The 72089-nt window shown below is 37.6% G+C and overlaps 1 protein-coding gene across 1 annotated transcript; it reads left to right on the forward strand.

Moving 5' to 3' along the window:
• Positions 1 to 19071: 19071 nt before the first annotated feature.
• On the forward strand, positions 19072 to 56407 carry LOC311279448 (adhesion G protein-coupled receptor E3-like; the record flags this gene model as incomplete). Its single annotated transcript, XM_084390962.1, has 10 exons — positions 19072 to 19264; positions 19921 to 20040; positions 26163 to 26344; positions 26454 to 26615; positions 38079 to 38303; positions 38381 to 38613; positions 40973 to 41039; positions 41125 to 41216; positions 41294 to 41456; positions 56243 to 56407. 10 exons carry the CDS (start codon positions 19072 to 19074, stop codon positions 56297 to 56299), a joined length of 1494 nt encoding a protein of 497 aa, XP_084247088.1. The 3' UTR covers positions 56300 to 56407.
• Positions 56408 to 72089: the final 15682 nt, after the last annotated feature.

The raw sequence follows: 72089 nt of genomic DNA on the forward strand, positions 1-72089 counted from the left end.
TCTCGTAATGAGCTCGACTGGAGTCGCTCTCTTTTTATACAGATTACAGAAGCTGATAATATTTGTTTTTTATATAAATTACTTCATTTAAAAGCTGCGATCTCAAGCTTTATGCCCGTGGGTCTGTTTGCCTGTTTGACTGAATTTTCGCGGAGTTATAGATCATTTTCGAACGCGTTTCAAATGGGAGTTTACTGACAGAGAGAAGGCAGAAATAGCATCATGTTAGTTTTTCTTTATTTGTCAAAAAGCAAAACACTTTATTTTTATTGTGAGTATACAGAAAAAAAATAGAAACTGAACAGGATCGATTGATGTATTACACGAAAATGAAAGATCAAAATTAACAGAGCATTTTGTGTTTATTTTTCATTACTAAAAAAAAAAAACGAGCAAAACGCGCGGGCGCATTTTTGGTCCCCAGAGGGTTAAAGCCACACAACCTGAAATCAACTGGAAATAAAAGACGACAATACATTTCTCAAGATCTCAGCAGAAGTTATTTTTGACAATTAACAGAGGTTTAAGATGTTGATGGTTTATTGAAAATGGTTGGTCACCATTATTGTGATCAGTGTTTTCTTTAGTTGGTCAGTTTGACTCTTGGTGTTTATGCGAGTTTGTGATCTTTCTAACAGTGTGTCCTGAAAAACAGAATTTATTGCAAAGAAAGCAAAAACAAAGATACTCATGTGAAACAGCCCACATAGCAACATTGTGTCGGCCCAGATCCGGCCCACATCTGGCACACGTGGAAAGATGATCTGGCCCACATGCAGCGTGGAATTACGGCACTTGGGTGGGCTACTCCTGTTTGCCAAATCTGGGCCACAAGCAGGCCATAGCAATGCCACATGTCAGCCAAGAGCAAAGAAATAAACCAGAACTGGACCTTATCTGAGCCACAAAATCTGTGTATATTAAATATGAAGTCATCTCAGCCTGTTAACAAAAAGAATCACTGAAAGAAAGAAGAGAACAGAAAAAAAGAGACGAGCAGAAGCACAAGAACTACAACTGACTTCAGCCACAGCCTCAGATGAAATCAACTGAAGAGAAAAGAAGACATTAAATCTGTGAAGATCTCAGCAGAGGAGGATTAAACAACTCCACAAACAGCATTACCAGCTTCACTTATTACTAACCAGACTGACTTTAGTTCTATCAGAAGTCTACAGAAGTTTTTATTGAGAATTAACAGAGGTTTAACTCTAATGTGTTTCATTTGAAGTCACCATAACAGTGAATAGTGTTTCCATTAGTTGGGCTCTTAACTCTTATTATATCTTTTATCTTTTTTGGCAACTGTGACAGTGTGTTTGTCAAACACATTTGCAGCAGCAAAGAAAGCTAAAGTGAAACGAGATCAGGTGATGATGGTTACCTGTTGATGGTTTTATAATCATCATGAAATAACCTGTTTCACTGAGGTAATCTGAATCTAACAGTTGTGTTGTACCATTAATATATTCTCATCACAAACCCTGTGTTACTGCAGCATGAGGTCCAGCAATATTATAACAATCAGTTAGATTGTTTGCTTTAGTTGGGCTCTTGACCCTTATATGTATACTTTAGATTTTGTTTGTCTGCTGTTAGTGAGTTGTAACAGCCAGATGAACAAAGAAAAAAAATGTATCTGATGGTTATGTTATGACAATCATCATTTGAACTTGATTAGCTTCACTGAACTCATTGAGACCCTTATTTCTGACTTAGATTTATGTTGTTGGTTACAGCATAACTGTGATTCTGCATATCTAGAATTTTAGATATAGTACAAAGGATTTCTATTTAAAAAAAATAATAAAAAAAAGAAAATCTTTCTTTTAGGCACACACAGACATCAAGATTCAGTCTATGCATCTCAACAATGGTGACGAGCAGAATATACAATTAGGAAAAGGAAATTACTAAGACAATTCAGTTCATAATGTATTCATACCGCAATGCATGATGGGAGCCATTAATGAGTTGTGATTGGTGGCAGCCACTGCAACATGCTTTATTATTGTCACCATTGTTGAGATTCACAGGCTGATTATTGATGTCTGTGTTTCTAAATAAATTTATTTAAAAGTCATTTGATCAGAACAATGTTTATTAAATATTTTGGATTATATTAAAAATACTGAAAATCATATGCTGTAGAATCACAGAGCTGCTGTAATTATCAAGTTATACCAAATTATCTCAATAAGTTTCATTTTTCAGATCACAACATGATTATGTCTAAACATAACCAACATCATGAGATCACATTAGTTCTTTGTTCATCTGACTGTTATAAATCAACAGCAGACAAACAAAATCTAAAATAAACATATATGGGTCAACAGCCCAACTAAAGCAAACACCCATCACCATAATGGTAACTTACAATGTGTGATTTTCTCCTTCAGTGATTCTGCTTGTTAATATCAGGTGTCTTCAATAATGGTCAATCATCACTCAATTATTCACTTAATTATCTCATTAACTTTAACACTGCTTCAGTGTTCATTTAACACTCTGCTCAGAGTTTATATAATTCACACTCTCAGTGTTAATTTAACACTCTCAGTGTTAATTTAACACTCTCAGTGTTAATTTAACACTGGGGGATTTTGCTGTGTAGGGTCCCAGATAGATAGCAACCATCAAAATAATGTTAATGTGTCAATGTTAACTGTTCAATATACTAATATTAGGGCTGGGCGATTTAAATCGCGATATTGTTATGCGCATCTCATCAGTAATGCCGGTTCCTTGATTAGTAGTAAATCGCCATCACCTGCTTTCAGATGAAGCGGCATTTACTACAAAGAGCCGTAGTTAACTGACAAGCTGAGCCAAATCACATCAATATCGCGGAGTATCGCCAGCGATATTTAATGCGATATGGCTCAGCTTGTCAGTTAACTACGGCTCTTTGTATACAGCAAAACCTCCAGTGTTAAATTAACACCCCTGGGAGTGTATGAGTCCACACTTAAGAGTGTTTACGTTAATGAGATAACTAAGTGATTAATTTAGTGATGATTGAGCATTATTGAAGACACCTGATGTTAACAAGTAGAATCGCTGAAGGAGAAAATCGCAAATTGTAAGTTACCATTATTGTGATGGGTAGTTGCTTTAGTTGGGCTCTGACCCTTTCATGTGTACTTTAAATTTTGTTTGGCGGTTGTATCTGAGTTAAAACTGCCAGTTGAACAAAGAAAAAAAAGTGATCTTTGTTGGTTATATTATGACAATCATCATTTGAACTTGATCACTGAGCTCATTAAGATCCTTCTTTCTGACTTCGATTTATGTTGTTGGTTACAGCATAACTGTGAATCTGCATAAATGGTCAGAATTTTTGATATAAAGGATTTCTTAAAACTTGTTTAAAAAAAAAAGAATTATTCTTTTAGGCACACACAGATGTCAAGATTCAGTCTATGCATCTCAACAATGGTGAGGAGCAGAATATTCAATGAGGAAAAGTAAATTACATAGACAATTCAGATCATAATTTATTCATACCGCAATGCATGATGGGAGCCATTAATGAGTTGTGATTGGTGGCAGCAACTGCAACATGCTTTATTATTGTCACCACCATTGTTGAGATTCACAGGCTGATTATTGATGTCTGAACGTCTTTTTGATTAGAGCAATGTTTATTAAATATTTTGAAATATAAGTAGAGTCCTGATAATCATAGGCTGAAGAATCACAAAACTGCTGCTAACAAGTTAAACCAAACTATTAATATGTTTCACTTTTCAGATCACAGTATGATTATGTCAAAACATAACCAACACTATATGATAACATTTTACTTTGTTCATTTAACTGTTGTAAATCAATAACAGCAGACAAACATCAGTAAATATTAAAGTAAACATATAATGGTCTAGAGCCCAACTAAAACAAACACCCATCACCTTAATGGTAACTTACAATTTGTGATTTTCTTCTTCAGTGATTCTGCTTGTTAACATCAGGTGTCTTCAATAATGCTCAATCATCACTAAATTAATCACTTAATTATCTCCTCAGCCCTAAATGCCGCTCCATCTGAAAGCAGGTGATGGTGATTTACTACTAAATCAAGGAACCGGCTTTACTGACGAGATGCGCATAACAATATCGCGATTTAAATCGCCCAGCCCTAACTAATATATATATATATATATATATTATTTAATATATTGTTCAGTATATTTACACCATATAATCATTTGGCCACAAATATATGGAACTTCACGAGGAGTCTTGAGTGAGAATACACAGGTGTATCCTTCCCTCGCAGGAAAGGAAACAATAATGCACAATTAAGAAATAAGAACTTCCCCAGCTGTTCCTGGTCCTGGAGATCCACTGTCCTGCAAAGTTTGGCTTCAACCCCAATCAAACTCACCTGAACCAGCTAATAAATGTGTTCAGGATTGTTTGAAGATCATCTTTGAACATGTGTTGAAGCTGTTTGGGAATGAATTTTGTTGGACAGTGAGTCTCCAGGAACAGGGTTGAAGACCTGATGTAATACAGCACTTTTAAAAGTAACTTTCTCCAACACTGACTATAACCTGTAGTTTGTCATTTTGTCATGTTTGATACCGTTAGATAAATTAGGTCTGTGTGATGTGAAACTTACACTGAAAAAAAAAAAAAAAAAACGAACAACAGTAAAGTAGAATTCATTTGAAGGAAAAAGTATTAAAGGAATAGGAAAATGTATGCAACATAATTTATAGATATATATTTTCATTACAGCTTATCCCTCTGTTGACCCCTGCTACAACTACACTGTCCTGGACGATCCATGGAGAGCCAACAGCAGTCAGACATCAAACTCCTACAAGTGTGACACGTCTGTCTCCTGGAGCGGCTGGTATCGTCTCTTCATTCAGAGTCAGAATGCAAAGGTCTCAGACACGTGTGTTGCTCAGTACAGCTGTGGCACTGATATCCCACTGTGGATACGTGGTGGACACCCAACAGTAACAGATGGAGTCATCACTCGAGATGTCTGCGGTCGATCTGGCAGTAACTGCTGCTATTACGGGTCTTCTCCCATTAAAGTCAAAGCCTGTCCAGGAAATTATTATGTCTATGAGCTGGTTAGAACAACGTCTATATGCTCAGCATACTGTACAGGTAATTATATCTACACAAGACCTTTTTACTCTGTGTTTTTTTATTCATTTATAGTCTTTTTTTTTCCAGCTGTTAACATTAGCAGCAGAGGTGGAGAATCCAGGGGTCAGAAAGTAAAAGTCCTGCCAGATATTTATTCCACCCATGACCTCACACAGCAAAAACTCCAGTGTTAAATGAACTCTCCTGGGAGTTTATTTGGCTCCAGACTCAAGAGTGTTAAAGTTAATGAGATAATTAAGTGATTGTTTGAGTGATGATTGAGCATTATTGAAAACACCTGATGTTAACAAGCAGAATCACTGAAGGAGAAAATCTCTTTTTTAAGTTGCCATTATGGTGATCAGTGTTTGCTTTAGTTGGGCTATAGACCCTTAAACTAATAACTTTAGATTTTGTTTGGCTGTTGTATCTGAGTTATAACTCTCAGATGAACAAAGAGAAAAGTTGATCAGGTGGTGTTGGTTATGTTTTGACATAATCATAATTTGACCTGAATCACAAAACTAATTTAGAGAGTTAAGTTTACCTTGTTGATTATAGCTGCCTGTGATTCTAATATTATGCCATGTTAATCATTTTCAATGTAATCAGAAAGATTTCTTGAAAGTTGTTCTGATCAAAAGACTTTGAAAAAATATATTATTTGGACACACTGACACCAAGAATCAGCCTGTGATTCTCAACAATGGTGACAATAATAAAGCATGTTGCAGTGCATTCTGGGTGCCACCAATCAAAACTCATCCATGGCTCCCATCATGCATTGCGGTATGAATAAATTATGATCTGAATTGTCTTGTTTTCCTAATTGAATATTCTTTTTGTCACCATTGTTGAGATTCATACACTGAATCTTGATGTCTGTGTGTGCCTTAAAGAAAGATTTTCCTTTTCTTTATCAGAACAACTTTTAAGAAATAATTTGAATTATATTGAAAAATCTGGATCTTAATCTGTAGAATTACTGTGATGTTGTAATGACCAATATACATTTAAGTCAAAGATTAGGCTCTAAATGAGTTCAGTGATTCAGATCAAATGATGATTATGTTAAAATGTAACCAACACCACCTGATCAACTTTTCTTTTTGTTCATCTGGCTGTAATAACTCAGTTCAACAGCCAAACAAAATCTAAAGATAACCATTTGAAGGTCAACTGCCCAACTAAATCGAACACTGATCTCCATAATGGTGACTGAAATTGTGATTTTTTCTCCTTCAGTGATTCTGCTTGTTAACATCAGGTGTCTTAAATAATGGTCAATCATCACTCAATCAATCACTTAATTAGCTCATTAACTTTAACACTCTTGAGTCTGGAGCCAAATAAACTCCCAGGAGAGTTCATTTAACACTGGAGTTTTTGCTGTGTGAGTTCATGGGTGGAATAAAAATATGGCAGGACTTTTACTTTCTGACCCCTGGACTCTGGATTGTCACCATTGTTGAGAGTCATACACTGATTCTTGATGGCTAAGTAATAATGAAGAGGAAAACATTTAATGCACTAAATGTTTTTAAAATCCATTACAGTCTTCGATAAACAAAATTGCTCTAATGCTGTAAAATTAAATAAATTATATTGTAATACGTCATAAAAACCATGAATTCTATATAATCAAAATATTTGACACTGAACACGATTAGGGAATCTGGCATTTACATGATGGTATCGTCGTCATCATCTATAAACAGCCAACATCCCCTGACCTTATTTTCTCATGACTATTTTTCCTATAACAAGTATAGCAGCCAAAGATCTTATATATTAAAGAGTGAAGGGTCAAGAGCACAACTAAAGCAAACGCTAACCACCATCATGGTGACTTTAAAATACAAAATTTTAATGATTTAATAAAAATGGAAATTATATAAAGTAAATCTGGTTAGTTTTAAGTGAAGCTGATAATAAGTGTACGGCCATGCGTTTCACCTTTTTGTTTGGCAAAATGACTTATTATCAAACTCTTGATAGAGGTCAAACTCTTGACGTCAAATTGACATCAACACTTTGACGTCAATATGACTTTCATTTTTGACCTATTTCTTGACCTAATTTTGACATCAAGGTGCCCGCTGGGTTGTGTCTCTAGATACAGATGATCAGAGGTGGACAGAGTACTTATATCTACTAGAGCTCTTTTTATTGTGTGTTTAATTCATTAGGATTCATCAGTCATTATTTTTTTTCAGCTGTTACTAACATCATCAGCACTGATACAACAGTCACACCAGAGACGACCTCAGCTGGTAATGTACTCTGATGTTTCCTCTGTTGGATTGTGTTTTGTCTGAATGATTGTGAATCTGTAGAATTGAACAGGTGTGTGGGTGTGTTTGTGTCTCTAAAGACAAGTAGAGTTGGAAAGAATACTTATGTCTACATGAGCTCTTTTTATTGTGAGTTTGTTAAATCACTGCTATTCATCAGTAATTTTCTTTTTCAGCTGTTACTAACATCAGCAGCACCGATACAACAGTCACACCAGAGACGACCTCAGCTGGTATATATATTTCAATTCTAACTTTATAACACGCAATTGCGACTATAGATCATGAAATTCTGACTTTATATCTCGTAATTCTGAGAAATAATTCAGAATTGCGAGAAGTAAACTTTATCTTTTAAAATGTTTTATTCTGTGATGGAAACAAGCTCCCATAGGTAGCCAATGATCTTGCTGCTCAACATTCTAATTCTTACCTATTGATTGCTGAAGCAGTTTTTGAGCACGCTTTCATTTACATTACATTTACGTTTATGCATTTTATCCAAAGCGACCTACATTGCATTTCAAGGTACACATTTTACATTCTTATAAGTTCTTGCTTTCCCTGGGTATCGAACCTATGATATTATGTACGGTACAGTACGGTACGCAATTCTTTAGGTTTCCACTGTCAAAAGTTGTAAATGGTACCAAAATGCAGAACCGTACCATACCAGTTTTTTGGTACCCTTCCGTTGGGGTACCAGCACAGTGGTACGGTACTAAAGGGCGGAGCTAGACTCACTGCAGAATGTTGATTGGACAGTATCGTCACTTGAGCGTGCTACAAGGGGAACATAAGAAGCGCCATTTTTTTAATATACAGTTGAAATATAATACTACTGTTATTGTCATGAAATGTAGATTTAAGAGTTTTTAAGGCGAGAATGTAGTTGTTTAAAGCTCAAATCTGTGGTTTATTTATAAAGATTTATGAACATTTGATCCAGGTTGTGAGATTCAGGCGATCACCGGGCGCTCGGCGCTCATGTACCCCGCCTGAAACAGCCTTTCCTCGGCTAGTCGTTCTGACATTTGCCGCTGACTCTGACGTCTCAGTAGTGGTTAAACATGAGATATAATTCATCTCTTAATCTAACGGGCGATATTTGGTCTTGTGAATCTATAATTTGTTTCCTGGCCAATCATTTTGGCTAAGGGCTAAGTGAAGTTTCATAACTTAATATATTTATATTTGTAAGGTTAGACTAAAGCGCTGACTTCGTATGTTTGACTGAATTGTTTGCTTTATTTCTTATTGTATAGCTTCTTGTACATTTTACTTATACTTTTATAATGGCTAATATTGATAAAACTGAAATTTAACAAAAAGAGACTGGGTTGAGTTTTGTCATTTTTAATGAAGTGAAGGTGATCATTGTAATGTTTACTGCAAATGTCTTTGTGAGAAATTTTTCTAGCACAAACACAAGTACATAACTACAACTGCTTGAATCTGCTGCGATGAATCTCAAACACTGTTTTTCGCTTACAAGTGACAAGTTCCGCGCGCTCTCCCTTTTGCACCATTGATCTGTGTGAAACGTGGAGCAAAAGTGAGTTGTGCATCTGTAGAGGCAGTGGGCGGAGCCTACATGAATATTCATGAGTTTCCCGGGCATGCGCGTGGATCTGATCATTTTAATTCACACTCCTCATTTCTCTGCAGGTTTAATGGATTATTTCAAAAAAGGTAAATATAGTTTTAGCGCGAACTTAAACTACAATTGTGTATCATTTCATAAAGTTAATTATGTTTTTATTAGATTGCATGTTTTGTGCATTCGTTAATGACTGAATGATTGCTGGCATTCACTTTGTGTAGGCCTATATAAAGCACAGCAAACTTCCACTCGTTAATTTCGTTGTGCTTTTCCGTTGTACATTGCAATGCTTTAAAACTGTCTTATCATTTGTTAAATGTCACTGCAATAAAAAATATTAAAACAAATTTACAAACAAAATATACATTTAAAAAAAAAAATCACAAGGTTTAAGGTTCCAATTTTACCGTAATTTTACACCTGAATGCAACACTTATTTCCAACAGAATAGCAGAGATAGAATATTCCTAATACATGAACCATTATTACCATATAATTTATTTATTGCTAAGCTCTTCTGATACCTTCCCAGTGGGCATTTGATGTCAATTTGACATCAAATTGATGTCAAAATTACGTCAAGAAATAGGTCAAAAATGAAAGTCAAATTGACGTCAAAGTGTTGATGTCAATTTGACGTCAAGAGTTTGACCTCTGCTGATGTCATTTTGCCAAACAAAAAGGTGAAATGCATGGCCGTACACTTATTACCAGATTTACTTTATTTAATTTCCAGTTTAATGAAATCATATTTTGTATTTTAAAGTCACCATGATGGTGGTTAGCGTTTGTTTTAGTTGTGCTCTTGACCCTTGACTTTTAAATATATATATAAAAAAAATCTCTGGCTGCTGTAACTTTGTGTTTATAAAGCACAATTATTGTAGCTAAAAAAGCCATGAGATCAGGAGATGTTGGCTTTTCATTGATGATGAAGATGATATCATCATGTATATGCCTGAATCTCTGATCTTATTCAGTGACTAATGTTTTGATTATATAGAACTTGCGGTTTTAAAACTGTTTTTATTCATAATAGAAGTCGTTTGACTCAGTGTTTATCAAATAATATACTTGGTTTTTAAAAACTACTTAGTGCACATAAACCATTAATCTATGGTATCACTTAGACACACACAGACATCAAGAAACAGCGTATGAATCTCAACAATGGTGACAATCAAACAAAATATCCAGATAATCAGATCAACTCCAGCTGCATAATTTATTAAAGCCGCAATGCATGCTGGGAGATTTTGGTGAGTTTTGATTGGTGGTACCCAGCATGCACTGCGGCATGAAGCATTTCATTGATTGTCACCATTGTTGAGAGTCATACACTGATTCTTGATGGCTAAGTAATAATGTAGAGGAAAGAGTTTAATGCACTAAATGTTTTTAGAATCATTTATATTATTTGATAAACAACATTGCTCTCATGCTGTAAAATTTAATGGATTCTATTATAATAAAACATAAAAACCACAAGTCCTATATAATCAGATGATCAACATGATCAGTGATTTAGGCATTTACAAGATGATATCGTCATCATCAATAAACAGGCTCATGGCTTTTTAACTACAACACATATGCTTTATAAACACACAATTATAGCAGCCAAAGAAATTTTTATATTAAAGAGTCAAGAGCACAACTAAAGCAAACGCTAACCACCATCATGGTGACTTTAAAATGCAAAATTTAAATGATTTCATTAAAATTGAAATTAAATAAAGTAAATCTGGTTAGTTTTAAGTGAAGCTGGTGATAAGTGTACGGCCATGCATTTCACCTTTTTGTTTGGCAAAATGACATCAGCAGAGGTCAAACTCTTGACATCAAATTGACATCGACACTTTGACGTCAATTTGACTTTCATTTTTGACCTATTTCTTGACGTAATTTTGACATCAAGGTGCCCGCTGGGTTACCTTATGAAGCTATCATCTCTGGCAATATTCTCTGGGAAATAACTCCACAACCATATCAGTGTCCAAATAAACATTTTGCACTCTACACTGATGTTTCTCTTTGTCATGTTCTTTCTTTGACCTTATGTGTTGCACTGTGTGCCTGGATGATACACAATGATGATCATTGATACAAATGCATGATCTATTTTGTTGCACAACAAACACTCATTCAACATTTTTTAAAAGTCATAAAGTTCCATTTCATCACTTAAGATTTGCATGAAAAAAGTTTGGAATCACTATGATTTAAGAAATGTTATTATTTTATAGCAGGCAAGCAAGGATGCCTAAAATTGATCACAAATGACAGCGAAAACATTTACAACACTGTAAAAAATGAATCATGAGTCTTGTAATTTTCATTAAAAAAATTGAGGTGATCATTAAAAATATTATGTATATTTTATTAAGGAAATTGTGGTTAGGGTTTTATTGAAAATATTGAGAAAATTTCACTAATAAAACCAAGAGATGCATTTTCCTATTTTTTTTAAGGAAACAAACACAATTTTAAGGCTTGAATTGAGGAACTGATAAACCTCATAAAATTAAGGAAAATGGGCTACCTATTTATATTAAGAGAATTAGCTCATTTATGTGGTTTTATTTAGAGACGCCATTGTTTGTTCCCAGCATGCTTTGCACATGGCTGGAAATGGAGAGTAAATCTTGAAATTAAGTGTTATTTCATGTGTTTTTGAGTAAAGGGAAACATCTTTTAATGTTTAATGTTCAGGTATGTTTGACATTTGAAAGAGTTTATATTATGTTAAAGTTTTGATCGTTACCATTGTGCAGAAGAGTAGGGCTTATGGTTAGGTTGTGAATAACTGCATTTATTTAATATTATGAAGCATATTGTTATATACATGTAACAATAACTCTGCTAATGATAGTGCAGTAACAAGTATGATTTTGTGCTGTCCTAACAGCATACAGTCTTTTTATAAAACAATATATCTCAAAGTTAAATATAAACAGGGCATATCCATTCACTTGACTTCACACAATTTTGAGAGTAAAAAATACTTCAAATAAAAAAGCACATTTCATTAAAAAATTGTGTGTCATAGACTAAATAAATTAGGGCATTTTACTTGATTTATTCAGGTAGATTCCATGAATGAAATCAAGCTTTAACTACTCAAAAATATTATGTGTAATATTGTTACCATAATTTTTTTAAGTAAATAGCAGTAACATTTTTTACAGTGAATGTTACAAAAAAGTTATAATTTTAAAGAAATGTTGTTCTTTTGTACTTGCTATTCATAAACAATCCTGAAAACATATGCTCCATAATGATTTCACACTTTATTAAAGGAGAACTCCGGTCAATTTTAACATTGAGCTCATTTTTTTGTACATTTGGAGTGCTGTCAGTACAGAGAACAACGACAGAAATCGGTGTTGCCTACACCGTGTTATCCTCGTTTTAAAATTTGCACCCTGTTGACTTCAATGGGGCAAGTTTTAAACCTGCTTTTAGTCTCTTAACATCCTTCATGTGTCATTACAAGTGCATCAGCCATGTGAGTGATTCCTTCTGAGTGAACACGGTGAATCTGACTGCAGTAGATGTGAAAGATATCAATAAAAGTTATGTTAATTCAGCCAGCGCACCAGGCTTGTGCAAAATTCAGAATTTGAGAATTGGCCTCCATTCAATTCATGAATTTGAATTTGAATTGAATTTACTCCGCCCCACAGGACATTGAATTGAATTTGAATTGGAATGACAGGAAGTGGAATTAAATTCATGGCAATTCAAAGAAATTCCACTCAGTCACACAACAGAAAGAATGTGTTGAGTCTCACATGCATTCAGTGTTAGGAAGGTTATTTTGGAAATGTTTTTGCTTATTACTGTTATTAGTTACCCATTATAAATGTGGTTTGGATTACTTTATTTGGATAACTTTATCAATGCAAAGCAATTTCGTTTTAAGTTGATTAGTAATTGAATTAAACATTTTACCTCAGTAATACAACTAAATACAATTACATTAATTTTGTAATTTATTAACAGAAATTTCATTTCACGTAACTATTTACTCCTCAAAAAAGATTTCCTCAAAAATACATTTTTCAATGTTCTTGAAATAAATTACCCCCTCAATGTTGTTTAATTCGTTTTTTTTTTTTTACATTGCTTTTAACATTCATCGCTGGGGGAAAACATATCCTTTTAATGTAATCTGTACAAGTAGTTCAAACTAATATAATTTATAATGCAATCATATCTGACGTAAAGCTTCATTGTTAAACACTTCACTTAAAATATGTATATGAATTTCTTTGAATTTTTATTGAATTGCAATTCTGCTTCCTTTAATTCAAATTCGAATTGTAATTCTAGATCCTGTTTTTGACATCAATTCAAATTCAATTCAAATTCAAGAATTGAATTGGAATTAAGGAGTCATTCTCAATTCAATTCTGAATTGTGCACAAGCCTGCAGCGCACATACCTGTATTTACATCCTGTTTTCGGTCGAAGTCCACAGTAGTCGATTGTCGAGTTCACGCGCATAGGTTTAGTTACCTATGATCACGCGCGTAAACTCGACAATCGACTACTTTGGACTTCGACCGAAAACAGGATGTAAATACAGGTATGTGCGCTGGCCAATCACACCAGGATATATATATATATATATTTTTTAAAGTATTAGCCCACAGATACATTTATGAGGGTTTATTTAATTTATTGCAATCAACAAATGATAAACATTAGTAAAAGACACAGTTTTAAAGCGTCGCAAGGTCCAATTTATACGATGAGTTGAAGTTTGCTGTGCTTTATATAGGCCTACACAAAGTGAATGCCAGCAATCATTCAGTCATTGATGAATGCACAAAACATGCAATCTAATAAAAACATTATGAACTTTATGAAATGATACACAATAGCTTGTTTGCATATGACGACACCTCACTGCGTTGCCATGGCGCGAAATGCAGATGGAGGGCAGGAAGTGATTTGCTACATTTAGAACCACTATAACAAACTCAAAATGCCTATTTTTTGCGTCGTTTATGGTTGCTCAAATCGATGAAACCACGAGGAGTTTTTATCGAGTACCAAAAGTTGTTGTTCATAAGGGGGGAAAAAGGCAAGAAATTGACCGAAAAACGCCGGAAAAAAATGGCTTGCAAACCTACGTCGGAAAATGCCTGTGTGTGCAGTGATCACTTTGTCAAAGGTGAATTAACTTATGTGGCTATGTTTGTGTAACGTACCAGTTTCTGAACTTTGTAAAGTCAAAGTAATTGTTTCTTCTTTTCTTTGAGTTTGTAAGTTACCCCTGTAACTGAAGACAAACTCGTAACGTTACAGGCAAAATCTTTCAATTCAGTTGAAAAATCGCTCCTCTTCATAACGTAAGGATCACGTCCAACATATGTTTCGATTTTTTTGTTGTATATTTCTCTTGTAATAGCGTCAAAAGTAGTCCAGTACGGACTTTCCGCCATCTCGTCCATTCCGCTCTTCACTTCCTGCCCTCCATCTGAATTTCGCGCGTCATCACAATCACGTGACTGCAAACCACCTATTGTAGTTTAAGTTCGCGCTAAAACTATATTTACCTTTTTTGAAATAATCCATTAAACCTGCTGAGAAACGAGGAGCGTGAACTAAAATGATCAGATCCACGCGCATGCCTGGGAAACTCATGAATATTCATGTAGGCTCCGCCCACTGCCTCTACAGACGCACAACTCCCTTTTGCTCCACGTTTCACACAGATCAATGGTGCAAAAGGGAGAGTGCGTGAAACTTGTCACTTGAAAGTGAAAAACAGTGTTTGAGATTCATCACAGCCGATTCAAGCAGTTGTAGTTACACAGCAAAAACTCCCGTGTTAAATTAACACTCCTGGGAGTGTATATGAGTCCACTCTCAAGAGTGTAAAGTGTTAAAATATGAGTGTTAAATTAACACTCAAGAGTGTTAAAGTTAATCAAATAATTAGGTGATTAATTGAGTGATGATTGACTATTATTGAAGACACCTGATGTTAACAAGCAGAATCACTGAAGGAGAAAATCACAAATTGTAAGTTGCCATTATGGAGATCAGTGTCTGCTTTAGTTGGGCTCTTGAGCCTTATATGTTTACTTTAGATTTTGTTTGGCGGTTGTATCTGAGTTATAACTGACAGATGAAAAAAAGAAAAAAAGTGATCTGATGGTGTTGGTTATATTATGACAAACATCATTTGAACTTGATCACTGAACTCATTAAGATCCTTATTTCTGGCTTAGATTTAAGTTGTTGATTACAGCATAACTGTGATTCTGCATAAATATCCAGAATTTTTTATATATTACAAAGGATTTCTTAAAAGTTGTTTAAAAAAAACAACAAAAAAAACATTCATTTAGGCACACACAGGCGTCAAGATTCAGTCTATGCATCTCAACAATGGTGACGAGCAGAATATTCAATTAGGAAAAGTAAATTACATAGACAATTCAGATCATAATTTATTCATACTGCAATGCATGATGGGAGCCATTAATGAGGTGTGATTGGTGGCAGCCACTGCAACATGCTTTATTATTGTCACCATTGTTGAGATTCACAGGCTGATTATTGATGTCTGTGTTTCTAAATACATTTATTTGAAAGTCTTTTGATCAGAACAATGTTTATTACATATTTTGGATTATATGAAAAATACTGAAAATCATATGCTGTAGAATCAAAGAGCTGCTGTATTTAACAAGTTCAATCAACTATCTCAATAAGTTTAGTTTTTCGGATCGCAACATGATTATGTCAAAACATAACCAACACCATCAGATCACATCATCTCTTAGTTCATCTGACTGTTATAAATCAATAAAAGCAGACAAACAAGATCTAAAGTTAATAATATAAGGGTCAAGAGCCCAACTAAATCAAACACTGATCACCACAATGGTGACTTACAATTTGTGATTTTCTCCTTCAGCGATTCTACTTGTTAACATCAGGTGTCTTCAATAATGCTCAACCATCACTAAATAATCACTTAATTATCTCATTAACTTTAACACTCATATTTTAACACTTTACACTCTTGAGTGTGGACTCATATACACTCCCAGGAGTGTTAATTTAACACTGGAGTTTTTGCTAAATTGCACTGGAGTTTTTTTTAATTTATTAACATTCATCTTTTTTTTTTTTTTTAGCTGTTACTGACATCATCAGCACCGATACAACAGTCACACCAGAAACCTCAGCTGGTAATGTACTCTGATGTTTCCTCTACTGGAGGGAGGGAGTGTGTGAAATGTGATTTTTTTTAATAACATGAAATTAATGTCTGTAGCTACTGTATATTAAGTAAAATGGAGATAGATTTAGATTGTATGTCCATATATGAAATTATTATTTCACAGGCAACGTTTCTTCATTCCCACATTTATGGTCGCATCCATCATTTGATTTTTCTTTTCTTTTCTTTTCTTTTCTTTTCTTTTCTTTTCTTTTCTTTTCTTTTCTTTTCTTTTCTTTTCTTTTCTTTTCTTTTCTTTTCTTTAATTCTGACTGCTGCTAATCTATTAATGTTGTTTAGCACAGTGATTTATTGCTGATAGTTTTATAACATGAGTTCTGCTCCTAATGGAGAAACATCATAACAGTTTAAAGTGAGACACTGACTTTCACTCGATCTGGACTAAGATCAAAATGAATAAAATACAACATAAATGGATAGGACTTTTCTAAAGTTCTGTCTGACGCAGATGTATTTAATTATTGTCTTCATGCTGATTTCTGTCTTGCAGATATAAATATAACGCTGGAGGAAGGATGCACCGTAAGTTGAGTTTCTGAAATTGAAGTTTTATATTTTAACAATATAAGTGCATGGTCTAAAAGGGTTGTCTCTATTCTCTTAATGAGTAATGGGTGTGTTTTGGGCGTAATGTGCAACAAACCAATCAGAGTCTCATCTCCCATTCCCTTTAAAAGTCAGTTGCGCGTGCCATGGCGGATTCGCTATTTACATGACGCAATTTGTAAGCAGAAAGACTGAACACTTCTCCAGAGAGGAAACGGATCTGCTTGTGCGCGAGGTTAAAGCGCAAGAACACCATCTACGGGCCAAGCCGGATTCCACGTTATCTTTATGTACACAATATTAATCTTTTACATTGTAATCCTTTTGTTTTTAATATTTGGCATGTTTGTGTGCTGCTGCGCGTCCCTGTGTGTGTAATAAGCAGAGTGTACTGCGTTGTGGACTTTCTAACGCGCTCTTTAAATAACAAAAAATGAATAAATACTGCGCTATTGACTACTGGTTTCAGTTGGTCAATGGCGCGTCTATTTCAGTTCCTCAAAATAGAAACGCACCATCAATGCGCCTGAACACACCTCGTTTTCAGACCAGAAGCCCATGGCCGCACAAATACGGGCGCAAATGCATTTGCTATTTAAACAACGTGGCGCAGGACGTGAAAATGAAAATTGCGTCGGGCTGAAGCTAGCAAAACACACTTGCGTAGTGCGTGGCGCTGCATTGCACCGGATGTGTGATAGGGCCTTAGAGTTGAACTAACAATGGCAATGTTTCCATCCATGTAGCCTATGCAATTTTTGGTATATTGCATACGATTATGTGATTAGATAACTGGACTGATCAATCTCATCACACACCATCTAAAGTTTAGTTTTGGTCATTCTGAAATGCCTGTCATCAAAATGATTTGGTTTGATTATCTCCCAGAACTGTCACACACATTAGGCATCTGAACAAAAGACAACATGACAGTGTTACCCAGTCAACTATTTGATCTCACAGTGATCTCACCACGAGCTCCCAGGATACTCATACTATGGCCACAATGTGAGGTCAAAGTGCACAAAGAAGCTTTTGATTGTCACCATTGTTGAGATTCATACACTGACACTCGATGTCTCTTTGTGTCTAAATGACATAGTAATTCACATGTTTGTGTCTAATTATGTATTCATCATCCTTCATAAATGATTATAATACTGCTGAATTTCAAACTGTATAATGAAAATTAAATTATAATTTAAAATATAAAATTAAAAACACCTCATAAAGACTGCACACTGAATCTAGATGATGATGATGTTATTACCAACAACAAACCAAAATCACCTGGACAAATTCTCTTTTAGCCATAACAAATGTGTCTTACAAACACAGTTACAGCAGCCAAAGAAAATGTAATGTTTAAAAGTCACAAGCCCAATAAAAGCAAACACTGATCACCATGTGACACCACTATGACATCACTGTGATAGTGTTGAGAAACAGGAAGTAGAATCTCCCCCCAGTGACTGATATTAGAACTCGCCTGTTTCCATCCATGTATTGTAGCCTATGGCCACAATCTGTTACCTGGGTGTGCACATATACTGTGAGCTCACCTTGTGACACCACTGTGATGTCACTGTGATAGTGTTGAGAAACAGGAAGTAGAATGAGCTCAAATACACGGGCTTCTCTTGTTGCAGCTGCTTCCATTTTTATTACTGATGTTTTGAGCCAGTTTTTCAGGAAGTGGTGATTTTGTTCTCTTGAACACATGGAATGGAAATGGTGATATTTTATGCAATATTCTTTTTTTTTTTTCTCAATTCGTAACTGGAAATGGTTAATTAGTTCAAAGTGTAGTGCAATAAAATGTGCATTGTAGATATCCGTTATGTAAAATATAAATGTGCTGTTCTACTTATTGTTGCTAGATTTGTGTTGTGTGTCTGTACTAACATCACTGAACCTTCACAGTGACCTTCAGTGCAGTAACAATACATGTTTGGCTCTCTGTTAATATTGAAAAACATGATCAAAATCAACAGCCTACTGCTTTCACAATTGTGATTTCAGGACTGTTTCCAAAATCTTCTTGAGAAGATCGAGAACATCACATCACAAGTGCTCTCTGTGACTGTAAGTCTTCAAGAGAAAAATAATCAAATAATCAAACATTTGTCAGTTATATACTGTAGATAATATATGATTGACAAAACAGTGCTGTCTTATTTGCTCTGTTGACATTTACTGTGACACTGTTTATCTGATCAATAAATTAGACTGTGACCAACATTTTGACTATGGCCTTCAACGCTTCAGAGAAGATTTTAGAGTCATCTTCATCTTCATCATCATCATCTTCATCATCAGTCAGCCCAGCTGTACTAGCCTCCTATGGAAACCGTATCTTAAAAACCAGTGAGAAACTCATCTCTACATTGGTGAAGCCGACAGACACGAGTGACAGTGTCAGTTTTACTCTTGCTGTTGTAGGTGAGTGGAGAAACTGTTATTATTGATGATGAAACTGAGATTATATATGATATCAGGGAGTTTATATAGTCTAGAGACCAGAGGTGGATCACGGGTGTGAGACGGTGAGGATGATAAATGCAGCTACAGTAACTACATAATTGTGAAGAATTACAAATGTTTTAGACAGTGTTTTCTGCTCTTTTTGTGTCTTTTGTTGTTGATGTCAAAGGTCAGTATTTTGGTTCAAAGTCATTCATCATTTGGTAGAAGCTCGTCACATTAGACAGATTCCGGATGGACAGGTCGTGTCCTGAAAAACACTCATCCTGAAAAACAATGAAAAATGTTTGATTTTAAGGACATTTTGGACATTTGGATTTGGAAGCTAAACCAGTTGGGAACTGAAGCACTTGTACAGTAAATGACTATACAGTGTACTGTAAGATTTAACATTCGACCTCAAGATGACCTTACAGTTAATAGTGATTCATTTAATCTGCTAACTGAATAAATGTAAATATAAGTAAACCTGAAGGAAATGAAAACCCAACAATAGTGAATATTCATTTTATTTGTTTACCTTTTGTGCAAATTCAATGGAATTGGACTTTCATAAAAATAATGATAATTGTAAATAAATTAATATATCACATAAACTGTTTGTTTTGTATCAGAGGTTGAAGTCTTCATGGTTGGACCCAGTGTCACCTTAGATAAAATCCCTCGACTTGACACAACAAATTCTTCTGTGGACATCGATCTCATTGGGATCGCCAAGAACAACAATGAAACAAGTATGTGAGATCTTTCTGTAGATTTGAAACATATTAGAAAGAGTTATCATCCCATTCCCACATAGCAACATTGTGTCGGCCCAAATCCGGCCCACATCTGGCACATGTGGAAAGATGATCTGGCCCACATGCAGCGTGGAATGACAGCCCTTCACTGTAAAAAAGAATACATTGATTTTATTAATATCTAATTCATAAAAATGAGGCAACAGATTACAAGCAATATTATGAATTAAATTTACCAAATTAGAATTGAGTAATAATTAATCAAATGAATTCCTTAAAAGTTAACCATTTAAAATGAGTAAAATGTACAAAATATCTTTTATTGCCAACATTGAAGACACCTGGTGTTAACAAGCAGAATCACTGAAGGAGAAAACCATAATTAAAGTCACCATTGTGGAGATCAGTGTGTGTTTTAGTTGGGCTCTTGACCTTAAATTATTAACTTTAAGTTTTGTTCGGCTGCTGTACATGAGTTATAACAGCCAGATGAACAAATAGAAAAGATGATCTGATGGTGTTGGTTGTGATTTAACATAATCATTATTTCACAATCATTAGACCTGAATCACTGAACCTCATATAGAGTCCAATTTATGAGTTAAGTTAACTTTATTAATTACAGCAGTATAATATTTTTAGCCTTTTCAATGAAATCCAAATAATCAAATCAAGAATAAAAAATAAATAAATATATGTTTTTTTTTTGGGGGGGGGGGGGTTTAGGCACACACACATATCAAGATTTTGCGTATGAATCTCAGCAATGGTGACGAACAGATCACCTCTGAACATAAGCTCATTATTTATTCATGCAGCAATGCATGATGGGAGCCATGAATGAGTTTTGATTGGTGGAACCCAGAATGCAGGGGGGGGGGGGGGGGGGGGGGATTCTCTTATCGATTCTTGATAGCACTGTGTGGAAAAATGTAGTCATATGCTTTTTTTTTTTTTTAAACAAGTGGTTTTCTTTATTTTGAAGTTTAAGCTTGAGTTAGCAAACTGTACTTTTTTATATAATTTATGTAATAAATATAACCTTATTGTAAAGTGTTACTGATTAGTTACACCGATTCAGACGTCACCTGAGTTCACTGTTGGAAAGATTAGTTGTTTTAACCATTCATTAAAATGAATCGGTTCAAAGGAGTCATTAGTTCGCGAATTGGACGTGTCGTGCGCGTTGTGTGATTATGCCAGCAGTTAGGACACTGACATCCAAGATTTGTGTCAACATAAAAACATTTCATCACTGTATAGTTTTATTTCGTTTAATTAAAGTGTTGTTTAAGTCAGCTGAATGTCCAGAACACTTTTCAGAGAAGATAAGTAAACTTATTTAGCAAAATTCACACCCAGCAGTAATTCAGAAAAAAAAGGTCTTTCGACCTTTTACCACCGTGTCGATTTATTTTTGATTAATATGTGCGTGCGAGGGAGAGAGAGCAACACAGCGCCTAGTTAGAGACGGTGAAGTCGTTTACACAGAGAGTGCGCGCGCGCGACCGGCTCTCTCTCTCTCTCTCTCTGCTCGTTCTTTCAGTTAAACATACACCCTGTCACAAACGCAGCCGTTCATCTACATTACTCACCGATCAAATAAGACTTTGGCGGGACAAAAAATCATTTTGGTGGGCGCTAAAATGCAGGAAAATTCATGCGCGAGTTTCCATTAGACTCGCACGGTAGCCAGCCGTCTCATCAAATGGCGAGCTCAGCCAGAGCCCGTCTACGGAGAGCCTTGGCACTCCCTATTCAGCCCCATTGTATTGATTTTGGTTGCAGTTCCATTAGAATTCCACTGGGGGTGATCGCGAGCGAGTGCAGACTGAATGGGAGTCAATGGGGCTATACGGCTAAATGTGTCTCTTTCACCCGATTGCCATTGAGAAATCTCAGATTTTATTGAAGGCTTTGCAAGTTCAACATAGGTTATAGGTCGAAAGTTGAATGAACGAGTACTTATTTCTTTTCGATTTCTTACAGGTTGAGTTGTTGTTGCCCATAACACGCTAGCATTCTGCTAATGACGTCAGCATTCTGACGTCATTGACATTTTAAAAGACTTTTTAAACCAAATAAGTGGCTCTAAAAAATCTAACACCCAGCAATGTGTAATTTCTTTGCATCTCCTTTCGAATACAACATTCAAATTACTAGACAAAAAATTATATCCTGAGAAAAGTGGATTTTGAGGGTTTTTCGCCATAGACCTCCATTCATTCTGCACTCGCTCGCGAGCGCCCCCGCATGGACAGAGACGTGTTACTGCAGCCAGTCCAGAAACCGGAAGTAAGCAGAGAGTGCCAATTCTCTTCCTATTAGACATTCTCTGGCTCAGCTCAGTTGACGCTGTGTGCTTCAAGATTCTGACGCAAGTCCTAAGATTCCAATTGGCCAAGAGAAAAAGTGCTAAGATTCCGATTGGCCCAGAGAAATGTAAATTATAAGAATTATCCAATAATGTTTCGCAATTCTAGCCTGCATGGCAGTTACTGTGAGAAACAATATACCCCCCCCTCGAAAAAAAACTCTCCGGTTCTACGCGATTCACGTAAATGACCCAATTGACCAAGAAAACGGCGATTGTCGCCGAAAAGCGACAAGTTTGCAGGTATGCAGGTCAAATTATTGTGAAATAATGATTATGTTAAAACACAACCAACGCCATTACATCACCTTTTCTCTTTGTTCATCTGGCTGTTATAACTCATGTACAGCAGCCGAACAAAACTTAAAGTTAATAATTTAAGGTCAAGAGCCCAACTAAAACACACACTGATCTCCACAATGGTGACTTTGATTATGGTTTTCTCCTTCAGTGATTCTGCTTATTAACACCAGAGGTGTCTTCAATGTTGGTAATAAAATATATTTTGTAAATTTTACTCATTTTAAATGGTTACCTTTAAAGGAATTCATTTGATTAATTTTTACTCAATTCTAATTTGTTAAATTTAATTAATAATATTGCTTGTAATCTGTTGCCTCATTTTTATTAATTAGATATCAATAAAATCAATGTATTCATTTTTACAGTGTTGGGCAGCTCAATCCTGTGTGCCAGATCTGGGCCACAAGCAGGCCATAGCAATGCCACATGTCAGCCAAGAGCAAAGAAATAAACCAGAACTGGACCTTATCTGAGCCACAAAATCTGTGTATATTAAATATGGAGTCATCTCAGCCTTAATAAGCCTGTTAACAAGCAGAATCAGTGAAGGAAAGAAGAGAACAGAAAAAGAAACGAGCAGAAACACAAGAACTAGTTAATTCAGTTGATTTCATCTGAGGCTGTGGCTGAAGTCAGTTGTAGTTCTTGTGTTTCTGCTCGTCTCTTTTTCTGTTCTCTTCTTTTCTTCAGTGATTCTGCTTGTTAAACAGGCTTATTAAGGCTAAAATTACTCCATATTTAATATACACAGATTGTGTGGCTCAGATAAGGTCCAGTTCAGGTTTATTTCTTTGCTCTTGGCTGACATGTGGCATTGCTATGGCCTGTGTTACATACAGGGGCGGCCTTAAGCATCTGGGGGCCCGTTTCAATAACTAATATGGGGCCCTGCCCACATAAAATGTAAACATGAGCAGAAAAAGCAAGGATTCTTTTTGGTTTGCATCATTATTTTATTACGCGCACTTTTCCTATTCAAATTATTTCCCTGCTCAAAAAAAAACAACGTTTTAACCTTACGAAAAAAAGGCAAAGTATAAACACAAACTACCGGTATTTATTTACTTCAGATCACCATTCGCGGGGCGGTAAACGTCGCCATGGTAACCGCGGCGCGACTCAAGTTCGACCAATCAGAGACGTCAGTGTTTTGCTTAGAATTATGGGTAGTGTTGTATTTCTCCAGAAGATCGCAAATAACAAGGTTGATTTTTATACTTTGTGGCTTTTATAGGAGCAGAAACTTTAGTTTCACAACCCCGTAGCTCGTGGTCAATCTAACTTGGATGGTTTAGGGGTCTCCAACCTTTTTTAGCTACTTTTTAAAAATGAAAGTGGCCGAGAGCTATATGCAATAATTAAATCTCTTAATAATGTCTCATAACTCTCATATTAACTATGCTAACTGTTTTAGACCTAAACGAGTTATTGTAGGCCTATATATGTCACCCTTAATTGACATCTAAAAAAAATTATTATACTGTAAAAACACATAATTATTGTTGATTTTATAGTGCATCATAACTAGAGATGAAATGGTATGAAAATGTAATTTCATGATTATAGTGACCAAAATGAGCATAGTTATCACATAATCCTGTTCAAAAAGTACTAATACTACACAATAAAATCAATTCACCAACTTTTATGTCGAAAACCAGCAAATGACAAATAAACTTACCATCAATATGCACTTTTTGTTTGCATAAACATTAAAATAGTAACATTAAAAATGATGGCCAAATTTGAAAGGAGTGTCTTGCAACATGTTATCTACTAACATGTACAAGTTCAAATAAAGTTTTGACAAAAAACTTTTTATAAAAAGATAAACCTCGCATATTTCAGCCTTTAAATCGTTTTTATAAAAAGAATGATTAAAAAAAGACAAAATACTGACATTTACAATGCACATTAGCTTATCTTTTATTATTAATAGTAAAATTCGTTCCGATTTTCCCGTGGCGTCTGTCGTTGCTATGTACCATGCGCTCTCCACAACGACAGAGAAGTTTTAATAGCTGATGGATTTCCACTACCGATAAACGCTTGCTGTAGCTCTGCTAGAAGATTTATTTACGGAGAAGAAAAAAACACCCGTAGTTTGGGTGCACCCCCATCCTTCATATTGACTCGCGCCTGGAAAAAATGAGCGCGTCGCTTCAATTATTTGAAATAACGAACTTGAGCGTGCAAAAGACGCGATATGTGAACGGCCCTTGGCGAGCTACCTCCAATCAGGCCACGAGAGCTCGCGAGCGACGTGTTGGAGACCACTTTAGACATTATGTCTGAAAATAAATATCCTATAGGGAGAAAATGAATGGGATTTTCCTGTTCTGTTGGGGGCCCCCTTGGAGGGCGGGGCCCGTTTCAATTGAAACGGGTGAAACATAGGTAAGGCCGCCTCTGGTTACATACTAGGATGGCAGCAAATACAGGCATAGAGTCATGGATCTGTTTCAAGCATTTATCTGAAACCCATTTAAAATAAATTTACAGCTCACTATATCACAGTCGTTTATTTTGTTTTCTAGATCTTAAACAAAGAGGCTCACATTCAAATCACCCCAAAACATGTTAACCACAGTAGCCTGATGATACATCTCACTGTCCTTTGGGCATGGCCATCTCGACTGGCCTACCGCACACGCACACACGTAGTGTCTCTGTCACTGTCCCAAAAGTTCGACGGCGCGAAAATCCTGGAAAACATCCAAAAGATATGGCATCCACTCCCGAGAAAGTCCACGAGATATGTGCAAAGAAAGGGATCCAAAAAGTGAGAAGACATATGGTCCAACCATGTCCCTCGCGATAACGGAGTGCATCCGAAACTTGTGCGTCATCCCACCGAAGTCACGCTTATCCAGAATGTTCTCCTCACAGAATTCACGCGCTATCACATGTGATCAAGAATGAACCAATCACAAAGCGTGCTGAGATGATCACTAGCCATTTGACTGTATCCGAAAGTCGTTGACCTGTTCATGAACTCTTTTCTATGTTTTAAACTCTGCTCTCCGTGCAGACAAAGCATGAGAGGATTAAAACATTGATAACATCTTTACCACTGTATATTACTTATTCTTATGTTATTGCAATGTACTTAATCAGACAAATAGATGACATTATGACAAAATAAAATACAGAATCATATCAAAATAAAACAAAACAATAGGGAAATAAAATGTAAATGTGGGTTCATCACACCTGCTTGTGGCCCAGATCTGGCAAACAGGAGCGGTCCGCCCAAGGGCCGTCATTCCACGCTGCATGTGATCATCTTTCCATGTGTGTGCCAGATGTGGGCCGGATCTGGTACGTCAAAATGTTGCTTACCACTAAGCCACATTTGCTTATTATTTTTATTTTTATTTTTTTATTGTTGTTGTTATTGTTGTAGTATTGCATTTAAGCTTCTGTTTCTGTCACACAGGATCAGCTGCTGTGGCTTTCATGAGTTATAACACAATGGAGAATCTACTGAAGCCAGACTTCTTCAACACATCAAATGACACGATTAAAACCATGATGTCCACTGTGATCTCAGCTACTCTTCCCAAAACCACCAACACTAAACTCACCAAACCAGTCAACTTCACCCTCAAACACATCAGAGTGAGAGACTGTAATGTGTTTTTGTCCAACCTGAGAACTGATGAACATCTGAAAACATCTAATATTCAGTGTTGTTATATTTTCTGCATGTTCTTTCTTCTTTTTGCAGGAGTTTGACCCCAACGGTTCTCTGTCCTGTGTGTACTGGAATATCAGCGAGTGGATTGTAGATGGTTGTTCTGTTTTAGAGACCAACAGCAGCTACACTGTGTGTTCCTGTGTTCATCTGTCCACATTCGCTCTCATCATGCAAACCAGCCGGCCACCAGAGGTAGGGCTGGGCGATATATATCGTGAGATTGTTATGCGCATCTCGTCAGTAAAGCCGGTTAATTGATTAGTAGTAAATCACCATCACCTGCTTTCAGATGGAGCGGCATTTACTACACAGAGCCGTAGTTAACTGATAAGCTGAGCCATATCGCATTAATATCGCGGACGTATCGCCAGCGATAATTAATGCGATATGCCTCAGCTTGTCAGTTAACTACGGCTCTTTGTACACAGCAAAAACTTCAGTGTTAAATTAACACTCCTGGGAGTGTATATGAGTCCACACTCAAGAGTGTTGAAATTAATGAGATAATTAAGTGATTAATTTAGTGATGATTGAGCATTATTGAAGACACCTGATGTTAACAAGCAGAATCACTGAAGGAGAAAATCTCAAATTGTAAGCCACCGTAATGGCGATCATTGTTTGCTTTAGTTGGGCTCTTGACCCTTATATTATTAACTTTAGATTTTGTTTGAAACAAAGAAAAAAAGTGATCTGATGGTGTTTGTTATATGTGACCCCGCCTGTGAAACCCCGGCTAAAGTCGCAGAATCGAATTATGAGTTAACGAGCATCAAATAGTCATAGCCACAAAAATGACAAAAATAGTCCATGTGTGTTTATTGCTGTAAATGATAGTACCAATGGTTTTGAGATGCAATACTTACATTTTCATTTATAACATGATAAATACTGAAATTAATGATTTTATTGACACTACGTTATACTTTTGCGGAAAAAAAAACCCGGACGTGGGCTTCCTAAACATTGATTTCAGACGTCTCTGGGTTTATTTCACGCAACAACACTGCTGATTCGTATATCAGTCGTTTCAGGAACTTCTTTTCGGTGTATTTTCTATTAGAAAGAGTAAAACAGACTTTAATATCAATCCGCGAGCGCCGGTAATCAGGTCAACACAATGAAAAAAAAGAGAGAGATGTCAGCCGCGTTTAGATGTCTGTGGTGATTTTTTTCTTGTCATAGCCAATATTTTAAGAACTGCTTAGTATTCTGCCAATAATATTAAACTTATTTTAAGGACATTTTTGGCCTGCTACGTGTTATTTGCTGGATGATGGTAACTTACGTTAATGCGTTGTTTTGACATGGCCATGGCTTCGCCGGCGACACCGAAGTATGAGCAGAATTATGATTTAAACGGTTTTATTGCGGATTATTTTCTGGAGGATGATTGTGATGATGAACAGGACACTTTGACGAAACTGACGAGGAATTTGATGGTAAGTTTTTGTTATTATTTTTTTATGCTAAATATGTAAATGTATACTGTCAGTGTCCAGCCTTGAATGGATCCTCTCTTTTAAGAGGGTAGCTGTTATGGGTATGTATGGTGGTTTTCGTTTTATCTCTTGTTTTGTAGGTGGCCGCAGCGGAGATGAGGTACAGCTGGTCCATATTAGGAGGTGGAGATATATGCACGTAGAGGCAGACGGGAGGGGAGAGACATTATCATCGTGTTTACCTCGCGATGAGGAATCATGCGTCTGCTAGGAGTGCTGGAAGATCTCACGATTGCTTAAACATTTATATAAAGTTGTGAAACCCCTAGAATTGTGGAATAAAATTACATTCATTATATTGATCTGCCGTTTTGGGTTTTACTATATTGTTGCGGCCACGAGCGGTTGTAACAAATGGGGGCTCGTCTGTTTTCCCTCTTCCGTTTGTTTCGCGTGATAGACATGCGTTTGTTTGATTTGATTGTCGTGTTGTAGAACCCGTCGGTAAATAGGAACACCTGTTGGTGTTTGCAGCAGCTTAGCTGTTTGGGATAGTCACTGTTTTTTTTCAGTATTTGATCACAGATGTTCGTCACTTGTCCATGTGAAAGTGAGGTAGGTGAGTTAATTTAAATTGACCTGCATTTTGTAAGTGATATAGAAATGTTATTGAGGTAATGTTTTACTCTTGTTTGACATTTGCTTGGTAGACTGATAAAAGCAGTTGAGATCCAATGTTATCGTATAACGTTATAAGAGTGTTTACCTTTTTGCGTAGTAACTTATACGTTGTTTGTTAGTCTCCGTTAACGTTGCGTGAGATTATTGCGAGGTAAAATTTAACTTTGTCTTCTCATTGGTGGCATTTCCCTTGTTAGGCTGAAGCAACGCTTGCGTTGACCCTTTATTATTTTAGTTTGTTTTTTTTGTGCTGACGCTGGGTTGAGGGCACTGCCGTTGTACAGTCTCTCTCTGGTTTGTCCGAGAGGGGTCTGTGCTGTCGGTATTAGAGTGCTTAAAGTCACTTAGCCCTTGGTGGAAGCACGAAGTTTAGGGTTGAGTTAGTGTTTTGTGTAGGTAGTGGGAAAGGTCACTAAATGTGAAGTTTGAGAAGAATAATACAAATAAAAGTTGTTTTAGAAGTTGACAATTGTGCTTTCTAAGATGACTACTTTATTGGATGAGTTTTTTGAGGATCCTTCTGAGGAGAGCTTTAATAAACTTTCTAAAAAGCAGTTATTGGAAGTAGCAGAAAAATATAATATTAGCCTTACCACAAAAGACAAGAATTTAAAGGAGGGTTTAGGAGTTGTTGTTAAAGCTGCTCTTATTGATTTGGGTATTTTTCTATCTGGATCAGAGAAACCTTTAAGTGCTACTGGAGATGGTAATGTTCCTGTTTGTGTTCCTTCATCTATGTCCTTTGCGCAGCAGAAGGAATTGTTGCTCTTACAGATGGAGAAGAGTCGATTAAATCAGGAAGTTGAGATGCGAAAGTTGGACCTTGAATCCCAAAGGTATGCTTTAATTAGAGATGGTAAGCTGGGATACCACTCTGAGGGTTTGCAGGCCCAACTAGTTAGTCCGGCTGCAAAAGCTTTTGATGTTGCTCGTTCTCTTAGCCTTATGCCAAAATTTGACGAGGACGATTTGGATACTTTCTTTACTTTGTTTGAGCGGTTGGCAGGTATTATGGAGTGGGAAGATTCTGAGCAGACGCTACTTTTGCAGTGTGTGCTATATGGTAAAGCCCAAAAAGCATACTCCACTTTAAGTGTTCGTGACAGTCAAGTTTACAGGAAGGTAAAAGACGTGGTACTGAAGGCATATGAGTTGGTTCCGGAAGCTTACAGGCAACGGTTTCGGACTTTACGAAAAAGTATGCAGCAGTCGTTCACTGAGTTTGCGAGAGAGCTAAGGATTCAGTTTGATCGTTGGTGCTCTGCTTCACAAGCAGATGATTTTGATTCTCTCTATGAGTTGTTGTTGTTGGAGCAATTTAAAAACACCTTGCCAGAAAATGTGGCTGTTTTCATAACAGAGCGTGATATTCAGAATGCAGAGGATGCTGCCATCCTAGCTGATGAATATGTTTTGACTCATAGAGATCTTAAAAAAAATCATTGGTGTCGTTTTAATGATTCTGTGGAAAGTGCTCCTATGGAGACTCGTTTTTCTCTGCCTGGTAATGTGAAGTTGGAGAAAAAGTCAAGAAGTTCAGTTGATAGAAGTGACCAGTGTGCTTATTGCTTGAATATAGGACACTGGAAAAAAGATTGTCCAGCTCTTAAAGCAAAAACGAACCGTTCTAGATTTGAACCAAAATCTGCTCTGGCTGTGCCTTCAGTTATTGAGGTGTCTGTTTTACCCGGTGTTGATGTAAACTCTCTTCAGGAAAGTGAGGTGTTAGGTAATATAGAAAAGTTGAGCTATGCTCCTTTCATTACTGACGGCTTTGTATCTCTCGTCAGAAGTGATGAGAAAGTCCCTGTTAAAATTCTCAGAGATACTGGAGCTTCGGAAACATTTATTTTAGAGTCTGTTCTAAGTTTTTCTGAAAGTTCCAGTACGGGAAGTGAGATGTTAATAAAGGGAATTGGGTTACAAGTTCTCCCTGTTCCATTACACAATGTGGTACTTGAATCAGATTTGGTCACTGGTCAGGTTACTGTAGGGGTGAGACCTTCTCTGCCAGTAGAGGGCATATCTGTTATTCTGGGCAATAATTTAGCTGGAGGGCGTGTTTGGGGGGATGTACCACCCCCTCCTATTGTAACAGATTATCCTACTTTACCAGAGCAGGCTGGTGCTGATAAACAGTTTCCTGATGTTTTTGTGACCTGTGCTGTTACTCGTGCAATGAGTAAAAAGGTGTCTGAAATTCAGGAGATGAAGCTTAATTCTGGTGGTGGAAAAAGGCTAAAATTTCCTGGTCTTTTGCATCTTTTTCCTTCTGTTTCTCACCAGGAGTTGGTGTTGGCGCAACAGGAAGATTCTACCCTGAAGGAAATGTTTTCTGCCACATTGTCCATTGAAGAGGTTGAGAGTGCAGCAAGAGGCTGTTTTATTGAAGATGGGATTCTGCTAAGGAAATGGTTGTCTGGTGCGGATGTATCCTTGGGTGAGGCCTGTATCCAGGTGGTTGTACCAATGTCTCTTCGAGATATTGTGTTACGTACTGCACATGGAGACATTGTGGGTCATTTTGGGGTCATAAGACTTATAATTATTTGTTGCGTCATTTTTATTGGCCTCGTATAAAAAAAGATGTAAGAGAGTACATTAAAACTTGTGCAACCTGCCAGCTTACAGGAAGGCCGAACCAGCGTTTAAAACCTGCACCGTTATATCCAATACCAGTGATTGATTCACCGTTTCAGCATCTGATTGTAGACTGTGTGGGTCCGTTACCCCCTTCTAAATCAGGAAATACTTATCTTCTCACAGTGATGTGTCAGAGTACCAGATACCCTGCTGCCTATCCTCTTCGCTCAATAACTACTCGCTCTGTTGTTAAAGCTTTGACACAATTTATTTCTGTGTTTGGGATTCCTAGGGTTGTTCAAAGCGACCAGGGATCCAATTTTACTTCTCATATGTTTCAGGAAGTTTTACAGCAGCTTGGAGTGAAGCAAAATCTTTCCAGTGCCTATCATCCACAAAGCCAGGGGGCGCTGGAACGCTTCCACCAAACATTGAAGTCGTTGCTGCGGGCCTATTGTGTGGAGTTAAAGCGTGACTGGGAGGAAGGTTTGCCCTGGTTATTGTTGGCGGTTCGTGAGGTGGTACAGGACAGTCTTGGGTTTAGTCCAAACGAGTTGGTCTTTGGTCATAGAGTGCGTGGACCACTGGCTGTTCTCCATGATGGACTGAAGGGGGGGCCTGATCCACCTCAGGGTTTGCTACAATATGTTGATGGTTTTAGACGTCGATTATTCCTAGCTGGTCAAATGGCTAGGGACAATTTGTTGAATAAACAAAAAAAGATGAAGCGGTTGTTTGATCGAAACACAGAGTTTCGTGTGTTCTGTCCTGGTGATCAGGTGTTGGCCTTGTTGCCTCTTCCAGCTTCTCCATTTTGTGCAAAGTTTTTGGGGCCGTATACAGTGGTACGTCAAGTTTCCGACCAAAATTACTTGATTTCATCACCTGAGCGGAAGAGATGCACACAGTTGTGCCATGTTAACTTGTTGAAACCTTTTTATTCCCGTTCTATTGTGTCAGAAAAGGTTCCGGCGGCAGTTGCTGTTGCTTCATCTGTAATGGAAGTTCCTGAGGATGTTAAAGCACCTGAAGATGGCATGTTGCAACCCCGTCTCAATAACTCTGAAACGCTTAACAACTTGGAGGAGTTTGTACAACATTTGCCTCTTCATCAGAGAGTTGAATTGTTAGCTGTGATTTCAGACTTCCCTGTGTTATTTTCAGATTCACCTTCTCGCACTCATTGGATAGAGCACGATATAGATGTCGGTGATGCAAAACCAATACGCCAGCGTTTTTATCGTGTCTCCTTGGATAAACAACGTCACCTTGAATCTGAGATTAAATATATGGTGGAAAATAACATCGCAAAACCATCCTTCGCAAGTTGGGCATCGCCTTGTTTATTGGTGGGAAAGCCAGATGGATCATACCGTTTCTGTACCGACTACCGAAAGGTAAATAATGTAACGAAACCAGATTCTTTCCCATTGCCCCGAATGGAAGATTGTGTAGATTCTGTCGGCTCCGCAAAGTACGTAAGTAAATTTGATTTACTGAAAGGATATTGGCAAGTGCCTTTAACCACTCGTGCACAGGAAATTGCCTCATTCATTACCCCTTTTGGGCTATATTCGTATTCTGTAATGAGTTTTGGCCTTCGAAATGCACCCGCCACTTTCCAACGTTTGATGAACCGTGTAACTTCTGGCTTGGATGGTTGTGCTGTTTATTTAGATGATGTGGTGGTTTACAGTGACACATGGGAGCATCATCTTTTACGTATCCGGGCGCTTTTTGAACGTTTGGCAGAAGCTAGGCTCACGTTCAACTTGGCAAAGTGTGAGTTTGCCAAGGCGACTGTGACCTATTTGGGGAAGGTAGTTGGGCAGGGTCAAGTGCGTCCAGTGCGCGCTAAGGTCTTGGCCATTGATCATTTTCCTCCACCTAACACAAAACGAGAGCTTATGCGGTTTTTGGGTATGGTGGGCTATTATAGGAACTTTTGCCCAAATTTTTCATCAGTGGTAGCTCCTTTAACTGATTTGTTGGAGAAAAATGTCAAATTTGAGTGGACCATTCAGTGTAAACAAGCTTTTGAGAACGTAAAGCTGTTGCTTAGCACTGCCCCTGTGCTGGTTGCTCCACGCATTGGACAACCTTTCCAGATCCAGGTTGATGCCAGTCAAGTTGGGGCTGGAGCTGTGCTTTTACAAACTGATGATAATGTCTCTCCCCTCCCGTCTGCCTCTACGTGCATATATCTCCAGCTGTACCTCATCTCCGCTGCGGCCACCTACAAAACAAGAGATAAAACGAAAACCACCATACATACCCATAACAATGTAATGCTAACACATATCTGTGATGCAAAAGTAGTGGATTTAAATGTTTATTACATTTGTTGATGGGGATTGAGTCAGTTTAAATGAATTACGTTTATGGCATGATGTTTATTTGTTTCATTACACTCTGAATTGAAGTCTGCTTACCACCTATAGGCTGTTTCTTGTTCCTATGCTCTCCCCTCAATTAATCAGATCCAGTCTGACTAAACTGAAAAAATATTTTCTGATATTTTCATATAAAATGCTTCATTATCCATTTTAAATGTGGAATTAAACCCACTTCCCATTCTTGCATGTTACACAATCATGTTTTTAGGTATCTTGCTTTGAATTGAAAAAAAATATCTTTGCTTTTTCAGGCAGTGACCAACATGACGAGGAGGACAAGCCAGTTTTGGTGATCGAACCCCAAGCTATTTGTCTGGCGAACATGAAGAGTTCACCAGCAAGAAGAATTTGCTTCGAATGCTGGAAGTCCAGATGTGAAACTGAAAATCAGTTTCTCTTGCAACTGCAAGTATTTCAATGGGGAAAAGTGTTCTTTATTTTTCAAGGAGGGAGAGTTGCTGTCACTCAGGATTTTATTTTGCATCTAGACAATTTTAGAATGTGTACAAAGTTTGAGACTGACCTGTTAAAGGGATAGTTCACCCAAAAATGATTTACTCATACTCACCCTCATGTTATTCCAATCCCGTATAAGTTTCTTGCTTCTGTTTAACAAAAAATAAGATATTTTAAAGAATGTTGGTAACCAGACAGTTGGCGGCACCTATGGAAGTCAATGGGTGCCGTCAACTGTCTGGTTACAAACATTCTTTAAAATATCTTATTTTGTGTTCAGCAGAAGAAAGAAACTCATACAGGTTTGGAACAACATCAGGGTGAGTAAATGATGACAGAATTGTAGTTTTTGGGTAAACTATCCCTTGAAATTTTATTTATTTATTTATTTTTTACTCCAGATTTACTCAATGTTACACCGTGGGCCAGTAAGAGAATGATAATTTCAGAGAATGAGAAATGGTATGTTATTTAATTTATATATTATTGACATTTCACTGATATTTCATTTTACTAATAAAGTTATACAAATCATTCCACTGAATTGACATGGTAATTGTTGCTATGATCAAGCTCTTGTGGTACCCCCATTCGTTTCAATGTGTTTATGCTTTTAGCTTTTTGGACATGTACATCATAATAAATAGATCTGTTTTACAAAACTTTAAGAATTTTTCCACTGATGTGTCATATATCACTAAAAAGGGGAGAATCTCAGCTTTAACCCAGATAGCAACATTGTTTCGGCCCGGATCCGGCCCACATCTGGCACTTGTGGAATGCGGATCTGGCCCACATGCGGCGTGGAATGACGGCACTTGGGCGGACCGCTCCTGTTTGCCAGATCTGGGCCACAAGCAGGCCATAGCAATGCCACATGTCAGCCAAGAGCAAAGAAATAAACCAGAACTGGACCTTATCTGAGCCACAACACCTGTGTATATTAAATATGAAGTCATCTCAGCCTGTTAACAAAAAGAATCACTGAAAGAAAGAAGAGACCAGAAAAAAGAGATGAGCAGAAACACAAGAACTACAACTGACTTCAGCCACAGCCTCAGATGAAATCAACTGAAGAGAAAAGAAGACATTAAATCTGTGAAGATCTCAGCAGAGGAGGATTAAACAACTCCACAAACAGCATTACCAGCTTCACTTATTACTAACCAGACTGACTTTATTTCTGTCAGACGTCTACAGAAGTTTTTATTGAGAATTAACAGAGTTTTAACTGTAATGTGTTTCTTTTTTAAGTCACCATAACAGTGATTCATGTTTCCATTAGTTGGGCTCTTAACTCTTAGTATATCTTATGTCTTTTTTGGCCGCTGTGACAGTGTGTTTGTCAAACACATTTACAGCAGCAAAGAAAGCTGAAGTGAAATGAGATCAGGTGATGATGGTTACCTGTTGATGGTTTTAATAATCATTGTGAAATAACCTTTAATCACTGATGTTTTTTGGACTCTAACACTTGTGTTAATCCATTAATATTTTCACATCACAAACCCTGTGTTACTGCAGCACGAGATCCAGAAATATTATAACAATCAGTTAGAAGACTTTATCAAACATGAGTAGGAAAAAGTCAGTTTAATATGAAACACACAGACATCAACAATCAGCGTATAAATCACAACAATGGTGACAATCAAATGTACTTTGCTGCAATGCATGCTGGGTACCAGCATAGTACAAAACTCCCAGCATGCATTGCAACATGAATAAATTATGCAGCTGAATTGTCCTATAATTTTGTTTGATTCTAAATATTTGCTTTTATTTTTTGCTGTTGTTTTTGTTATGAATTATTAGCTTTTCAGTGATGTTCTGAATTAATCTGTTTATCTGAATATTTGTGATTGTCACCATTGTTGAGATTCATACGCTGATTGTTGATGTCTGTGTGTGTCATATTAAACTGACTTTTTCGTGCTCATGTTTGATAAAGTCTTCTAACTTATTGTTATTATATTGCTGGATCTCATGCTGCAGTAACACAGGGTTTATGATCTAACAATATTACTGGATCAACACAAGTGTTAGATTCCAAAAACATCAGTGAAACAGGCTAATTCATGATGACTATAAAATCATCACCAGGAAACCATCATCACCTGATCTCGTTTCACTATAGCTTTCTTTACTGCTGCAAATGTGTTTGACAAACACACAAAAGATATAATAAGAGTTAAGAGCCCAACTAATGGAAACACTATTCACTGTTATGGTGACTTCAAATGAAACACATTAGAGTTAAAGCTCTGTTAATTCTCAATAAAACTTCTGTAGACGTCTGACAGAAATAAAGTCAGTCTGGTTAGTAATAAATGAAGCTGGTAATGCTGTTTGTGGAGTTGTTTAATCCTCCTCTGCTGAGATCTTCACAGATTTAATGTCTTCTTTTCTCTTCAGTTGATTTCATCTGAGGCTGTGGCTGAAGTCAGTTGTAGTTCTTGTGTTTCTGCTCGTCTCTTTTTTCTGGTCTCTTCTTTCTTTCAGTGATTCTTTTTGTTAACAGGCTGAGATGACTTCATATTTAATATACACAGACTTTGTGGTTCAGATAAGGTCCAGTTCTGGTTTATTTCTTTGCTCTTGGCTGACATGTGGCATTGCTATGGCCTGCTTGTGGCCCAGATCTGGCAAACAGGAGCGGTCCGCCCAAGTGCCGTCATTCCACGCTGCATATGGGCCAGATCCGCATTCCACAAGTGCCAGATGTGGGCCGGATCCGGGCCGAAACAATGTTGCTATCTGGGAATGTGTTATAAGTCACATATGCAGGATAACTATGGATCAAATGTGTTGCAGTTTTAAATTGGAATTTCTCAAAAATATGATTTTCTGAGGCCGAATTTTAGCAAATCTTTGACATGGCCTTACTCAGTCAATTTTAAAGATATCAAGGTTATATTTTCACAGAATGTTCTTTACATTGTGTAGGATGACTTTATGTAAAAAACACTGAATCACAAAAAAATTACTTTAGCTGGGTTTTCACAGGCAGGGTCACATATTATGACAATCATCATTTGAACATTATGTTTTTCATTTATGTTGTTGGTTACAGCATAACTGTGATTCTGCATAAATATCCAGAATTTTAGATATAATAGAAAGAATTTCTAAGAGAAAGGAGAAAAAAAAAAAACTTTCTTTTAGGCACACACAGACGTCAAGATTCAGTCTATGCATCTCAACAATGGTGACGAGCAGAATATTCAATTAGGACAAGTAAATTACATAGACAATTCAGATCATAATTTATTCATACCGCAATGCATGATGGGAGCCATTAATGAGTTGTGATTGGGGGCAGCCACTGCAACATGCTTTATTATTGTCACCATTGTTGAGATTCACAGGCTGATTATTGATGTCTGTGTTTCTAAATAAATTCAATTGAAAGTGTTTTGATCAGAACAATGTTTATTAAATATTTTGGATTATATGATAAATACTGAAAATGAAGCTGTAGAATCACAGAGCTGCAGCTCACAAGTTAAATCAAACTATCTCAATAAGTATATTTCAGATCACAGCATGATTATGTCTAAACATAACCAGCACTATCAGATCACACTTTTCTTTGTTCATTTGACTGTTTTAAATAAATAACAGCAGACAAACAAAATTTAAAGTAAACATATAAGGGTGAAGAGCCCAACTAAAGCAAACATTGATCGCCATAACGGTAACTTACAATTTGAGATTTTCTCCTTCAGTGATTCTGCTTGTTATCATCAGGTGTCTTCAATAATGCTCAATCATCACTAAATTAATCACTTAATTATCTCATTAACTTCAACACTCTTGAGTGTTAATTTAACACTCATATTTTAACACTTTACACTCTTGAGTGTGGACTCATATACACTCCCAGGAGTGTTAATTTAACACTGGAGTGTTTGCTGTGTAGTAAATGCCGCTCCATCTGAAAGCAGGTGATGGCGATTTACTACTAATCAAGGAACCGGCTGTACTGACGAGATGCGCATAACAATCTCACGATATATATCGCCCAGCCCTAACCAGAGGTACAAGAACATTTATAGTGAGCACTGAAGAACAGCACAGATTTGGCACTCATGTAGTCTGACATGTTTTCTCAGAGCGACTCATTGCTGGACCTGTTGAATTTGGTGTGTGTGATCGTGGGGCTGGTGTTCTTCAGTTTGGCCCTGTTGACCTTTGCCCTTTGTCAGTGGAGTCCTGGAGTGAATAATGTGGCTCGAATCAACCTCTGCATCAGTCTTCTGTTGGCTCACCTTCTGTTCCTGCTCACACAACAGTTCCTGAGCCTCATACGCCCTCATCAGGTGAGAATGATGAAGGAGCCCTACAGCTCAGCACAGTCTCACTGAGAATCATCATAACCGTCTCTCATGATCTCCAGGTGTTGTGTGCCGTGATATCAGGTGTGCTGCACTTCCTCTTTCTCTCTGGCTTTGTGTGGATGTTCATTGAAGCTGTGCTGCTCTTCATCTGTGTGAAGAACCTATCACAGATCAGCTCCAAAAAGAGGGAGGTGCTTAGCAGTGGATTCATGTGTGTGATTGGATATACGGTTGCTCTGGTTGTGGTGGCCGTGTCTGTCGGGCTGCTTCCTGAAGGATACGGCAGCGAACAGTGAGTTATTGTTGTTGTTGTGTTTTTAAGTTCATTTGATTTTGGAATTAAAGGGAATTAAAGCAGCTCGGGGCTTTTGTGACATTTCTTATCTGATAAAAAATATTTTTTTACACATTGTAAAAGCACAAGTTTAAAAAGACTTAAAATGTCAACACTAGACATAGTATTTCTGACACATTCATTCAGTTCTTATATTACACTGTTAGACCTTACCAGTTTTTTTTTACAGTAAAATACTGGCAACACTGTTGCCAGTAATTTACAGTTAATTGTACAGTTCTTTACTGTAAAAATGCACTAAAACTCAAGTTAACTAATTTCACTTGCAGAAACCGACTGCCTTAAATTGACCAACCGTCATTTAAATGTATTAACTAAAATGTAAAACGCATTAATAACGTGAGCAAAGTATTAATGTGAACTTATTTCTTTTGAAACCACAAAAAAACGTTTGTAAATAAAGAGATTTCCACTGGATCAGCAACTACAGAGTCACCGCCTTTTAAATAAAGCAACATGCAGCATATCATCAATGTTTGTAGATCTTCTCCTGGACTGAAGCTCAGGCTCTACTCTTCTGCACAATGGTGACACAAAAAACAAGATTTTACAGTAAACTACTGGCAACAGTGTTGCCAGTATAAACCTGTTTTATAACTTACAGTTTATTACTGTTAAAATACATTTTGTGGGTGTGTCTTTTTATCTTACACTGTTAACCCTTTCAACCCCACAGGAAAATCCACACTACAAAGAGTAAAAAGTAACATTGAGACAGTGTTGCAGTGAGATAATTAAGGGAATATGTAAGTGATTGTTGAGCATTAGTGATGAACACCTGCTGTTAACAAGCAGAATCACTGAAGAAAAGAGAAACACAAGAACACAAAATAGAGAAACACAATAACTACAACTGACTTCCAGCCATTACACATTATTACACGTATTATTAACCAGTATGACTTTATTTCTGTCATACAGAAGTTGTTATTGAGATGTTTAATTGAAAATGTTTGTTTGAAGTTACCATTATAGAGATCAGTGTTTGCTTTAGTTGGGATGCTGATGCTAAAACATTAGTTTTTCTTTTGCTGCTTGAGCTGTTTTTGTGCAAGTCACACTTGTGCACACACACAGTTTATGAATGATTGCAGTTATAATGCTTATGATGACAAAGTCATCATATTGCCTGTTCATTCACTATGGAATTAATTCTTACTCATTCAGAGTTTAATTCTCAATCAAAAGTGTTACATTAGCACTACTGTGAAACCACAGCAATAAATTACTATAACTCATTTTTTTTTAACACATCATGCATAAACCAAAAAAAACAGAGCTACACTGTATTTTAGAAACACAGAGATATCACAATTTAGCACATGAATCTCAACAATGGTGGCAATATTTCTTTTTTTTTTTTAATTATTATTCATGCAGCAGTGCATGCTGGGATTTTTATATTATTCTGGAACCCAGCATGCGTTGCGACATGAAACTTTTCACCATTGTTGAGATTCATATGCTGATTGTTGATATCTGTGTGTGTCTGAGTCAAGCAGGAGTAAAATAAAATTGAATGCACTATATGATTGTTATTTTTCAGAAGACCTGATAACAGAAATATTGACTTCATTTTGTAGATTCACAGATATATGCTAAATATGAAATACCCATAATTTCAATGAATATATACAGGAAAAATCTGACATGTCCAGAATGAATGTGACATCATCACAAAAGAATAAAAACACCTGATCATCTTCCTCTTGACTTTTTCTTGCCATAACAAATGTGTTTTATAAACTCACTGTTACAGCAGTCAGAGAGAGATGAATGGTAAGAAGTCCAGGGACAAGAGACCAACTAAAGCGAATACTGATCTCCATTATGGTGACAACAAACTTTATTATAAACTAAATCTCTGTTAATTCTCAACAAGAACTTTTGTACATGTATGAAAGAAATAATCGTAAACTGGTTTGTAAACTGGTTTCACACTCAGTATTGCTGGAAGTCAGTTGTAGTTCTTGTGTTTCTCTTTTTTCTGTTCTTGTTTCTCTGTCCTTCAGTGATTCTGCTTATCAGGTGTTTATCAGTGTCTCAATTCACTCACTTCTTTTCATTCAAGTTGACTTTATTAGTGAACTAGGGAATAGTGAATGAGGGTATAGGGTGTGATTGGGAAAACAGCCTCTGAGTGTCGACTTTGAGCGCTGTTAATTCACAGTATATTCCTGTAGGCTAGTTTTGTTTTCTACAGTATATTACTGTTTTAATGGAAAATGGTATGATATTGTCAGAATTTGGCCTTTTTTTACAGCAAGGGTTAACAGTGTATGTTTCCTCTAAACAGTTGCTGGATTAAAATTGATAAAGGTTTTATCTGGAGTTTTCTGGGTCCTGTTTGTGTCATACTAGCAGTAAGCACATTTCTTATTTCCTCATGATTTTAATTTATATTAAAGGGAAAACAAGGTGATTATTTACTATTTTTCTACTTTTCAGTTAAACATGATTCTCTTCATCAACATCATCATCAATCTGAACTCAACTCTCCAAAATCTGAACGCTGAAGTTTCACAGATGAAACAAACCAAGTAACAAACATGCAGATTCAAAATCACTCCATAGAAAAAAAGTAGTCAATAAAAACACTTTAACTCTTTCTCTGCAGGATTATGGTATTTAAAACACTGGCTCAGTTTGTGATTCTTGGTTGCTCCTGGATTCTGGGTTTCTTCACTAATGGCAGGAAGGAGCTGGAGATCCTCTTCCTGATCTTGAACTCCCAGCAGGGAACCTTCATCTTCCTGGTCTATTGTGTCCTCAATGATGAGGTCAGACATCACTCACTTTACCACCATATTCCATTCAAAACTGAACATGAAAGAATATTACAGTTATTTTCTTATTATAGGCAATCCATGACTTTTATATAAGGAAATGTCAGAGGCAGTTTTTTAATCTGTTACTATTCTTCCATTTCCTTCCTGTGACGCAATGTTAAAATGAGCAAGTGTCAGAAATTTAGATAGCAACGTTGTGACCCAGGCCCAGATTTTGTGACGAAATGTTCAAATGAGTAAAAATTATTCAAACTCCAACTGTCAGAATATAAATACAGAATATATTTGATATGTCTGTCTGTCTTCATGCATAGCATTACTCCTCTCAAACTCCAAGTTTTTAAACTACTTCAAACTTCAGTGATTAAAACATTTTTGTCCACCGTAATTAGTTCAGCCATTTTATCATCACACTCCATAGGAAAACCGTTTCACTCTCTTCAGAGACAGTATATAAAAGTAAAGTATCAGTAACACTTTATAATAACGTTCAGTTGAAAGCCATTTATAAGTGGTTAGTTAATGATGAACTAATCATTTACAAAATATTCATAAATGATTAGCAAGTAATATACTAACATTTTATGTATGTTTTGTAAATTCCGTTTCAAGTCATTTACAAGTGATTAGTAAATGATTAATGATTAACTAATATGAAACATCAGGTAACACTTTATAATAACTGCACGCTATTAATCATTAGTTAAGCATTAGTAAACAGTTAATTTGTCATTTCTAAAGCATTAATAGACATTAATAAGCAGTTTTTAAATAGTTGTAAATGCTTTGTTCTTGATTTTAAAGCATATCTATAATGTGTTTAATAATTGTACTTTCATACTTTATTAATGATCAATTTATAATTTCTAAATGAAGTATAGCATTCTTTACAAACCGGTTATTTAGGAGTTGTCAGTGGTTCATAAGATCACTTAGAAAGTGTAAGTAAATGATTAATATACTGTTTAAATACATATTATTATTATTATTATTATTATTATTCAGTTGCTTGCTTGCTGTAATGCTGTAATTCAGGGTTAATGCAGGTAGTTATAAAGCATTTAGTGGTCAGTTCACTATTTTTGTGAGCTCTTTTTTTCCACTATTTAAAGGCTGTTAAATATTTCTATGTTCTGTATCACAGTGTTGTGTTTGTTTCCTTTTTCTGTTAAGAAGATCAGTGAGCCTTTAAATCTCCCTTATAAATGATTTACAAGGCATAACTAGTCCTCACTTTAGATGAGCTCACAAAAATAGTGCACAGCAAAATCCCCAGTGTTAAATGACCACTCTCAGTGTTTATATGAGTCCACACTCAGAGTGTTATAAGTAACACTGTAGCAGTGTTAAAGATAATGAGATAATTAAGTTATTTATTTGATTGATGATTGACCATTATTGAAGACACCTGATGTTAACAAGCAGAATCACTGAAGGAGAAAACTAATGTGAAATTGTCACCATTATGGTGATCAGTGTTTGCTTTAGTTGGGCTCTTGACCCTTACTTTTTTTAACTTTAGATTTTATTCGGCTGTTGTAATTCAGTTATAACAGCCAGCTGAACAAAGAGACAAGGTGATCTGATGGTGTTGGTTGTGTTTTAACATAATCATTAGTTGGCCTGAATCACTGAACTCGTTGAGAGCAAAATTAAGTTAAAAACAAGTTAAGTTTACCTTATGGATTATAGCCGCACTGTCTCGTCCTTGCCCTTTTTAACGTTTTCAATGAAATCCAAATGATCAAATCAATTACAAAAATAAATAAAAAGTATTTTATGTAGGCACACACAGACATCAAGAATTAGCGTATAAATCTCAACAATGGTGACAAACCGATCAACTCTGAACATAAGCTCATTATTTATTCATGCAGCAATGTATGATGGGAGCCATGAATGAGTTTTATTTGTTGGCACCCAGAATGCACTGCAACATGCTTTATAATTGTCACCATTGTTGAGATTCACAAGCTGATTATTGATGTCTTTGTTTCTAAATAAATTCAATTGAAAGTAAGAACCAAAAAACAAAGCAGTTTTTGTATGTGAACAACTTTTAAGAAATTATTTGGATTACATTGTAAAAGTTAAAAATATTATGCTGTACAAGGACAGTCCTGCTATAACTAATAAAGTAAATCTAACTCAGAAATTGGGCTCTATATGAGTTCAGTGATTCAGGTCAAATGATTGTGAAATAATGATTATTTTAAAACACAACCAACACCATCATATCACCTTTTATTTTTGTTCATCTAGCTGTTATAACTGAATTACAGCAGCCAAACAAAATCTAAAGTTAAGTATTTAAAGGTCAAGAGCCCAACTAAAACAAACACTGATCACCATAATGGTAACATACCAATTAAAAATTTCTCCTTTGGTGATTCTGCTTGTTAATATCATGTGTCTTCAATAATGCTCAATCATCACTCAATTAATCACTCAATTATCTCATTAACTTAACCCTCTGGGGTCTGAGCTGTTTTCTGGGCCCTGGAGGTGTTCTGACATGCTCTGACATTTGTGCTTATTTCTGTTACTTGTGACATTTTCATGGCTAAAGTCTGATTACACTGTATTCAGCACAAACTCTGCTACAATAATATATCAGCAGCATGTGTGTAAAAGTTTGTAGTTTTGAGATAATGACATTTATGTGTGGTTTGTGAAAATACAAAAAAAATTCTCTCTGAAATAAGGTCATGAAACCCATACTGATTATTTCTTCACAAGACTTTTGAAAATTGTATGACGTAGCCTAGAATATTTGCTCTAAACTATGTGAAAATCACCCTGACTGCTCATTCAGAGAAGACAATATATTGATTTAAAATATTTACGACATGTTTTGTGTGATAAAGATTTATGCGGGAGGGGCGGATCACCTCATTAATATGTAAGCTTTCCACACCTGAGAAAGACAAAGACACTCCCTAATGGCCCTATTAGGAGCTTATCAGGGCCCATCATTCTGAGGCTTGCACAAAGAATGAGGAGATTTAAAAAAGAATGGCTTTTAGATTGTTTGGATTTATTTACAACACAACATAATCCAAAGATACACAACAAAAAAGCACTTATTGATAACAATGATCCAAAGAAAGAGACCTTTGTGCCATTCCTAAAAAACATTGTACATACCTTTCATTTCCAAGGTGTTTGATTTTCACTTTACCATGTTCATGTACAGAGACATGTACTGTGAATGTTGAAGTCAGCAGGACTCAGTGGCATCTGGGCCCTGAAAAAAAAAAAAAAAAAGTGAACATACTGATATCAAGAGAAAGGCCTGCACGATTTTGGGAATACATTTTAGATTTTTCTGGTTAAAATTGCTTTTTAAAATTCACAGAATACACACACACTCACACAAATGTTTCCAACAATATATTATATAATGAACACCAGGTTTGTTGTGCCTTGTAGGCATAGGCTATGTGCAGTGCTGCATAAAATAATAACAATATAGCAGCCTATATAAATCTTCCAAATATTTCAGTAACAACTAAGCTAGAGAAAAATATATTGATTATCATGTTACTTCAAATGTTTCCATTCGTTATGATGATATGAAATGAAATAATAGTAAAAACATGAAGCGTTTTGCTTTTCCAAAATATGATACATTCAAACGCGATCGCGCTCAAATATAAAACATTATGGTTACCATATACATATCTACGTTTGAGCAGATATCCACAAACACAGTAACAGTAAACACGGGTCTAAATATTATAATATTCACCATATATCTAGCAACAGTTCAACTGCAATGTGAAATTTATGCAACAATAAAAAAACTAATACGTAAGAATTTCTTACCTTATCTTTCTTGTCTTCAAATCGCGTTCTTCTTCTGGGGTAAAGCCAATGTAAGCTCACAGCATGTCTTTCAAACTCGACGAAAAGCAGAGACTGATGAAGTGTTTTGTTTTTGAGGTAATGAGCGCGTTCGCGTTCCGTGTGGAGATTTGCATGTGAATGTCTTTTGCGCGAGTAGGCGTGGCCAAATTAAAACTAATTAGGAAGCGTTTGAGAAGCTGGACATCTTGTTGGTTTTATACAAATTACTTAAACAGAGAATATTTGTTTTCAGTTTGAATCCGATCATTTAAAAGTACACACTTAAATGTTTATAAAGGTATATGGCTCATAAATGTGTGACAAGTATTCGCTGAGTTTTGTTTCAGTTTATAGACGTGCTCAAGAAAAAAAAGTTCACTGCGACGGAGAGGCAGAACGCACACCCTGTTTATTTTCTTTATTTTTCAAAAGCACAATGTTTTGATTTGATTGTAAGTGGACACATACAAAAGTAGAAATATCACAGATTCTTTTTTTATATTTCTTTTTTCTGTATGACCATAAATGACGGAGTAATTTAAGTTTAAAGTGCTACAATGTAAAGAAAATCCAGCAAAATGCGCCCGCACGTTTTTCGACCTCAGAGGGTTAAACACTGCTTCAGTGTTACTTATAACACTCTGAGTGTGGACTCATATAAACACTGAGAGTGTTCATTTAACACTGGGGATTTTGCTGTGTGAACTGACCACTACTAAATGCTTTATAACTAACTGCATCTACAACATTTACTTACATTACATTTGTAATTTACTTAAGTGATTTTATTAATCAATGACAACACCTAGTTTGCAAATAATGGTAAATTATGTAACTGGTTTGTAAATAATCCTATACTTCATTTAATAAATTATGAAAATTCAATTACTAAACACATTATATGCTTTAAAATCAAGAATAGAGCATTTATAGCTGTATTTATAAACTGCTTATTAATGTCTATTAATGCTTTATAAATTATAAATTAACTGTTTAGTAATGCTTAACTAATGATTAATAGTACACAGCAAAAACTCCAGTGTTAAATTAACACTCCTGTGAGTGTATATGAGTCCACACTCAAGAGTGTAAAGTGTTAAAATATGAGTGTTAAATTAACACTCAAGAGTGTTAAAGTTAATGAGATAATTAAGTGATTAATTGAGTGATGATTGAGCATTATTGAAGACACCTGATGTTAACAAGCAGAATCACTGAAGGAGAAAATCACAAATTGTAAGTTACCATTATGGTGATCCGTGTTTGCTTTAGTTGGGCTCTTGACCCTTATATGTTTACTTTAAATTTTGCTTGTCTGCTGTTATTGATTTATAACAGTCAGATGAACAAAGAAACAATGTGATCTGATGGTGTTGGTTATGTTTTGACATAATCATGTTGTGATCCTAAAAGCAAAACTTTTTGAAATAGTTTGGTGTAACTGGTTAATTACAGCAGCTCTGTGATTCTACAGCATATGATTTTCAGCATTTTTCATATAAGTCACCATTATGGTGATCAGTGTTTGCTTTAGTTGGGCTCTTGACCCTTATATGTTTACTTTAGATTTTGTTTGGCTGTTGTATCTGAGTTATAACTGACAGATGAACAAAGAAAAAAAAAGTGATCTGATGGTGTTGGTCATATTATGACATTCATCATTTGAACTTGATCACTGAACTCATTAAGATCTTTATTTCTGACGTGGATTTATGTTTTTGATTACAGAATAACTGTGATTCTGCATAAATATCCAGAATTTTTGATATAATACAAAGGATTTCTTAAAAGTTGTTTTAAAAAAAAAAACAACTAACAAAATCTTTCTTTTAGGCACACACAGACGTCAAGATTCAGTCTATGCATCTCAACAATGGTGACGAGCAGAATATTCAATTAGGAAAAGTAAATTACATAGACAATTCAGATCATAATTTATTCATACCGCAATGCATGATGGGAGCCATTAATGAGTTGTGATTGGTGGCAGCCACTGCAACATGCTTTATTATTGTCACCATTGTTGAGATTCACAGGCTGAATATTGATGTCTGTGTTTCTAAATAAATTCATTTAAAAGTCTTTTGATCAGAACAATGTTTATTAAATATTTTGGATTATATGAAAAATGCTGAAAATCATATGCTGTAGAATCACAGAGCTGCTGTAATTAACCAGTTAAACCAAACTATCTCAAAAAGTTTTGCTTTTAGGATCACAACATGATTATGTCAAAACATAACCAACACCATCAGATCACATTGTTTCTTTGTTCATCTGACTGTTATAAATCAATAACAGCAGACAAGCAAAATTTAAAACAAACATATAAGGGTCAAGAGCCCAACTAAAGCAAACACGGATCACCATAATGGTAACTTACAATTTGTGATTTTCTCCTTCAGTGATTCTGCTTGTTAACATCAGGTGTCTTCAATAATGCTCAATCATCACTAAATTAATCACTTAATTATACCATTACCTTTAACACTCTTGAGTGTTAATTTAACACTCATATTTTAACACTTTACACTCTTGAGTGTGGACTCATATACACTCCCAGGAGTGTTAATTTAACACTGGAGTTTTTGCTGTGTATGCAGTTATTATAAAGTGTTACCTTTTAGGGTATATATGTTTTGTAGATTCAGTTATAAGTAATTTACAATTGATTAGTTAATGATTAACTAATAATTTACCAAACATGAAAATGCGTTTCATAAATGTTTAATAAATTGTTATTTTTTTGTATGTATGTCAATTAGAAGGTGCAGAAAGTGTTGTAAATACCTTGTATACACGTACAGATCATTTGTAACAGGTAAGTAACAGTGTTCAACACAATGATGTGTAAACGCATGAATAAATCATTTACAACACTTTTTGCATCTCCTAATCTAAAGTGTAAACTATTCATCACATGTAAATGTGTTACACATCATTCGAAGATAACATTCGTAGATCTTATGCCTTATTGATTCTTGAAGTGGTAATCTACGAATGGTGTAACACATTTACAAGTGACAAATAGTTTACACTTTAGATTAGGGGAAGCAGAAAGTGTTGTAAATGATTTATTCATGCGTTTACACATCATTTATAACAGGTGTTGAACACACTACACAGCAAAGTTAAATTAACACTCCTCAGTGTACATATGTGTCCACACTACAGAGTGTTAAAATTAACACTGAAGCAGTGTTGAAGTTAATGAGATAATTAAGTGATTATTGAGCATTATTGAAGATACCTGATGTTAATCAGCAGAATCATTGAAGGAAAGAGAATCAACAAGAACAGAAAAAAGAGAAACACAAGAACTACAACTGACTTCGAGCCATTACACATTATTGCACTTATTATTTTACCAGTTTGACTTTATTTCTGTCATACATATACACACTTTCTTATTTAGAGTTAACAGAAGTTTAGATGGTAATGTTTTATGGAATGTTTCGTTTCATGTCACCATTATGGTGATCAGTGTTTGCTTTAGTTGGGCTCTTGACCCTTTGCTTTTTAACATTAGTTTTTCTTTGGTTGCTCCAACTCTGTGTTTATAAAGCACATTTGTTGTGGCAAGATAAACTATGACCTGGGCTGTGTTTCCCGAAAGTATTGTAAGCCTAATTTGATCGTACAGACCATTTGTTGCAGTTGATCTACGACCAAGTTAGGCTTAAGATGCTTTTGGGAAATGCAGTCCTGGTTATGTTTCAATGATGAAATTGTTAGTGTTGTAAGAAAAAATGAAGTGGACGTCGAAGATCTCAAAAATGAAGTTTATTACAGCATAGCAGTGGCAAGGTACACAAAGCACCTTGGGTTCACCGGCGTCAGAATGAACCCAGAACATCCAAATCTCAAACCTTTTATCCTGTTACATTTTACAACCCTTAGTGTCAATGAAGTTGCTCTTCTTGTAACAGCTGTGGTCTGTATGTTAATGAAGTTGAGACACCCCATTGTCTGAGAAGATTCTCTGTGTCCCACACCCATTCCCATTCTACAATTGATTACCATTTGTTCAGGATGTGATCAACCCAAATGGTCAACTCTTAATGTAAATGAAATCAGAACAGCAAAAGGTTTAGGTAATACAATCTATCTGAAGTGATCACATCTTTGATCTTCTGTTAAAACAGAACGGTCAAAGGTTTAAGGTGACAAGCTATTTGAAGTCCCTGTAATCAAGATGGTTGTTGGTTGCCCTCTGTGATACTATTTACTGATTACTGAGATTGAATGTAATTTTCTCTATATGATAATTAAACTCTTTTAAGTGAAGGAACATTTTGATATACATATATATATTGGAGTGGAAGGTTTTGGGAACAGAACATAATTTCTTACAGACCCCCCTTTGATGCTCTTGGCCCAAAGTAGCATCACAACCACTCCCTTTTCGTAGATAACACCTCCTGAAACCTGGTGGGCAGGTGCCCCAGTGGCAGCGTAGCCCATGGCTTAGGTCGTTCCCATCTATGGCCATCAGAGAATCTTACCCGTCTTCGGGATCTACGCCTCCTGCACACTGAGTTATGGCTCTACTTCACTTGAGCAAAATTATCATAGTTTGTGATAATGAAATGTTATTATTATTTTTTTTTTTTTATTTTTTTTTCGAGGTAACCAAGAACCATCATATCCACTTGGAACATTCAATATTGATCATGGAATTATCTATAATCTAACTATAATCTAATGTTTAAACATAGAACGTATACATCAATCTATAATCTAATGTTTAAACATAGAACACATAACATAATGCATTGGCAAATAATAAGAAAGATACATACACATACAGCCATTTTAAAGGTTACATTCCAAATTAAACCAGAATAGGCCATATCTCCATCATGCATTTGTTTTGCAAAAATCTTGTCTTTCCTCAAGGCCTTGTTGGGCTCTCACAATGTCAAATGTTCAGTGGTGTTCACATCAGTGATGTTAGCATATTGATTAGTTTTGATAACTCAAATAATCAACAATCAATAGACAATATTGTGTGTGTGTGTGCGCGTGTGTGCGTGCGTGCGTGCGTGCGTGCGTGCGTATCATTTTGTCTGTGTGGACATCCTTTATCCACTTGTTTTCCCTCTGTGGAAAGACTGTTGTCCATAGTCTCAGAAATGGTTTGTTTCTGAAATCTCCTTTTCTTTCTCTTCTCATTGTCCATTCTTTTCCACTTGGACCATAAGTCCTTCTAGAAGAAGCAGTCACTGGTGTTGTTCGAGTCTGTGCCTCTTCATCAGTTCCATCCATCCCATGGTGGGTTTCAAGGTTTTTAGGTCTTTTAGGCCTGCAGTTCATGATTTTGCAGGTCTGGAAATCTCTATAGGCTATTCTTTAATTTTTCATGAGAAAATCCCCTGGCTCCACTGGTTCTACAGTACTTCCTTCTCGTCCTTCAAACGACCATGTCATGTTTCTACATGAGGTTACTCCTTTCAGGCAAACATCTTTATGCTTATATCTGAAATGATAATCAAAAAGAAGTTGCCCCCCCTTTTCCCCACAATCATCTTTTCACATTCAAAACATTAAAGTCAAAGGTTTAATCAAATAAACATCAAACATCATTAATGTCATAAAATTTCACTTTACAATTGATGTCATTTAAACATTTATAAAAAATTATAACTACATATCAATGCTAAAGAATCATAAAGAATCACCCCCCTTTTGATAGTAAACCTTTCTCTACAATGTGTTACTATCAAAAACTTATTCTAATTTGCATCAGCATTTGCTTGTGACTGAGCTACAGTCATGTTGCTGGTGCAGTGATATATTTGACAAGGTGTGAATGACTTCTTTATTTCCTTTCAACAGTGCCAACTGGGTTTCTAAATTGCCTATTTTCTTAAGCAAACCACTATAGCCCATCTTTCTTTTGTGTGAAAAGTGACACTGTCTTGCCTTGTGCCCCATCATTCCACAAGCAAAACAAACAACCTCCTTATCTTCCTTTCTTATCTCTAAACAGTGCCTTGCAATGTGACCATCCTTTCCACATGCATGACAGACAAAGTTTTGAAGAGGTCTCTCACTGTCTTGACAATGTCTAGCAATGTGACCAGCTTTTCCACATGCATAGCAAAGAATAACACCTTCTGAATTTATTCTTGCAAATCTCCTTGTTCCCTGATAGAAACCATTAGGCAATGTAATAGAACATTCTTTCTCGCCAAAGGCAGCAACTGGATGTCTAGATTTGGCAGCTTTCATTTGACTATTTGCATGAACATTATTGTTGTAAAACTGTGTCATTTTAGCAATAATGTCATTATATTCAGATAGTGGTGTCACATGCATTGTCACAGCAGACCGGGTGAGTTTGTCACATTTGTTAATCAAGGCAGACTTGAAACTGACATCATTCTTAGTAATGTCCGGATTGCCACTGAAAGTTTTAAACATCTCCAATAATCGTTCTGAAAATGCTGCTGGATGCTCCCCTTTCCTCATGTGCATCTCAGATATTTTATCCCAATTTACTGACATCACACCTAAGACTTCAAGCAGTGCCTTTTTCCTCTCCGACTTATTAGCATTTCTGTCCTTTACTTTCTGAGTTAAGGCTCTAGACAAAGTCTCAGGCAAGCACATTCTTAACAAAACGCACGCATCACCATCAGTAAAATTGTAAACTTTAGTATATTCTTCCAAGTTTTTCAGAAAATCTAATGGATCTTGTTTGGCAGGATCAAATTTCCCAATATTCTTGATCACAGCATCTAGTTCAGTTGGATTAAATCCTCGGACTATGGTGGTGGTCATTGGTTCCTCCCTTCCTTCACTAGCACGCATAGTCGTAGTAGAATTAACTGGTGCCATCGGAAATCTAACTCTACAGTCAGAGTATTGGCTACTGAATGACTGATAATATTTTTCCAAACCCTCAGCGCTGTCTTCCTGCAAATCTGGCATTTCTGGAACTGGATTACACAACGTGACACCTAACAATGTCTTACTAGGGTTTTTCTCTGTTGAGCCATTCTTTATCATAAACTGACAAGTCGCCTTCGCTTCCTCCAAATTTTTAGACAATGTTTCCACAGATGATTTAAGCATACTATTGTTAGTTCTAAGAAGTGAAATCTCATTCTGCATCTTGACCTTTTCTTCTTTCCATATCGTTTCACTAGCCAGGTAATTTTTTGTAGAAATTACCCCAACACTGAGTCGCTCATTTTCAGCCTCTAACTCATCTACTCTCCTCCTAGTTACTTTGTATGAAGCAAAAAGTGCTTGAAGTGCATTAGCAATTTTCCCATTTTTGTTCTTAGGCATTTTGGGATCATTTTCAAACTTAGAGATAGCCCACTTGTACGGTTTATCAACAATATTCTCTATTCCGTCAAACATTCCCTGAGAACCGTGTTTAGCGATGTATTTAACAATAATTTCTTCCATTTTCAAAAGTCTTATCAAGCTTTAAAATATCTCGTGATCTAATAGTTATTCACAAAGTCTGATTTAAATGACTACACGTTATCTAGTTCCTTTAAGATATCCGTTAGTCTAATTATTCACAGCTCCAGTACTTCGGACACAAATGATCAAAATAGCCACACTACCTGAGGCTTCTAAACTTAACCACAGCCACAATCCATTGGTCCTTAAATTTCGTTACGTAAAACACTGTATGCAACACTGTCACAGTACGTCGGACAAAACCACACTACGTCGGGTTTTATGTTATTTTCTTAAAATAATTTACTTAGCCACAGTACTTGGGGCTTAAACAATATTTATCCAATTTAAAACACTGCCACAGTACGTCGGGCAAAACCACACTGCTTCGGGTTTTTGTTTTAAACTTCACAGAGTCACAGCGCGTCGGACTCACTAACCTACACTTTAACACAATCGTTGTGAAATAATTCTGTGACCACACTGCGTCGGGTCTATTCAATTACTTTAGAATTTCCTCAGAATCATTACCACTTCCCAATCGGTTTCAAGTATGTTAGAAACATATACATTTGTTTCAGTTACTTTAGAAACAACCAATCTAATATAACTCTGCCACCACAGTACTTCGGGTTTATTCAATTACTTTAGAATCTTAACAGAATTATAAGAGACCAACACCAAATTTCAGTTACTTTAGAAACTTTACACTTAAGCACTTTGTTTCAATTACTTTAGAAACAACAATTCCAATACAACTCTGCCACCACACTGCTTCGTGCTTATTCAGTTACGTTAGAATCTTAAACAAAATTGTACGGAATAGGCTTAAAACTCCTCCTGCTAATACTGAATAAATCAAATTCGATCTCTTCTGTCCTTAATTTTTCTTTTCTAGATTTTTTTAAAACGAGGAATTCCTTGACAAAAACAGCATAAATGAAAGAAAACAGCTTTTTCTTACCTTTTCCCTTTTTTGTTGGAAATCCGTCGACTGGGTCTGGCTCGCCAATGTAAGAAAAAATGAAGTGGACGTCGAAGATCTCAAAAATGAAGTTTATTACAGCATAGCAGTGGCAAGGTACACAAAGCACCTTGGGTTCACCGGCGTCAGAATGAACCCAGAACATCCAAATCTCAAACCTTTTATCCTGTTACATTTTACAACCCTTAGTGTCAATGAAGTTGCTCTTCTTGTAACAGCTGTGGTCTGTATGTTAATGAAGTTGAGACACCCCATTGTCTGAGAAGATTCTCTGTGTCCCACACCCATTCCCATTCTACAATTGATTACCATTTGTTCAGGATGTGATCAACCCAAATGGTCAACTCTTAATGTAAATGAAATCAGAACAGCAAAAGGTTTAGGTAATACAATCTATCTGAAGTGATCACATCTTTGATCTTCTGTTAAAACAGAACGGTCAAAGGTTTAAGGTGACAAGCTATTTGAAGTCCCTGTAATCAAGATGGTTGTTGGTTGCCCTCTGTGATACTATTTACTGATTACTGAGATTGAATGTAATTTTCTCTATATGATAATTAAACTCTTTTAAGTGAAGGAACATTTTGATATACATATATATATTGGAGTGGAAGGTTTTGGGAACACAACATAATTTCTTACAGAGTCCTGATTCACTGTTCTCACCCAGCATTATAAACTGATTATACAAATGCTTTAATTTTTCATTACAGTAGTTATTTTCATCAATGCTTTAATAATTTGAAGGTTTTAAAATCACACACAGACATCAAGAATCTACATATGAATCTCAACAATGGTGACAATCAAGCAAATGCTTCATGTTGCAGTGCATGATGGGAGCCACCAATCAGAACGCATCCATGGCTCACATCATTCATTGCAGCATGAATAAATTATGCAGCTGAATTGTCCTGTAATTTTCATTGTTTTTTTTCCTGTTTGCTTTTATTTTGCTATTGTTTTATTATGACTTTTGTGATGTTCAGAGTTGATCTGTTTGTCACTAGTTTGTTTATTGTCATCATTGTTGAGATTCTTATGCTGATTCTTGATGTCTGTGTTTCTAAAAACAATAACTTCTGTGCACAAAGTACTTTCAAAATTGTTCATATTGCTGTGGGATTTCAAACTGTAGAATCTCAGGACTATCAATATGAGACATCAAGCATATAGTAAAATATTTAGACTGAATGACATCAGTGAATCAGGTCACTACATGCTGATAATGTCATTATCATCACAACATATTGTGAGCAGGTCATATTTTCTCTTGTAGTAATAAATGTGCTTTATAAACACAACATTGAAACAGTCAGAGAAAACCTGTAATCAAAAAAGGGTCAAGAGCTCAACTAAAGCAAACACTGACCACCAAAATGGTGACTTGAAACGAAGAATTCAATAAAACATTACGGTCTAAACTTCTGTTGAATCTCAAGTAGATTTATTACAGAAATAAAGTCAAACTGGTAATATTTAGTGCAATAATGTGTAATGACTCGAAGTCAGTTGTAGTTATTGTGTTTCTCTTTTTTCTGTTATTGTTTTTTCTCTTTCCTTCAATGATTCTGCTTGTTATCATCAGGTGTCACCACTAATGGCCAATCATCGCTTAATTATTCACTTAATTATCTCAATAACTTCAACACTCCTTCAGTGTTCATTTTAACAGCCTGTAGTGTGGACACATATGTACACTGAGGAGTGTTAATTTAACACTGGGGATTTTGCTGTGTAGTGTGTACTGCAGTGTAAGTGCTGACTGGTGAGGGTATAGACAGCTGTCTTCTGTAGTGTAGTGTGCAGTGTGTACTGCAGTGTAAGTGCTGACTGGTGAGGGTATAGACAGCTGTCTTCTGTAGTGTGTAGTGTAGTGTGTAGTGTGTACTGCAGTGTAAGTGCTGACTGGTGAGGGTATAGACCAGTGGTTCTCAAACCTGTCCTGGCGTACCCCCAACACTGCACGTTTTCTTTGTCTCCCTAATAAAACACACCTGATTCAACTCATCAGCTCATTCACCCATGTTATAATGAGCTGATGAATTGAATCAGGTGTGTTTGATTAGGGCGACAAAGAAAACGTGCAGTGTTGGGGGTACGCCAGGACAGGTTTGAGAACCACTGGTATAGACGGCTGTCTTCTGTAGTGTAGTGTTAATCATTAACTAATCAATTGTAAATGCACTTATAACTGAATCTACAAAACATTCAGAATTTATGAATGCATAGTCATGTTTCATAAATGATTAGTTAATCATTTACTAAGTAGGCTACTTGTAGATGACTTGTAACATAATTTACAAAACAAATTTACAAAACAAAATCTTATAGGCCTATATCAGCATATTTATGAATGTTTTGTAAATTATTAGTTCATCATTAACTAACCACTTAAAAATTTCAACTGCTTACAACTGAACGTTAAAGTGTTACCGGAAATTCCACTGTGGTTCATGAGTTTCAGAGGTTAAATGATGTCATGAAGTCACTCAGCTCCTCTCGTCTCATTCTTGTCCAGGTCAGACAGCAGTTCAGGAAGTTCTTCAGATGTCTTTGCTGTGTCAAACAACACTGAGGACTACAGCAATCACGATCAGGAAATAAAAAGTGCCATTATTATACGTGTATTTTATATAACAGAGTGAATGTTTTGGGAATTTTAAATTCATAATTCAACTTGAATGATAGGAAAACATGTTATACGAGTGTCTTATTTTATAGCTGTTAATGTTATTGATGTAAAGCTCTTAAATTTTATTTAGTCTTTTGTAAACAGGATTTTTTGGTGGAGGGTGAAAAGCATATTTTTACAGATTCTTCAGAATAATTAAGCTGAAATATTTTCAAGTAAATGTTTGCAAAAAAAAAAACCAACAACCAAAAATTGTTTAATGTGTGCATGGTGAAGGGAAATAAATGAATTCCCAGCCAGCACAGCCATGTGGGGCCCAAATGGGTTTGACCTGGGCTATCTAACTGGGACCCAGCCAGTTTTGTCCTCGGTTTCCATGTTGGCCCCACATGGGTTTGCCCAGATGAAATGAACACTGCTTAGTATGCACAGTACAGGCTGTTTAATGTAACACTGAATCAGTGTTGGAGGTAATGAGATAATTAAGTGATTGAATAATGATTGTGCATTAATGATGAACACCTGCTGTTAACAAGCAGAATCACTGAAGGAAAGAGAAACACAAGAACTACTTCCAGCCACTGCCTTAGATGAAATCAACTGAAGATAAAATACATTAAATCTCTCAAGATCTGATTAAACAACTCCACAAACAGCATTACCAGCTTCACTTATTACAAACCAGACTGACTTTATTTCTGTCAGACATCTACAGAAAAGAATTAAGAAGAGGTTTAGATGTTGATTACTTATTTGAAAGTAATAGTTTGATTTGATGTTACCATTGTGGCGATCCGTGTGTGCTTTAGTCAGGCTCTTGACTTTTTAACATTAGTTTTTCTCTGGCAGCTGTGTCTGTTTGTTATGGCGAGAACAGCAAGAGAAAATATGATCAGATGCTGTAAGCTGATTGATGATATGAATATGATCGTCATATAGTGGCTTAACTCATTGATTATTTGTGAGGTTCATACGGTAGTATGTTATTCATTTTGTTTTATTGTTGTGATTCTACAACAAGAGAATAATAGAATTTAATCAGAACGTCAAATTATTTTTAAAATTCCATTTACATATTTTGGGCTCCACCTAATCTTACTCACACACAGACATCAAGAATCAACATATGAATCTCATCAATGGTGACATGCTTCATGCTGCAATGCATTCTGGGAGCCATGGATAAGTTTTGTATGATGCACTCAGAATGCATTGCAGCATGCAGCATGTCACCATTGTTGAGATTCATATGCTGATTCTTGATGTCTCTGTGCAAGTACAACTTTCAGTAGTCCAACATGTGTAAATGGTGTTTTAAAAATCTTTTGATGTTCTGATTAAACTGTGCTGGATCTCTTGCTGTAGAATCACAACAATAAAACAAAATGAATAACATACTACCCGTATGAACCTCAAAAATAATCAATGAGCTAAGCCACTATATGATGATTATATTCTTATCATCAATAAGCTTACAGCATCTGATCAAATTTTCTCTTGCTGTTCTCGCCATAACAAACAGACACAGCTGCCAGAGAAAAACTAATGTTAAAAAGTCAAGAGCCTGACTAAAGCACACACTGATCGCCACAATGGTAACATCAAATCAAACTATTACTTTCAAAAAAGTAATCAACATCTAAACCTCTTCTTAATTCTTTTCGTTAGATGTCTGACATAAATAAAGTCAGTCTGGTTTGTAATCAGTGAAGCTGGTAATGCTGTTTGTGGAGTTGTTTAATCAGATCTTGAGAGATGTAATGTATTTTATCTTCAGTTGATTTCATCCAAGGTTGTGGCTGGAAGTAGTTCTTGTGTTTCTCTTTCCTTCAGTGATTCTGCTTGTTAACAGCAGGTGTTCATCATTAATGCACAATCATTATTCAATCACTTAATTATCTCATTACCTCCAACACTGATTAAGTGTTACATTTAACAGCCTGTACTGTGCACACTAAGCAGTGTTCATTTCATCTGGGCAAACCCATGTGGGGCCAACATGGAAACCGAGGACAAAACTGGCTGGGTCCCAGTTAGATAGCCCAGGTCAAACCCATTTGGGCCCCACATGGCTGTGCTGGCTGGGTTTACATTCAGAGTTGTAAAGTTGTATATTTGTCAATCTTGCAAAAATATATTTTTGTTTGTGAAGGTCAGAAAGCTGTTTCTTTTTGTAAGGACCAATTTTACAATACACTACTTTAATTGTCTCGTACAAAATATGTCATAAATGTATTTTCAAGAGGGAGGGCCAGAGGATTTATTGGTATAGTGATATAAATGTAACGGGTATATTATTTTGAAAGGAGATTATATATATTTTTTTAGGGGACTCTTATTTTGGCGAGCGGTCTACTTTTTGCGCGTGCTGTGAATGCAGCGGAGAGAGACGAAGAAGAGCGCGTGTTATGAGGGTGTGACGGACACAGAAGAGAGTGCAGTGTCGCGATTGTGAAGCTTGTTCGATAAAGTTGTTTCAATTAAAGATTATCGAGGCTTAAGTAGAGTAAAGAACGACAGCACCAAGTAAAAGTGTGAACAGTGACCCACGTTTGATTCTGCAGAAGACAGTTTTGTTCCAGTGGTATGTGTTGGCTGTGAGAATGACGCAGTGACATATTGTGAAGACCACGGAAGCTGTGAGTACGTTTAAAGTGCAAACTAGGGATGAGCGAGTACAGCATTATCTGTATCTGTATCTGTATCTGTTAACCATATGAATTATCTGTATCTGTATCTGTACTCGGACTGGGTGGGGCCTAACCCGGAAGTGGGCGGGATTTAACCCGGAAGTGGGTTGGGTTGTCTTGAAATGGGCGGGGCTTTAACCGGTATGTTATTTTAAGCATGCAATTGATATGGGTTGATCAGAAATTGTTATATTTATTGCTGATTAGAAAACTATTTACATGACAGCATCAGCATTGAGCTTCAGATCAATGGTTTTGATCACGATAACAAACGAACTACAGAACAAGTTTTGCAACAATGAATACAACACATGCGGTTGCAATTATGAAGTAAAATGTAATGAACAAGAGTTTTCATCTCAACTAGGGCAGGGTGATATGGACCAAAAGTCATATCCCGATATATTTAGGCTGAATTTCGATATATGATATATATAGGCTATCCCGATATTTTTTTATTTTTCATGTTTTATTTTTTTCAAAATTTGTTGACACACACACTGAAGTACTGTCCCCCTTTACTTAACATAAATTGTAAGAATATGACTAATAGTAAAGACTAGTACTAATAAACATTGGTCTATGCTAAAGGTATTAAATAGCAGTCCCAAACTAGTTTTTGTTAATACAATGTTGGTATGGGCCACCACAGTCATTTAAAAATATAAAAAAATAACACAAAGAAAAATAGTGGCATTTTGGGGTTAATATTGAAACGACAGTTACCATGGTGAATACACAATACACAGTAAATTCCACAGTGTTAAATCAACACTGCTCAGAGCAAATATGGTCCCACTCTACAGAGTGTTAAAGTAACACTAAAGCGGTGTTAAAGTTAATGAGATAATTAAGTGATTAATTTAGTGATGATTGACTATTATTGAAGACACCTGATATTAACAAGCAGAATCACTGAAGGAGAAAATCATAAATTGTAAGTTACCATTAAGGTGATGGGTGTTTGCTTTAGTTGGGCTCTTGACCCTTATATGTTTACTTTAATATTTACTGTTGTTTGTCTGCTGTTATTGATTTATAACAGTAAAATGAACAAAGTAAAGTGTGATCCGATAGTGTTGGTTATGTTTTGACATAATCATGCTGTGATCTGAAAAAGGAAACTTATTGAGATAGCTTGGTTTAACTTGTTACCAGCAGCTTTGTGATTTTAACAGCATATGATTATCAATACTTTACTAATAATCCAAAATATTTCATAAACATTGTTCTGATCAAAACACTTTCAAATTAATTTATTTAGAAACACAGACATCAATAATCAGCCTGTGAATCTCAACAATGGTGACAATAATAAAGCATGTTGCAGTGGCTGCCACCAATCACAACTCATTAATGGCTCCCATCATGCATTGCGGTATGAATAAATTATGATCTGAATTGTCTATTTAATTTACTTTTCCTAATTGAATATTCTGCTCGTCACCATTGTTGAGATGCATAGACTGAATCTTGACGTCTGTGTGTGCCTAAAGGAAAGATTTTTTTGTTTTAAACAACTTTTAAGAAATCCTTTATATTATATAAAAAATTCTGGATATTTATGCAGATTCACAGTTATTTTGTAACCAACAACATAAATCGAAGTCAGAAATAAGGATCATAATGAGTTCAGTGATCAAGTTCAAATGATGAATGTCATAATATAACCAACACCATCAGATAACTTTTTTTTCTTTGTTCATCTGGCAGTTATAACTCTGATACAAGAGCCTAACTAACTCTAAAGTAAATATATAAGGGTCAAGAGCCCAACTAAAGCAAACACCCATCACCATAATGGTAACTTACAATTTATGATTTTCTCCTTCAGTGATTCTGCTTGTTAACATCAGGTGTCTTCAATAATGCTCAATCATCACTAAATTAATCACTTAATTATCTCATTAACTTTAACACTGCTTTAGTGTTACTTTAACACTCTGTAGAGTGGGACCATATTTGCTCTGAGCAGTGTTGATTTAACACTGTGGAATTTACTGTGTACTAACAAGAACTGTTAATGAAACATGAAAACTGCTCCTGGTGAATAGAATGAGAATTATACCTGCATTACTTTTATTTCGTGTAATTTACAACGTAACGGCGTTGCATGCTCGTAGTTTATTTTGCCCTTTATATACAGTGAGGCGATACACAGCGCGCGCCGCCGCATTTGCGCGTGCAATTGAGTGTGCGCTACGACTACAGTATAACGGCTGACAGGACAAGAAAGTCCGTTTTTCTGAGGTGAAAGACTTTATTTCATGTTATAACATAACATGCTCTAAACACGCACGCAAAGTGGAAAAGGATGGGCGGGGGCGCGGGGAGCAGTGCAGAGAGCTCCGGGTCAGCTTGCTTGGAGCAAGGATCACAGCGCAAATTTGAACTATATTGATATATGCGATATGGTCTAATTCCATATCGCATTTAAAAAAAAAAAAGATATATATATATATATATATATTCTTTATATCGATATATCGCCCAGCCCTAATCTCAACATAACTTTCTTTTTTTTTTAGAAAAAATTATACGTATTACTCGTATAATACTCGTACTCGACAAAAGTGCTTTATCCGTACCGGATACTCGTTTCAGCCGAGTATCCGGCTCAACTCTAGTGCAAACCCCGTTTGATTTTTGCCATCCAGAGAGTTGTTACATGTCTTTTTGCAGTTTTTTGCACTTCTCGTGTTTTGATCGAAAAGTGTCGTCGAGTTAATAGCTCAGTGGGACTGTTCACGTGTAATCGAGTTTCCCGCACGAGTCAGAGCACGTGAGATTAAGAGCGCTGTAGTAGCTAGTACGCAGTACGCACTTAATGAAGAGACATAACTTTTCCGCTGATTCAAGAGTGAAGATTACCCTGCCATTCAAGTGACATCTCAGTTGGATTCATCTGCAAGTTAATTTTCTTTTTGAGACAGTTTATCTGTGAAACGGTTGAGACAAAGTTGAGTGTATTTTTGAACTTGCACACTTCAATACGGGATCTTCAGTTTATTGCAACGCACCCCACGTCCAGACAACGCACTCTAATTCATCATTCTACGAACTGGTATTTTCCTTTATTTTTCAGTGACTGAACTGACAAACGGTGAACTGTGAGTACACATTTAAAAGTGCTTATTCAGAGGTGAGATTTGATGGTGTTTGTTTGTTGTTTTCAAATGTGATTGTTTGAAGGTGATCTTTTGAAAAAGGTGGTAATTTGTGGGTGTACAATTTGACACATTGAAAATTATCTAATTTTGAAGTTAAATAAGGGATTTGTTATACCACTAGTGAAAAGAGTTTTTTTCAATTTCAGTATTGAAAGTGTTGGTGTGAATTCAAAAGACAACACAAAGACTGTAAATTATTTTATTTCATTCTTTATTTAGACAGAAGACATAACCAATCATAAGGAAAAGAAATCTAAAAGAATAAATTATGTTTTAATTGTTTTTGCACTTATTTACAGTGTATCTTTTCATTGAGAGCTGCTAGGGAGTGGGGAAGTCTCACTTACTTTATTAGATCTGGGGAGGGAGGAGCATAACACACTGTGATCTAACATATGCAATTTCTCTTCAGGAAGCCACCGTGTGACATTATCGTACCTGAAGCCTACCCTTGTCAATCTTTAGATTTCTCACACAATAAAGTAAGAAACCACATACACACGTTAGCGTGTAACGAGGCTAAAACGTTTGAAGATCCTTTCGTTGTCCAAACTTCCAGAGCAGCCATAATCCATTTCCCCACACGAAGGGCAAAATACCCTGTTACATAAATTTAAATGTGCAACTAATGTCTCATTCAAAGTAAATCTGTGTCTTGAGTTTTTGTATTAAAACACGTGAAAGATTTTTGCTTTTGTTCAGGTCACATTCACACTTTCCTGTATTATTCAAATGCATTTTTGTTACAAAATATCTTAAAGGTCCTGTTCTTCGTGATCCCATTTTTCAAACTGTAGTTAGTGTGTAATGTTGCTGTTAGAGCATAAATAATACCTGTAAAATTATAAAGCTCAATGTTCAATGCCAAGTAGGGCTGGGCGATTTAAATCGCGATATTGTTATGCGCATCTCATCAGTAATGCCGGTTCCTTGATTAGTAGTAAATCGCCATCACCTACTTTCAGATGGAGCGGCATTTACTACAAAGAGCCGTAGTTAACTGACAAGCTGAGCCAAATCACATCAATATCGCGGACGTATCGCCAGCGATATTTAATGCGATATGGCTCAGCTTGTCAGTTAACTACGGCTCTTTGTATACAGCAAAAACTCCAGTGTTAAATTAACACCCCTGGGAGTGTATGAGTCCACACTCAAGAGTGTTTACGTTAATGAGATAACTAAGTGATTAATTTAGTGATGATTGAGCATTATTGAAGACACCTGATGTTAACAAGTAGAATCGCTGAAGGAGAAAATCGCAAATTGTAAGTTACCATTATTGTGATGGGTAGTTGCTTTAGTTGGGCTCTGACCCTTTCATGTGTACTTTAGATTTTGTTTGGTGGTTGTATCTGAGTTAAAACTGCCAGTTGAACAAAGAAAAAAAAGTGATCTTTGTTGGTTATATTATGACAATCATCATTTGAACTTGATCACTGAGTTCATTAAGATCCTTCTTTCTGACTTCGATTTATGTTGTTGGTTACAGCATAACTGTGAATCTGAATATATGGCCAGAATTTTTGATATAAAGGATTTCTTAAAACTTGTTTAAAAAAAAAAATTCAGTCTATGCATCTCAACACTGGTGAGGAGCAGAATATTCAATGAGGAAAAGTAAATTACATAGACAATTCAGATCATAATTTATTCATACCGCAATGCATGATGGGAGCCATTAATGAGTTGTGATTGGTGGCAGCCACTGCAACATGCTTTATTATTGTCACCACCATTGTTGAGATTCACAGGCTGATTATTGATGTCTGAATGTCTTTTGATCAAAACACTGTTTATTAAATATTTTGAATAATAAGTAAAATCCTGATAATCATAGGCTGAAGAATCACAAAACTGCTGCTAACAAGTTAAACCAAACTATCTTAATATGTTTCACTTTTCAGATCACAGTATGATTATGTCAAAACATAACCAACACTATAAGATAACATTTTACTTTGTTCATTTAACTGTTATAAATCAAAAACAGCAGACAAACAACAGTAAATATTAAAGTAAACATATAATGGTCTAGAGCCCAACTAAAGCAAACACCCATCACCTTAATGGTAACTTACAATTTGTGCTTTTCTTCTTCAGTGATTCTGCTTGTTAACATCAGGTGTCTTCAATAATGCTCAATCATCACTAAATTAATCACTTAATTATCTCCTCAGCCCTAAATGCCGCTCCATCTGAAAGCAGGTGATGGTGATTTACTACTAAATCAAGGAACCGGCTTTACTGACGAGATGCGCATAACAATATCGCGATTTAAATCGCCCAGCCCTAATGCCAAGCGAGATATTTTATTTAACAGAAGTCCCCTTTCAAAGCCTACAGCGAACGGCCGGTTTGGACTACATCCCTCTACTTCCTGCTTTAATGACTTCACTAGAACAGTTTTTTGACTAACCTCCGCCCACAGGAATATACAAAAAAAGGGTGCGTGGTCTTGTTGCGCTCCCACGGAGAAGAGGAAGAGTTGCGTTTGTAGAGTGTAAAAATTTAATGTGCAGTCACGTAACATTCAACTTTTAATAAATAAATTATTGTAATGCATGGCAACGATTTCTTTTACACAACATGGCAGCTTTTAAGGCTATATTCATGGTGAAAATAAAGTTTATAAAATTGTTTGGATGAAAACAATTTCAAAAGTCCTATACACAACAAAAAATTATTTAATTAGGAGGTGTTACAGTACTTTTTGTATTTCTTTGCAGCAGATGTTTTCAACCTCCGTTGGCATTTTGTCACAGTTACCACATGTACACCTATAAAACATATATTTCTAATCAAAACTCATGCTCACGTGTAACTAAGGTAGGAATAAACAATGCACTTATTTAAAAAATTCAACAACACCATCGTTAATTCGACAGATGGACAAAATCATATACCACAAGCTTTTATAACAGTTTGTAACATTTAACTACAATTTAACCAATTCAAGGTAACAGCCAAACGTAAAAGTATGACAACTACTAAATAAACAGTTCTCTTACGAGAGTCCTCTCGTACTGCGTTTTTGTAAAAACGCTACGGGAAAAACTCTTTTTTCCCGAAATACTGAAGCAAAAAATTATCCTTAATTTTCATACATGTAAAACGCGTTGCGGCAGTGCTTAGCTATGGCGAGACGGCTTGCTCGCTCATTGGCTGCTCTGCAGCAACTGCATAAGCCTATCGAGCGAGCCCTCCTAGCCATTTCCCGCCGAGACGGGTGTGGCTAACCTCTATATAAGGAGCTCGAGAAGGCTGATTCACTTGATTTTCATCTCTTCAGCGAAGCTCTCACATCGCTGGATCACGAGGAAGCAAGCGTCGTTTGAGGCAAGCACTTCAGCGGGACGAGCCACTCGAAGCCGCTGGCAACGCCGCCTTCTACAGCCGTACCTGCTGTGCTTTCCGACGCCATATCCTTTCCTTATTACTGTTCTTGTGTGTGTGTGTGTGTGTTCGCCCCGCGACACTCACCCCCTAAAAGAGCTGCGTCTTTTTAAAGATGCCTTCATGTGGCTCGTGCCGAGCCCCACTCTCCCAGGGAGACCGCCATGTCATCTGTGTCTCCTGTTTGGGTGAGGACCATGCAGCGCTCGCGCTCGCTGACGGCGGCTGCCCTCACTGCGAGCTTTTGCCGATGGTGACTCTGCGGACTCGCCTGGCATCCTTCTCAGAGTCTACATTCCCCGAAGGGTCCCGGAACCCGCTCCAGCCCGACCAAGCTCGCCGGTTCGCCCGCCTGCTTCACCGGCTTCTCCTGTATCACTTCCTGATGCTCAGCGCCCGCAGTCTGCCGCCGCTTCATCAGAGGAAGTCGTTTCCGAGGCTGCGTCGGGGGAGAAGGAGTCCTGCTCTCTGCTAGCTTCAGGCAGCGAGGACTGGGCGAGCTCTGAGGATCTCGCGCCTCCTGCCCGCAAGCCCACTACGAGAGCCAACATCGAGAAGGAGCTCATGCGAGTACTCGCGCTGGCCGCGGCGAGCCTCGGCCTCGAGTGGTCTGAACCGGAACTCCCCTCTCGTATCCGGCTGGATGGTAGCTTCCTCCCTGGTGAGCGCACTTCTCCGGAACCTAAGCCCGCTCCTTTTCTTCCTGAGCTTCATGAAGAAGTTGCGAAGGCTTGGAATGCGCCCTACTCTGCGCGAACGCGCTCGTCTGTGTCGCCAGCATTTTCCTCCCTGGATAATGCAAAAGACCGAGGCTACCTTTCACTTCCGCCGGTAGAACAGGCGATAGCGACCCACCTTTGCCCGCCCTCTGCTGGACGGCGGACTAAACCGGTGTTGCCTTCAAAAGCCTGCCGCATGACGTTGACGCTGCTCGCGCAAATTTTCTCCGCCGCTGGGCAGGCTGCGTCACACACCATGGCTACGCTGCAGATATTCCAGGGTGATCTCCTCCGTAAGTTGGATGAGATGGGACCTGAAGCTATCTGCATCGCGGATTTGAGGAGCGCTTCGGATCTAATGGGAAGATGTATGGCTTCCGCCACTGTTGCTGAGAGACATCTATGGCTTACGCTCACGGAGATGGCTGATTCCGAGCGCACCGCGTTTCTCGACGCCCCGCTGTCTTCCGCTGGCCTTTTCGGTTCTTCTCTCTCCGAGTTCGTGGAGAGATTTACCAAAGCCCAGAAAGCGTCTCAAGCCTTCAAGCACTTCCTCCCGAAGCGCTCCGGTTCTGCAGCGAGTCGTGAAAAACAGACTCCGCGGAGCTCTCAGCCTCAGCCCCCGCCTTCGGCCACATCTTCACAGCAGCGACAGCAGCACAGCTCTAGGTCCCGCTCTCGCTCTACCAGCCGACGCCCCGTTCAGCGCGGGCCGCGGGCGAGGATTGTGGTAAAGCCGGAAGCCCCGAAGAAGTCCTAGCACTCCTAGGAAAGCGCAGGTGTGTGAGTCCCGTTGCGGCCGGTCTCTCACCCAAGCGCGCCGCTGTTTCAGTCCCAAGACTTGCGACTGTTCCAGCGTTTTCTGCAAGACGCAAGCCCGCACAGTTGCCCGCTTGCCTGCACACAAAAGCCGTTTTCACGGCTACCCAGATATATCCCGAAAAGAGTGTATTTTCTGGTGTCCCGGCCACGGCCGATGGTGCTATAAATGTAGTGTCGATGCCCACTCCTCAGTGCCCATCCCTACACACAAGCACAGCCCTACACTTAGGGCTCGCGCACATAAAATTGACTCAGGTCAATTGCGCTTCCAATATAGTGAAAGTGCCCACTTCCCAGTGCCCACATACACTATGTCTCACAGACCACAGGCTCTCTGTAAAAACGAGACCTGTGCGCGCTCGCTCTGCTCAGGCAGGCAGTGCGTCCAAAGCAGTGAATGTGCCGCGAGACTCGCTCAGCCCTCCCTCCCTCAGTTAAGCACTGTAGTAAGGTCGAGGACGAGCGCTCTGCCCGCTGTAATAAGCGCGCCCCCCGCCTCGAATGACAGCGCGGCTGTCGCCACAGCGCGTGCTGCACATTCAGCGCGCGGCGAGATCTTTCCGCTGCGGCGCGACTACCCCGCTCAGGACGTTTCAAAGGATGCTAGGTCTCATGGCCTCAGCATCACCGGTTCTTCAGCTGGGCTTGCTCCGCATGCGCCCTCTGCAGTTCTGGTTGAAAGCGCGAGTACCGCGCGGAGCGTGGGTGTCCGGCCGGTTACGTCTCAAGGTCAATCAGAGCTGTGTGACAGCCCTGATACCTTGGTTGGCGGGCGACTGGTACCGATCAGGTGTAAGCCTGGGGACTTCCTCGGGAGTGAGGATGGTGTCGACAGACGCATCCACCTCGGGATGGGGAGCGCTGCTCGAGGGCAGACCGTTCTTCGGCCTGTGGTCGAAACGAGAAAAGCTCCAACACATCAACTGCCTGGAAATGCTGGCAGTGCACAATGCGCTGACGCGTTTTTGTCCCCAAATCAAGGACCAACACGTCGTAGTCCGTTCGGACAACACGGCCGTGGTGTCCTATATAAATCACCAGGGCGGTCTGAGATCCACATCCCTGTACAGGCTGGCGAAACGCCTCCTAATATGGGCTCAGCACAATTTGCGCTCGCTGAGAGCAGTACATGTGCCTGGGCTCCAGAATGTGGGCCCAGACAGACTGTCCAGGAACAACATTCCCCTGGGCGAATGGTCTCTACACCCGCAAACAGTCCGGCTGTTGTGGGAGAGATTCGGCAGAGCGGAGGTGGACCTATTCGCGTCCCGCGAAAACGCTCATTGCCCCGTGTTCTTTTCCAAGAACGACAGCGCGCTGTCCCAGATGTGGCCGCGCTGCCCGCTTTATGCCTTTCCCCCCGTCTCCCTCCTGCCACAGGTGTTAGAGCGGGTCAGGGAAACAAAATGCTCAGTGCTGCTTGTAGCACCGTTCTGGAAGAACCAAGCATGGTTCCCAGTCCTGATGCAGCTAGCAGACATCGCTCCATGGCCAGTGCCATTGATGAGAGATCTCCTCTCGCAGGCCGAGGGCTCGATTTGGCACCCACACCCGGAGCTGTGGTCCCTTCACGTGTGGGCGCTCAACGGTTATCCGTTGACCTCGCAGAGGGAGTGATAAATACCATCACTCAGGCCAGAGCGCCGTCGACTCGGCGGCTTTATGTCTCAAAGTGGTCGGTTTTCTCCGGCTGGTGTACAGCTCGGAGCCTATCACCTCTCGATTGTGAGGTGACGGAGGTTCTCTCCTTCCTACAGGAGCTGTTGGATAAGGGCAGATCCCCTTCCACGCTCAAAGTTTATGTGGCGGCTATTACAGCGTTCTCTGGAACAACGCTGGGTCAGTCTCTAGGAAGGAACGATTTAGTCATCCGCTTCCTCAGGGGAGCTAGGAGGCTAAATCCACCCAGACCTCCTTCAGTCCTTATGTGGGACCTTTCTACGGTTTTGGCGGCCATGAAAGGTGCCCCTTTCGAGCCTATCCAATCTATTAGCCTCAAACATTTGTCTTTCAAAACAGTGTTCTTGATGGCTCTCGCTTCGGTGAAGCGCATAGGCGACCTGCACGCGCTCTCTGTGAGCCCAGCGTGCTTAGAGTTTGGACCTAACGACTCTAAAGTCATACTCAAACCTAAGCATGGCTATGTGCCAAAGTCCCTCAACACACCGTTTCGGGCTCAGGTTATCTCCCTGTCTGCCCTGCCGGGATCAAGTGAGGAAGGGGACTCAAGTTTTCTTTGCCCCATTAGGGCTTTAAGAGCTTACGTGTCCCGCTCTGCTGTCTTCAGACAGACTGAGCAGCTCTTTGTCTCGTTCAGTGGACGTTCCAAAGGAATGGCTGTTTCGAAACAGAGCTTATCCAGATGGATAGTTGACGCCATAGCGCTGGCTTATACTGTCAAGGGCCCCCAGTGCCCGTTGGGAGTTAGAGCGCACTCCACGAGGGGCGTTGCCTCCTCGTGGGCTTGGTCCAGCGGGATTTACTTACAGGATATATGTACGGCGGCGGGCTGGGCCTCGCCGTCTACATTTATTAGGTTTTACAACCTAGAGGTTCCCGCCTTGCAGGCTAAGCTACTATCGGTGTAGCCGATTCAGCTGTCTAACTCTTGTCTCTAGACTCTCTCTGTGAGGTCATGTTTTACGTCTGCGGACGCTACAATATAGGGAATTAAGGTTCCCCTCCCTTAATCCCAGACTCTTTGTGAGTCTATCTGGTGGTTATGCACTGTACACCTGGTTAGCTTCCAGTGATCGGTGTCTTTATCCCAGCACGCACAGCGTTTTACAAGGGGTTCCCGTAGCGTTTTTACAAAAACGCAGTACGAGAGGACTCTCGTAAGAGAACGTACTCGATTACTAACGTAACCTCGGTTCTCTCTAGAAGAGGGAACGAGTACTGCGTTCTCTGCCGTGCGTACGGTTCACTCTGGTTCGCTTCGGCGATGAAAATCAAGTGAATCAGCCTTCTCGAGCTCCTTATATAGAGGTTAGCCACACCCGTCTCGGCGGGAAATGGCTAGGAGGGCGCGAAACGTCCTCATTGGCCTGACGTCACCTCAGGCCTCGCTCGACAGGCTTATGCAGTTGCTGCAGAGCAGCCAATGAGCGAGCAAGCCGTCTCGCCATAGCTAAGCACTGCCGCAACGCGCTTTACATGTATGAAAATTAAGGATAATTTTTTGCTTCAGTATTTCGTGAAAAAATAGTTTTTCCCGTAGCGTTTTTACAAAAACGCAGTACTCGTTCCCTCTTCTAGAGAGAACCGAGGTTACGTTAGTAACCGAGTACGTTTACCATTGTGAAAAATCCTGCAAAAGTCGTGCTTGAACAGGTTCTAATCGATCCTCTTCATCTATGTTCTCCGGGTCTGATTCCGGCTCAAATTGATAAGGTAATATCAGAGCCCGTCTACGGAGAGCCTGCCCACTCCCTATTAAGTCCTATTGTACCGAATTTTGGTTGTAGTTCCACCAGAATTCCACTGGGGGCGATCGCCAGGAGTGCAAAATGGATGGGAGTCTATGGGGCTAGACGGCTAAATGTGTCTCTTTCACCCGATTGCCATTGAGAAATCTCAGATTTGAGTGTAGGTTTTGCAAGTTCAACATGGGTTATAGGTCGAAAGTTGAATGAACGAGTACTTACGTCCTTTCGATTTCTAACAGGTTGAGTTGTTGTTGCCCATAACACGCTAGCATTCTGCTAATGAACGCTGTGAAGGACTGATTACGACCAGAGAAACCGCTTGATGGCATCATGGCATCCGAAGCAGGACCAGAAACAAACAAAACAAAAACTCTTCCAGCACGTGTATTTACCTGTGTCAGCTGTGTTGTCGATGCCTCGAGAGAAAACAAAGTGCAGAGCGCGAACGCACCAAAGTGACTGAAGGATTGCCGTAAAGCAGTATCTCTGGTCGTATGATGTGTATGACGTCATTGACACTTTAAAGGACTTTTTAAAGCAAATAAGTGACTCTAAAAAATCTAACACCCAGCAATGTGTAATTTCTTTGCATCTCCTTTCGAATACAACATTCAAATTACTAGACAAAAAATGATATCCTGAGAAAAGTGGATTTTGATGTGTATAGCGCCATAGACCTCCATTCATTCTGCACTCGTCCTGTGAGCGCCCTCATATGGAATCAGAGTGGAACTGCAACCAGTTCAGAAGCCGGAAGTGTACTGAGAGTGAAACTTCTCGCCTTATTAGACATTCTCTGGTAATATTAAAAACATGTTTACATTAACACTGAGCGCATGCATCTCCACGTTATGATAAGAGGTGTGACCTTTCCGGGCAACGTGCGCTAAGCTGCTGTCCAACCACAACACAGGAACTGCTGACACAATCAGAACTCGTTACGTATTTCTGAAGGAGGGACATAGAACAAGGAAGTCATCAGCCCGTTTTTGAACAGTGAAAACAGCGGTATAAAGATAAGTAAATTGTGTGAAAAATACTGTTATTTTTTACACGCGAAACATGAACACATGTTATATTGCACACTGTAAACACAATCAAAGCTTCAAAAACACAGGAAAAATGGGACCTTTAACAAAATGATTGTCAAAGTCACCAGCTCAGTCACCCTCAGCACTACACTTCCCATAATCACTACACACACTCCATCACCTGCACACACTCCTCCATCACCTGCACCTGCAAGCCATCACCCTCGTCATCACTCTTCAGCACTGTATATCAGGAGTCACCCCTCACTTCACAATCATCTGGTCTTGTTGATCACTATGTCTTAACTTCACCGGCTCCTTACCTGATCATTTCACGTTTGAGAATCCTCACCTTCTACACTCTAAAAAGAGATGTTTTAAAAATGACACATGTTGTGTCAGTTTTAACACATGTAGTGAGTGTGTTCAGGGACAACACATGTTGTGTCAAATTTAACACAATAAATGTGTAAGTCA

Source organism: Rutilus rutilus (assembly GCF_951802725.1).
Source record: "Rutilus rutilus genome assembly, chromosome: 2".
Lineage (NCBI taxonomy): Eukaryota > Metazoa > Chordata > Actinopteri > Cypriniformes > Leuciscidae > Rutilus > Rutilus rutilus.